Consider the following 72,089-nt stretch of genomic DNA (forward strand, 5'->3'; position numbering starts at 1 on the left):
TTTATTTCCATTGATAACTTCAAATATTATGTTATTTTTATTGATCATTTTTCCAAATATGTGTGGTTGTATCCTTTAAAATTAAAATCAGATGTGTCAACTATTTTTCCTATTTTTAAAAATCTTGTAGAAAACCAATTCAATTGTAAAATTAAAATTGTTTACTTTGATAATGGCGGTGAATTCATCAAACTCAAATCATATTTTCAAAATAATGGAATTCAACACTTAACCACTCCCCCCCCCATACCCCACAACATAATGGTCTTTGTGGAATTTTCAAACCAAAAAAATTAAACCTCATCACAAAATATCTGCTACCTAATCCAATTGAACCAACATGTGTATCCCAGGCAGTAAAGTCTGTCGAATGGCAACAGGCGATGACCGATGAATTTATGGCTCTTATGCGTAACGACACATGGACACTTGTTCCCCTATCTCCACATTACAATGTTATTGGTAATAAATGCGTCTTTAGATTGAAAAGAAACCCTGATGGCTCTATCTCTCGCTACAAAGCAAGACTTGTTGCCAAAGGATTTCATCAAAGATCGGGTATATTGACTTCAAAGACACCTTCATTCCTGTCATCAAACCTCAAACAATCAAGATTGTTCTTTGCATTGCTCTCTCAAAAGGATGGCCTCTCACACAAACGAATGTGAATAAAGCCCTCTTGCACGGAACAATTAGTGAAGATGTCTACATGACTCAACCATTCAGCTTTATTCACTCATCATTTCCAAATTATGTCTGCAAATTAAATAAAGCACTATATGGTCTCAAGCAAGCACCATGAGCTTGGTTTAATGCTCTATAAACATTCCTCCTACAATATGGTTTTACAAATGCCAAGAGTGACATGTCTCTATTCATTTACAACTCCGGTTCCACAACCGCCTATTTTTTAGTGTATGTTGATGATTTATTACTATGCGGGAACAATTCTATTTTTCTAGATCAATTCATACAGGCACTTGCAGAAGAAAAAAAATTCCCTAAAAGATTTGGGTCAACCAAGCCACTTTCTTGGAGTTGAAATAATACCAAAAAAGACTGGTCTATTCGTTACACAACATCATTATATCAGAGATATTCTCCTTCGAGAAAACATAGGTGATTGCAAACCAGTGTCTACTCCAATGGCTACTTGCTTTTGTTCACAACCTAAACCCGACTCCACGTTGTGTGACAGTAAGGAATTTCGCAGTATACTCGGTGCGTTACATTATCTCTCAATCACACGTCCCGACATAGCATTCCCAGGTGAATAAACTAGCACAACAGTTGCAAGCTCCTACAGCGACAGACATGCAAGCTTTGAAGCGAGTATTGCGCTATCTCAAATCCACCATCTCAAATGGTATCCATCTTACAAGATCATCAAATACAAGCCTCGCCAGCTTTTGTGATGCAGACTGGGCAGGAGATACAAAGGACGGAAAATCAACAGGTACTTATTTAATTTATTTTGGTCCCAATATCATTTCTTGGTCCTGCAATAAGCAACCCACGGTTACAAAATCATCAACCGAAGCCGAATATCGTACTATTCCAACCACTACTCAGGAGTTACTTTGGATTCAAAACTTATTACAAGAACTTCAAATCCCATCAACTACTCCAACAATATTCTCAGATAACATTGGAGCGACCTATCTATGTTCAAACCCAGTTTTTCACTCTAGAATGAAACATATTGCCATAGATTATCATTTTGTTCGCGACCTCGTTGCTGCCAAGAAGCTTCAAGTTTCATATGTCCCTGCAAGTCATCAACTAACTGATCTTTTTACAAAGTCGTTATCATCTACACAAGATCACTTTCTCAAAGATAAGATTAGATTTATTGAGGATATCTCCATCTTGAGGGGGAGTATAGGAGTATTAACTAACTAACCAAGTCAACTATCAATTATTATAATATCATTACACATCATTGTTATTATTATGTTATTATTTACAATTACTCACTTGCCAAAAGAAACATATGTACGTTGGCAACATCTGTATACTAATACTCCCTATTATTCTGAATGAATATATTGCTTCCAGTATCCATTCTCTATAGTTTGTGAGCTCCAGCCATGTCGACGTACATTATTATTGACGTACATTGTTATTATAGACGGATATGTTTGGCCTCTGATACCGGTTCACCTCAGAGTGTTCTCGAATTTAAAATGAACAGGATATTAATTTGTGTTACACTTATTTATTTATGATTTAAAATTAAATTAGGAAAATCATGTTAAAGATTGACTGAATCAGGTACCTCATTGTAGTCACCATCGTAGATTGGTATAGGAACTCAGGCTTGAAGTCTCATCCCATTACTCTTAATTTTTTTCAGATAAGCAGTGTTCATGTGGTAAGCAAGCAAGGGAGTAACCGAGTTAGAGGCTGAGGATTGCTACTTCTCGTTATTATTATGTTGTGTCTTATTATGTTGTGTATAAGACTAGGTTGTATTCGTATTTTACCTGTTTGTCTAATGGACATGAATTTGTAATTTAAACAATTATGTTGTAATTTTAATGTATATAGTACCGTAAAAAAATGTATGACCCAATTATATTCTAGACAATTTAATTTATTTTTTTAAGCAATGTAGACAATTTAATGTGAGGCATTATATCTCTCAATACCCACAACTATAAGAACAAAACCCTGCCATATATAATTATGCTACTTTGAGTTTCTGAAAAAGACACATACCTTGTTCCTTTAAGAAGTTCCACATTCCTTCCCAATAAAATTATCACATGTAAGAGAGTCAACATTAATGAAGAAAAATTGGAAATTAATGGAAATAATTTGTTTGGAATAGCTAAAAGGTCAAAATAATCATAGTCATGTGACAAGTGTAAGGTGAGTTAAGTCTTTTATTGCTTAGATAAGTGGAGGTTGAACACTTTATAAGTGAGAGGACCCATAAAACTAATGTTTTGAGGTTTTGGGTAAAAGTGTGCAGTGGTGTCCAACTGACTTGTATAATTGTTCTTAGTCCAATGTGGATGATCCCCTGGCTGCCCACACGTGTCCCAACAATGGTATCAGAGTCGATGGTTCGATGAAGGGTTTGACCGGTTCCTTGTATCAAAAGTCCTCCTGACAAAGGTGGTAAAGTGGTGTGTCACGTTAAGTGTAGTGGCAACGACGATGCCAGTGTATCGATAAAAAAGCTTCACTTGAGGGGGAGAATGTTGTGGCAAGTGTGTGGTGATTTAAATCTCACATTGCTTAGAAAAATGGAGGTTGAACACCTTATAAGTGAGAAGGCACATAAACCTCATGTCTTAAGGTTTTGGGTAAAAGTATGGTGTTCAACTCACATGTATAGTTGTTCTTAAGCCCGGTGTGGATGATCCCCTGGCTGCCCACTCATGATCCAACAATGGTATCAGAGCCAATTGTTCGATGAAGGGTTCGACAACGGCGTGTCCCATTGAGTGCAGCGACAATGGCGGTGCAAGTGTACACATGGAAAAAGCTTCCGTGTGAAGGGGACAAATAATTACTCACACTTGAGAGGAAGAATGTTATGGAGGTTGATCACTTTATAGGTGAGAGAACCCATAAACTTAACGCCTTAAGATTTTGGGTTAAGATGTGGTGTTCAACTCACTTGTATTGTTATGAGCCCAATAAAGATAATCCTCTGACTGCCCCCTCATGACCCAACAGACTTAACCTCTGGACCTTTACTCCTTAATTTTTTTCACCCTTATCTCAAACCCAGGCCCGGCCCAAAAGCACCTGCAACAATGGTTGTGACAGCGGGCCTCTCAAATTTAAAAGCCTCAAAAAAAATTATGAGTAGTAGTATTAGTAAAATTGGGGGTGTAATACTTAATACTCCTATGGGGTAGGAGAGTATTTCTGCAAAATATAAAGGCACAGTTACCAGGCCTAATCTATCAAAAAAAAAAAAGGAAAGAAACACCCTTTTTTTTACAATAAAAAACATTGCTAAAAAATAAAACAAGTGAATTAAAAAAATAATAGGAAACAAGTGAATTATAAAAAATAATAGGAATTAGGAAACAAATTGTTTGTATGCAGACACTACCACAGTACACAACCACCACCATCGGTCCACTCCACCAAGAAGAACGATGGCCAGCCACCCTGCCCATCACCACTGTCGCCCTACCCACTCCTCCTATTCAGCTATTCTCAGCAATAACTCAATCAACATTGAAGCTAAAATAAAGGTAAAAATTGATCTTTCACAATTTAGGGTTTCTAAAATTTGAAATTAAAAGCTGCTAGAATGTATTTTAATATTGTTATTGATAGAATATGAATTTTTCTACTTTAATTATAAGGATAATTATTTTTTATGTTATTTGCAATGTAAAATTGATGATAATTTTTTTTAAATTGTACTCCTTCCGGTCATATATATAAGAAACACATTGAGAAAAACACACAGTCAAGGTGGCTTATTTTTTTTATTAAAATTTATAATTTTTTTTATTAAAATTTATAATTTTTTTTATTTTTTGAAGGAAGATAATTATAAAATGTTAGTATGTGTTATTCCAAAACTAATCTTGGAAATGTGTCTGTGTAATTAATGTATAACATTGAAATATATTACATTTTATACAATTTAATAAGGGTATAAAGAGATTATCTATTTAATAAAGAATATTATTAGAGGTCAATTTTAAAATTTGCATGTGGCCATGCTATAATTAGTTGATCTACCACACCATCCCACGATGAGAATATTGTTGATTTTGGCGCCCACAAAAGTAAAATATTCTATCTGTTTCAAAATGTAAGTTACTTTGAGAAAAACATTTGTACTAAATTGTAAGTCATGTTACATTACCAATGAAAATTTAATGATATTTTTTCTATTATACCATTAACTATTTACTACTTTCTTCTTTCAATTATTCAATTTATCTTTCCTATACCATATTAATAAAGGACAATTTTGTAAACTCACTCATATTTTCTTTTTTCCATACAAAATTAATTACATTTCTTAATTTGTGTAATTTGATCAAAGTGACTTACATTTTGGAACAGAGAGAATACCTACTAAAATGCAAGTTTTTTTCTTTCTTTCCTGGACACCGGTAAAATGCAAGTTAATTATTACCATTGCAGTCTTGCAGGCACAGGCTTATGGGTTCTCGTGTTTTGGAACTTGCTAGTTGCTAACTACCTGACTAGTTGCAAATTATTACTTCTTTCGTACCGCGATATACGTCGTTTTGACACTTTTATAAATATTAAAAAAGGTAATTAATATTATATGAAAAAGAGAGATTATGAGTTGAATTATAAAATTGTCCTTCATTTATGATATGAAAAAAAAAAATTAAAGAATTAAAAGAAGAGAGTAATAAATAGTTAAGGGTATAATAAAAAATATAATATTAAATGTTTAATTGGTAATATAAAACGATTTATTGTGGTACAAATTTTTTTTTTCAAAGTGACGTATATTGTTGTACCGATAGAGTAGTATTCTAAAGGCTTAATTAGTAAAATAGTCCCTTAAAGACATTTTTGGTTTCACATTGGTCCCTTAAAAAAAAAGGTCTTAATAGATCCCTTAAAGAAAAAAAGGTTTGAATAGGTCCCTTAAAGACATTTCCGTTAATCAGTTTGGTCCTTTCCATCCATTTTTTCGAGGACCAAACTGATTAACGGAGATGTATTTAAGGAACCAAACTGATTAACGGAGATGTCTTTAAGGGACCTATTCGGACCTTTTTTTCTTTAAGGGACCTATTCGATCATTTTTTTCTTTAAGGACCAATGTGAAACCAAAAATATCTTTAAGGGACCATCTTACTAATTAAGCCTATTCTAAATATTCGCTCTCACTCAAGTTGCTCCCTTTTTAATCCTATAAATAGTTGCACACTCTTTCAATATATACCAAAAAAAAAAAACATTCTTCTAAAATATTCTTCTTTATCCAAAGAGATAACACATCATGAAAACCTCACTCTTAGCATTTTCCATCATATTTTTAGCCTTCATTTGCAAAACTATTGCAGCACCTGAACCAGTTCTTGACATCTCAGGCAAGAAACTAACAACAGGTATCAAATACTACATTTTACCAGTCATAAGAGGTAAAGGTGGTGGTTTAACACTTGCAAGTGAAAACAACAATACATGTCCACTTTATGTTGTTCAAGAAAAGCATGAAGTAAAGAATGGTGAACCAGTTACTTTCACACCTTATAATGCTAAAAAAGGTGTGATTCTAACCTCAACTGATCTCAACATAAAATCCTATATAACAAAAACTACATGTACTCAATCAAAAGTTTGGAAGCTTCTTAAAGAGTTAACAGGGGTGTGGTTTTTGGCTACAGGGGGTGTAGAAGGAAATCCAGGTTTTGACACTATTTTCAATTGGTTTAAGATTGAGAAAGCTGATAAAGATTATGTGCTTTCTTTCTGTCCTTCAGTTTCCACAACTAAGACTTTGTGTAGGGAACTAGGGTTATATGTTGATGATACTGGGAATAAGCACTTAGCTTTGAGTGATAAAGTTCCATCATTTAGGGTTGTGTTTAAAAGGGCTTAAGTGAAATAACATAGTATATGTTATGCACTTATGCATATCATATGGTTTTGTTGAAGGAATGATCTTTAATTACTTATCAGTGATCATTCCTTTTTATTATCATTTTATTTCTCTACTTTTTTTATGTTGTTTGTTTAATTTATGCTCAGTTGTAACTTTTAAGAGTTTGATTTCATGAACTCATAGGTAGAGTTCTAATCTTATTAGTGATGTTTGTAATATGAGTTTTAGTGCCAATTTAATATTGAATAATTTCTAGGTATCCAGTTTATTTTTATTTTTAAAGAAAAATAGAAGCAAAAACAAACTAAAAAAAAAGGCTTAAATTGTTGGGAATAACTTTTTTTTTTAAACTTTGTTTGGTAATTAGGTCAGATTTTGACCTTATAGCTTATAAGTTCATATGAATAAAAAACATGTTTGGTAAATCTTTTTCAAAAAGATCTTATAGTTTACTTTACTAGTTTCTACACGCTATTTCAAGTAGTTTATGAACTTTATACCTTATATTTTTTCTTTTAATTTTACCCTTTTTATCTTACTATATAAAAATTAAATATTAATCAAACATATTTTTTTATGTGATTTCATATTTGTAAGTTAGTTCAACGTATCGCTAATTTTACTAAATACTACAAATTCAACCAGCTAGCTTATTCGCTATAAGCTATAAGCTATAAATTCATCTGTTATAAGCTATAGCTTATCAACTACTCCCTCCGGTCCTTTTTATAAAGAACAATTAAAAAAATTACACAACCAAGGAAACACATTTTACATTAGTTATTTTCATTTAATACTCTTATAAATTTAAATGTATCTCATGTATACCCTTATTTAATTACTCTTACTTCAACTAACTTATTTATCTTTAATATTCTATCTCATAATAAATAAAGACATAAGAGAAATTAAATATTTAAAATATTTAAAAATTGGTCAAAGTTTCTGTTATACCAAATTTTTTATCTCAAAGTATTTTTTATAAAAAGAACCAAAGAGAATATCTATTATTTTTTACCAAACAAAAACCTTTTTCTCATACTTTAAAATGAAATTGAAAATTCAACATTCAACTAGAGCAAACTAGAACAATTGTATGCCTAATTCAAAGGTACTAGAGTAATTAAGGAGAGATGCTGCAAAAATAATTTTCAAGTGATATTTATAGAATAATATTCTGAGTAAAAAATTGTACTAGCCATGCGGCCTTTATACCTCTCGATAATTTAAGAATATTTATTCAAATTTTTTTAACTGTATACATAATGAACTTTGAGATAATTTGAAGTATATGTAACACATTGTTTCATAGGTGATTTTTATATTAATTTAATATTTTCTTTTTCTTTTAAAAAAATAGTTTAAAAGGTTAAGATTACATTTTGAAATTTTGACAAAAAAATTGACTTTAAAATCATTTGATTTGATTTAACGAGTTGAACCTAACTAGCCGAATCGAACTGTTCATGAACTTTAAACAAGCCGAACTCGAGTTGAAAATCGAGTTTGTGTCGAAATTAAGCCGAGTCAAGCTAAACCAATTCTTGTCGAGTCGAGGTCAGACAAGCTCGACTCAGTTCCAACCCTATTCAAAACATAGCTTGCAACGGAAATGGTGTAAAAATATATAGGATACTGGACAGGCAGTAGATATCATTTTTGCCTCATTTACATGGCTTTACACTACTACTAATGTTACATGACTTTATTTGTAAGGGGTTTTGAATGTGCGGGACGAACGACCGAACATGACATCAAAATTTTAAAGATCTCAAAATATTTTTTTTGGTGAGAGCACTAAATTAGAATGAGAGGTTCACCATCATTGCATGTAAGGGGAGTTCGCTCGATTCGCAAATAGGTCTGACTCGTAAATGACTTCTGACTCCGTGTCCGACTGTAGTGATGAACATGCCATCTTTCTTTTTTGGTTCGAAACAAAAAATGTCATCTAAATACTTCTGCATGTTAGAACTTACCCTAAATAATATATGCATCAAAGGAATTGGGAGCAACAATTAATCAATAAAGAAGCTGCAGTTCCCAAATATTCACAGCAGAGAATGAGCCAGACAGCCAGTACCATACACAATGAACACTCCCACGCTAATTAAACTATTAAAGCTGCAAGTCACATACTTTAAACATAAGCACTTCTTTTTTGTTATTAAAATATGCACTTCTTTTTTCTACTGTCTACAAGATAAGAATGCAGTCTGCGTTTCTGAAATAATTTTACCCAACATCTTTTTCAGTCAGTACATTCTATATATGTTTAAATGGATCGAATTTTGATTCTCCTATTTTAAACCTAAAACTAATTTAGATGTATGTGCATTCTTACGGATCTATTAACTTTTATTAGATATTTTAGTTTATCATTATATTACGGTAGAAAATATTTAAGTTTAAAAATGTCACATGAATTTAGCTCAGTTGATAGGAACATTGTATATTTGTATTATATATGTATGGGTCGGGTTCGAACCCCGACCATTCCACTTATCCACCTTAAGGGTATAATTTCTAATCACTAGACTACTTGACCAAAAAAAATATTTTAAAATATTGTTAAAATATAAGTAACATTGTTGTATTAATTCTTGTAAAACTTATTAACGGCCCGTTTGGTAGAAGGTAAAAAATATAGAATTTTATTAAACCACATAAGGACAAATTAGTAAACTTTGTACTAAAATTGTTTATATTTCTATGTTCCTATTTTTCTGGTATTAATCTTATTCTTTCTATATTAATTCTTTTCATAATCACTTTCTTGACTAAAATTTTCATAATCTCTAAGTCACTAGGTTTGGTCTAGTGGCGAGAGATTTGGGTAGTATGTTATAGGTCATGGGTTCGACTCTCAGCTCATTGTAAACAAAAAAAAAAAATTCTATAATCACTTTATTGGTTATGTTTTTTTTAATAATTTTTTTACTAAACTTTATATAATTTTGTTTTTTTTTTCTATTTTTAATGTATAGATTCTTATTTTTATTTTTGTTCATATTTTATTATAGAGTAAAATAACAATGAAGTATATAAAATTTGAAATATTTTTAAATTTGGTAGTAATCAATTTTATTATATTAGAATTAGAATTATATACATGCATAAGTCCTTTATGTTTTACGTTTGTATCAGACATTGCATGGATAAAAATAATACATATGGCATTATTTATTTTTTATTAATAAAAATATTTTTTATGTCGTTGCATTTCGCGGATAACATGGGTTATAATTTATATAAAAGAGTCTAGTTCAAGCGGGAGAGGGGGCTAGGGGGTAGCCGAAGCAAAAGTTGATTACGGTTGAGTTGTTGGAATCAGATCTTATATTAGGAAGTCTAGGGTAGTATTACTTACCAACCCCATTTTTTCTGCTTTTTCGTTGGACTGGTTCTTATGTGCATATCTTTATTATATGTTTTATCAAATTCGCATTTTGTAGTTGCATCACGATTCAGAGCTACTTATTTACGTGGGAGCTATTAACATTTTAATCATTTTTTAATGTAATGTTCATGAATAGTTTTGAATAGTAGTTTTGTTTCATCTGCTAGAGCTTGAAGACTTCCAAAAAAGGATCAAAGTATTCGGGTCCAATACGTTGTTGTATCCCTGCAGATATTTCACTTTCTAACCATACAATTGCTAGTACACTTACCGTGATTACTAACCTGTATTAGTTTTCTTCACATGACATCGGTTATATCATAAGTTACATTGCCACAATATTAGAACTGAATTTAAAGTTGAGTAGTGTATTAAAATAAATAAATAAATAAAGGTTACCAAAAAAAATTGGTTTTCAAATTAAGAGAATCAAAACTTCAAAAAATTAAAAATAAGTTTCATTTGAACAAAAAAAATTATGTCAACACAAAAGTAAAAATCAAAAGGCAAGTCACAATTATTACCATGGCTGTCATGCACATATAAGGCTTATGGGCTAACGTGTGTTGGCACTACTTGCAACTAAACTAGCCCACCACTGAATGTGAAAATATATCCACAAACACGCTACTTATTTTATCATGATAATCATGTGTTAAATAACTCTCATAGAGATAAAGTTGGCTAGTCGGTGGAAAAGATATACAATTGCACAATGATGACTATCTTGAATTTCGATTCTCAATTAAGTTATTAGAAATATTATTATTTGTGAACAATAGATAAATAGGTAATAAATTACACCATTAAACCTTTCCGTATAGTAAAATCTTTGAAAAACTAAATTCACAAATTTAGACGACACAATTTTATTATACATGACTTTTTAAACTATTTCCAAACTATTTACGGAGCCTCTGGTATTTTAAAGAAAATAAAAATACTCTCGTTCAATTTTAAGTCCTATAAATAGAAACATACTCTTTCAATATCAACACACATAAAAAAACATATTTATTTAAATCTTTTCTTCTAATTCCATAGAGAAACATGAAAACCTCACTCTTAGCATTTTCCATCATATTTTTAGCCTTAATTTGCAAATCTATTGCAGCACCTGAACCAGTTCTTGACATCTCAGGCAAGAAACTAACAACAGGTGTCAAATACTACATTTTACCAGTCATAAGAGGCAAAGGTGGTGGTTTAACAGTTACAAATGTAAACAACCTCAACAGCAACAATAACACATGTCCTCTTTATGTTCTTCAATAGAAGCTTGAAGTAAAGAATGGTCAAGCAGTTACTTTCACACCTTATAATGCTAAACAAGGTTTGATTTTAACCTCAACTGATCTCAACATCAAATCCTATGTAACAGACACTACATGTTCTCAAATCTCAATCACAAGTTTGGAAGCTTCTTAAAGTGTTGACAGGGGTGTGGTTTTTAGCTACAGGGGGTGTAGAAGGTAATCCAGGTTTTGACACTATTTTCAATTGGTTTAAGATTGAGAAAGCTGATAAAGATTATGTGCTTTCTTTCTGTCCTTCAGTTTCCACAACTAAGACTTTGTGTAGGGAACTAGGGTTATATATTGATGATACTGGGAATAAGCACTTAGCTCTTAGTGATAAAGTTCCATCATTTAGGGTTGTGTTTAAAAGGGCATAAGTGAAACAACACCAGAATATCAGAAATGTTATGCACTTAGCACTTAATTAGTGATCAAGTTCTTATATAATTATATGATACATAGTATTTTAAGTGTGTGGCTAAATGAAACGACTAAATGTTAGAGTCCACACAAGAATTACTCGTTAATAGATCAATAAAAGTGTTGTTCCGATTTGGTAAAAAAAGGTACTCTTTTGATAAAGAGTAATGATATGGTCATATCCACTAACACACTACCATCTATTGATCAACATCATCACTTTTTTAAAACTACTTTTTAGTAACCGGTTTAGCCGGTAGAGAAAAAAAACAACTTTCCTGTAATTAAAAAAAATATATATATAAACATTTCAGACAAATGTGCACGTTCTTCAAACAAAGACTGAATTCATTCATTCATTCATTTCTTGCCACTTATCTTCAAATTGCTTCTTTGACGTCCAAGACCTAAAATACATGAGTTGACATGTGTCTTGAATTCTTCATTTATTCGTAACACATGACTAAGCTTCTTAGGCACCTTTCTAAGTATATGCCATAGACAAAATCGATGCAGCGTATTTAGAAAACACTTCTCTTATAGCCACTTTCATCGCTTTGTCTTGATCAGTTATGTTGCATCTGGAGGATTTCCACCCATTGCTCTAAACCATGTTTTTATCAACCATATGAAAGTATTTGAGGTTTCATTTCATCTGTAGTAATGCACAACCAAGTAACTGTGACTGAAAGTGATTGTTCACACCAATAAAAGAAGTAAATGGCATTTTGTTCCTCTTCCCACACGAAAAGGTTTCGCCTCCATTTGAAATCCCACCTCCAAATTGGCCCATCCCATCTCCCACCTCCATATCCCGGACAAAACTTTCTTTTTGTTACGATACTTGGAATAGACGCAGTAATAAATCTTTAACTGTTGTGGTTTCCACCCAAGATTCACTCCAAATTAAAAAAGTATGCTACTTCCGTTGCCAAATTCGTGAGTACGATTAAGAAAATTATATTTGGTCGCGTAGCCAGAATAATTCCTCCTATAAATAACTCTTCTAGATTATATATATTGTTCACATGGAGATTGACTCTTTACTTACCACAGCCCATTGGTACTATTATTCTTTTGGTTTATTAAGTCAATAAAAAAAATTCTTCAAAATTCAATTTTAAAGAATATAAATTAATGCTTGTTGTACCTTAAGATTTACGAACCGTTATTATCATATTTCTGGGAAAAAATAAACAACCCTTACTATGATTACTCCCCTATAACACTGGCCTTCATTATGTGGGAAGGTTACACATAGATAAGAAAATTTAAGTACGGAGCATCCTCTATAAATTGATATCCTTCAATTGCTTTCAGCTCCATCCATCACAAACCAAAACATACAAATTACTTACTAAATTCAATCATATACAAAACAATGAAAATCACATTGCTTGCATTTGTCCTTTTTGCCTTCTTGAGCACAAAACCACTGCTTGGAGCAGCTGATGCTTCAAATGACCAAGTGGTTGACACATTAGGCAAAAAACTCCGAGCTGATACTAATTACTATATTCTTCCGGTTATACCCATTTCTAGATGCAGACCTTATGAAAAATGTAGAAGTAGTGGTGCAAGTCTTGGCCTTGCTAGTATTAGACAAAGTTTCCCCCTTGTTGTTGTTAATCGATATCAAGGATTGTCACTTACTTTTAAACCTGTTAACCCAAAAAAGGGTGTTATTCGTGTTTCTACTGATTTAAACATCAAATTTTCATCTTGTACTATTAGTCCACTGTATTCCGGAGTGTGGAAGCTTGATCGTTTTGATTTTTCTAAGAGACGGTGGTTTGTGACTACCGGCAGTGTTGTAGGAAAACCAGGTCGGGAAACTATCAATAATTGGTTCAAGATTAAGAAGTATGGTGATGCTTATAAGTTGGTGTATTGTCCTAGTGTGGTGCAATCTTTCAAGCATTTGTGTAAGGATGTTGGTGTGTTTGTGGATGAAAAGGGAAATAAGCGTTTGGCACTAAGTGATGTTCCCCTCAAAGTTAAATTTCAACAAGCTTGATCTATAAGCTTCTCTTAATAGTATGCATAAAAACATATAAATATATGTATTTCCTTTTCAATAATGTTTATTGGGATCCTCAAAGTTAGGTTTCATTGTTACAAATATAAAATAAATAAGATAAGATATATAAATATTTATCTTATTGTTTTTGTTTGGTGATGCAAACTCATTGTGAAGTGCTTGTTGTGTATCTGGTTCTTTGTAACTTTGTTTCCTTCTTGTGTATATTTTTTTTTGAAGAAGAATCTTCTTGTGTATATATTTTATCCAAGGAGTTTGTTCAATAATATATGCTGTTTAAAGAAAAAGAAAAATAGGGGTGTCTCTGACTTTTGGAGGTCTTGGAAGATTATTAAAAATAGGCTCTAATAAAAGAAAATGCAAACAAATAAAAAATAAAAAAATTATCATCGATTTAAATTACAAAATACCATTAATAACACTAAAAAATTATCATTTTTCACTGATATAAAAAAGTTTGATAAACAAGACAAACTTTATCATAGACATCTCCATTTGATAAACTTATAGAACAATTTGTTATAAAGTGTCTAAAAAAATTATTTACGATAAAATAATCTCTTTTAGGATATTTTGTAACTAATAAATCTTTTACTTTAAAATATAGGGAATCTCAAATATTTAGACTTCAAAATCCCTCATTTCGAAGTCCACGATCCCTCGTTTTATATCCCTCATATACTAAGGGCTCATTTGACCCAGCTTTTTTTAGAGCTTATGTAAACAACTTATGCAATTTTTATATATTATTATAAGTCTGTTGATGTAGTTTATGATAAAATAACTTATAAAATTACAATTTTCACTAGTGTGAACTTATAAAATAGCATAAAACCTAATTTATATTGCATAAGCGATTTACATAAGCTCTAAAAAAAGCTGGGTCAAACGAGCCCTAATATTACTACTTTTTTTGGGCTCCATTTTTATGAGGCCCATGCATGAAAGACACCCCTGTTATGACTTATGAAGTTATGAGCATATTGCACAAACAACGATGAAAAATAAAAAAAAAAATATAGAGATATTATAAAATATTATGAGATATTTTCTTATATTCGAACATGAATTTTATAATAAGCACTCTAAACTGATGCCTGAAAATAAAAACATCTTAGATAAAGTTGGAGAATGAACCAACCTCCAACATAGAACCGTCCACATACCATCAACTCCCTGTAACAAATTGCAACAAGCAACATGTGACTCCTTCGAGTCAATTAGTTCGAAATTAATCCCCTAGACTGATACAAATAATAACGGCGAACCTTCAATCTTGAGAGAAATCCTGATTGATAAGATGCAAGACTGTTTAACAACTATAGATGAGAAAAAGACGACCCTATCCCTTAAGGTACAATGATCGACTACTATTGTCAACATAGTGCATCCACGCACATAGCCCTCTTGGGCAACCTATGACGAATCGAAAGCAATTAAAAATCAATTAAAAGTCAGATTGAGGAATGGTTAATCAACGAGACTGAGCACCACAAACACATGAATTACTAAATCAGCAAATCCATTAATACGACAAACAACTACTACCATAATATCTAAGTAAAAACAATATCAGGACCATTAGGACAAATCATTATTATTGTTTTTCCTATAAAAAAATGTTGCTACAAATGGTTCATGTTTGTTTAACTGTTGATAGCTACTTCTTATGAAAAATGAAAACAAAAAATCTATTGATAGCAATAATTATGTCCCGTCCAAAGAAAAATTTTATGTCGACCCAAAAGTGAAAGGTATTATAAAAATAAAAAGTAAAACTATTATGTGTTGTCTAGTAGTGGGAGGGATCGGATAATATACATGAGATTTTAGTTATATCCTTATTGGCTCATTGTTAAAAAAAGTATTGTTCTTTTTTATTTTGTTCAAAATTCCTCTATTCCATCAAACGACATTATTTGATAGTGTATATTTTAAAAAATAAAAATAAAAAGTATATTTATATGTTTAAACAACACGAGAGGAGAAAAGTAACTACAAAGTAAAAACTAAATGGGAAGCAATTATCACACCCATAGTTTTAAATGGGTGTGGTTATGGTGCATAAGCCCAAACTTATGCACCATGCATAAACTTGTTTCCTACACCCATCATGTTTGCTTCCTACATCAAAAGTCAACCAAAAGTCAGCCCAAGCCCAAAATTAGGCAATCCATTACTCGCGCGCCCCCCATATACTACCTCATTACTTGCGCGCCCCCCATTTGCTTAGCGCACCCCCCCAGTTTTTTTTCCCTTTTTTTTCCCTAGATTTCTTGTGAGCCCCCCAATTTTTTTTCCTCCCCTAGATTTTTAGCGCGTCCCCAATTTTTTTCCCTCCTCCAAACTTCTAGCGCACCCCCCCCCAATTTCTAGCGCGCCCCCCGTTTCCAATTAAATAATAACTTTTGTTCCTTTGAAGTATATATTATAAAAATTCATTTTTAATTAATTTTCGTCATACACCCCCTCGAAGCCCAACATAATAACGAATGGTTCATGTATATATAAAGCATACTTGTCAAACATACAATTTAATTTTAAGTTTTATCATTCATAATCACAATATAAATAAAATCTCATACATTAATTATATATATATATATATATATATATATATATATCGATTTTTCTTTACAATAAAGAAATGATCGAATCTAATATCTCATGCATACTATTCAAATTTTTTTCAACTAAACTAACCCTAATTGCTTTATATAATTTTTTGCTTTATGTAGCATGGTTTTGTAAAATGGTTATGTGATGTTTTACTTAATAACAATGGTTTTAGTGGATAATATATTGGCACTAATGCTCATATGAAACCATTTAACTAAAATAATGATTTCAGTGTATAACGCTATGAAACCATTTAACTAGACTAATGGTTTCAGTGTATAACATCTTGAAACCAAATAACAAGACTAATGGTTTCAGTGTATAACAGTATGAAACCATTTAACTAGACAAATGATTTTAGTGTATAACATCTTGAAACCAATTAACAAGACTAATGGTTTCAGTAATAATCAATATTTAAACCATTAAACCATACTTATGGTTTCAGTAATAATCAATATTTAAAATCATTAAACCATTTAGTGTAAAACTATTTTACAATACAAATGGTTTCAGTGTATAACTATATGAAACAATTTAACCAGCATAATGGTTTCCAGGATTTTTAAAACCATAAAAACACAATATTGATTTCAATAAACACATAAAACCATTTTATAATACAAATGGTTTCACTTTTTAACTCTCTGAAACCATTTAACCAGCATAATGGTTTCCAGGATTTTTAAAACCATAAAAACACAATATTGATTTCAATAAACACATAAAACCATTTTATAATACAAATGGTTTCACTTTTTAACTCTCTGAAACCATTTAACCAGCATAATGGTTTCCAGAATAATTGTAACGAAAATTCATACTTATGGTTTCACTGTTGTAACGAAAATTTATATTCTCGAGGAAAACATACAACCAGAGAGAGTGACTGGCCTCAAAGGGTCTCAAAATATTCAAATAATTTTGTATAAAATTCTGCGAATTTTTCAAGAAATATTAATATTTTTAATAACATTTCTTCCGCATTTAAATAATTAAAAATAGTTACAGGTGTCCAAAAATTCCCAAAGAGATACCCAAATTTCAAAAAAATTATGTATTATTTTTATATAAAACAACATTAAAAGAAAGGATTTCATAGGACCCACACGCGCCTCAGCTGCGACTGGGCGTAGATGACGCGCACTGTTCATCTCCACCTTCACCCATTTCTGCAATTCGCGGGTCACGCGACCCGGTTTACCGACCCACACGCGAAATCATTAGTCTTGTTAAATGGTTCCAATATGTTAATTAATTAATATTGACTATGAAGGTAAAATAGATTTTTTTAATCCTTAAATTTCAGCAACAAGAGATGCTTCTTGCCACGTTTCCCTAGACTAAGCACTTGTTCAAGTAAGCACTTATTTGATTAAGCTAAAAATAAAAACATAAAAATTAAGCAAATAGAGGGGGTGCAGAACGTAAGTCAGGCGGGTGCAGAAAACAAATACAGAAGTCCAGGCCCAAGCCCAGTCCATTTTCAAAAAAAAAAGTAGAAAGGAAGAAACGATTCCGTGCGGCGCCAGTCCATGGCGCGTGATACAGATCTCAGATGTCGGCCTTCTGATCCATCCGATGGCTAGGATTTAATAAATCAAAATAGACCTGAGCCTTTAAATCGTTTTATAATAATCTAACGGTCATGACTTAAAATTGGAGGGAGCCAATGACACGTCGCCACGTCATCGTCTTCAACCTCCACCTTCTTCTTCCTCATGAAGAACATGAAGGGAAGCCATGAAAGCTTCAAAATACCTTCATGATCATAACAACAACACTAAATCTCAACCGAAAATTATGAGTGGGTATACCATTTTACTCGAAATTTAACGCTGATCATGAATCCATGCTTAGATTTCACAGTGGAGGTATAGATTTTAAAAAACGATTCAATCTTTAAAACCTAAAAAAATTGAAAACACTTATTTGAGCGAAATAAGCAAAATAAACGGTTGGAAAAGCTTGAGGACATGATTTGGAACATGAATCAATTCGAAACTTACTTAGTTTGACTTTTAATTCGAAACTTACTTACTTAGTTTGGGATTTTGAGATGATAACATGTTTCATCAAAATGTCTATGATCGGACGGTTGTGATTAACTTATGCACCATACATAAGATTGACCTTATGCATATTAACTTGTGCCGTTTTAAATTGTGCTTGTGTTCGTTGCGATTATGGTCATTACATTTGTTGCAATGCGTATTGCTTGTTGCTGCGTAAAATCACTTATAATTTTCGCAAACTATATCATATGATATATTGAATATATCATTAAATTATTTACCCATAGCATGCATATGGTCTTAGTTTATTATGACCTGTTTGTTATAGATTTTTTTAAAATAAATTCTCATAGTGTAATATAATTTTGTGTAAAAAAATTTATAAAGAATTTTTTTAAAAAGCTTCAAATCAAAATTTGGTTTGAATATATAGTTATTCTTAAAATATTATTTTAGGTATTTGATTATTTTATTGAAAAAAATTTTGGATATTAAAATTTCGAAAAATCATTTAATTTTGAAGCTATTTCAAATAGATTTTCATAAAAATCATTTTTGAAATACAACTTTTTGAAAAAATTGTGATTTTAACTATGTTTTAATCTTCAATAATGTGTGTTTATATTATATGATATCAAAATTAATGTTTCAATTTAGAAAAAACGAATATAAAAAAACTTTTAATAACGGTTTTAAAAAATCTATTTTCAAAAATACAAAGAAAAAATCATTTTTTTTAAAGCTGAAATAAATTGATGATTAAGAGATTGTCAAAGGTAAAAAAGATCATTGGGCTCATCAAGAATTGGGATTTGAATTTCATAGATTTTGATTTTTGTAAGAATATTTGAACGAACATGGTTAAAATCGTCTAATGCGGTTTTTAATGCATGCAGTGTGGCCGTACACATAATTAAAAATTACACCATAGTTATAGTGCGATGTAGTTACAGAGACTACTAGGTAAACTTTATCCCAATTGTAATTGTTGATGCGGACCACAATTTTATTTTATTTTTTGCTTGATAGACGAAATGGCAAAACCATCGAAAACTCACACACACAAAGTGGAGTGACCGAGGTTCGACACTAGCAATTTCGACACTAACAATTTCGACATTTCTATCAGTTGAGCTAGGATTTGTGGACGATGCGACCAAAATTTAAATGCATGATAACAACTGTCATGCGCATATAAGACTTATGGGCTAACATGTGTTGTCACTACTGCTTGCAACTAGCCATCACCGAATGTACAGAATATATCCGCACATACTTTTTTCTGAAAAGACAAACACTACTATTTTATCATGAAAATCATGTGTTAAATAACTCTCATAGAGCAATTGCACATTCCTATGAGATTAATGGTCAGTCGGTGGAAAGGATATACTATTGCACAATGATGACTTTCTTGAATATTGCAACTTAATCCAAAACACACAAAACTCTTGTTCACATTAAGTCCTATAAATTGAAGCATACTCTTTCTATATCCATATCCAAAGAAAAGACTAATCTGATTCAACAGAGAAACATGAAAACCTCAATCTTAGCATTTTCACTCATTTCTTTAGCCTTCATTTGCAAAACTATTGCAGCACCTGAACCAGTTCTTGACATCTCAGGCAAGAAAGTAACAACAGGTGTCAAGTACTACATTTTACCAGTCATAAGAGGCAACGGTGGTGGTTTAACAGTTACAAATGTAAACAACCTCAACAGCAACAATAGCACATGTCCCCTTTATGTTCTTCAAGAGAAGCTTGAAGTAAAGAATGGTCAAGCAGTTACTTTCACACCTTATAATGCTAAACAAGGTGTGATTCTAACCTCAACTGATCTCAACATCAAATCCTTTGTAAAAAAATATACATGTTCTCAAACACAAGTTTGGAAGCTTAATAAAGTGTTGTCAGGGGTGTGGTTTTTGGCTACAGGGGGTGTAGAAGGTAATCCAGGTTTTGATACTATTGTCAATTGGTTTAAGATTGAGAAAGCTGATAAAGATTATGTGCTTTCTTTCTGTCCTTCAGTTTCCACAACTAAGACTTTGTGTAGGGAACTAGGGTTATATGTTGATGATACTGGGAATAAGCACTTAGCTCTTAGTGATCAAGTTCCATCATTTAGAGTTGTGTTTAAAAGGGCTTAAGTTCTAAGTGAAATAATACTAGAAATGAATAAAACTAGTCCAAATTGTACCCTTTCTTTTGTGAAAGATATGAATAACATAAATTGTAAAATGGTCATTAGTGACACTTCTATCATTTCTCTTTTTCCCAATTTTAAAAATATTGCACATCATATGATTTTGTTGAAGTGCTTGTATGCATATTATTTTTGTGCACATTTTGTGAAGGAATGATCTCACTGATCAGAAATCATCCCTTTTTTGTCATCTTATTTCTTTATCTCTTGTTCTATGCTCTAATTTCTTTATGTTGTTTGTGCTGTAAAGAAAAAACAGTGGCAGAGAACCAAAGACAAAAAGCTTAAATTTGTAGCAAAACAAACAACATATTTCTTAGTCTCATGGTTTAGAATCAAATTGAAAAAATGCACATTTAACAAGAGAAGCAATGGATCCAACTTGAGCAATTGTCATGCCTTTTACTTGCTTTTAGCATTCATTCCCTATATGCCCCAAAAAGTTCATAACATAATCATATTTTTTGTCACATTTTGTTAAGATTCCTATATTGAATGAAATATAATGAAACTTAACATGGTATCTTGGTCCAAAAGTCAAGTCTTGGACTTGAGAGGGTGTGTTAAACTTGAGCATAGTGGTTTAAGGGCCCCAACAATATTAGAAATCCCAACTGGTATACACAAAACAATAGGAATGAAGTATATGCAACAACCATAGTTATCAGTTCCTGATCACACAAAAATAAGGGATGAAGTATATGCAACACCCATTAAGATAAAATACTCAGATTGCTAAACTAGTCACCATACAAAACTTCACCTATAATCTTAGTTTGCTAAGAAATCTAAAACATAGAGACTTAACACTGGTGTTCAATTTTCCCTTTAGAATTTATTAGCCATGGAAAAAGCTATATTAAGATTCCTAATAGCTTTCTCATACCTTAAAAATCCCATGAACCAAAATTCAGAGCCATCCTTGGTCACTACTTGTATATACTTCTGTTCTAACTTGTTCACGTTCATGCTTTCATTCACCTCTTTTATCTTCTCTACTGGTATCAAAACCTGCATGACAGGAACCTTGATATCAGAACAATGTAATATATTCATAAGATATATATGAAATAAGACTTTGTTTGGATAAATAACTTAATTAAGCACTCATAACATAAACTCTTATCATATAAGTGCTTATATATAAACTATTTCTATAAAAAAAAAAAAAAAAATTAAAGTTTAACTGTTTTTGTATAAGCTATAAGTTGTTTTATAAGCTATTTTGGAGAGCTTATGAAAATAAGCTGAAAATGAACATGTGATAAGTTGTTTCCATAACCTCTCACAAATGCTTATGTCAGTAGAGAAGCTCAAATAAGTCTGTCCAAACAGGCCCGTAACTTTGTTTGATAAACCGTTAAAATAAAGTTAAACTATTTTCGCATAAGCTATAAATTGTTTCATAATCTATCCTGCAGAGCTTATGGAAATAAGTTAAAAGCAGCTTATGAACATGTCATAAGATGTTCTCATAAAATCTTTCAAACAATCTCGCAAATGCTTATGATAGTAAATTAATATAAACATAGATTAAAACATATTGAGCTTAAACTTGGTTTCAATTTAAAGATTACTTTGTAAGGAGCTTTTACTAAGTCCCCATATGCAGAAGAGAAGCTTGTTGGCCTTTCACTGCAAAAGCAAACTTTGACAGTTGATATAAAGAGAGTTCCAGCAATAGGACCAGCTGTGGTGTGTAAATAGCACTGAGAAGCTTTCAAAAGTTTCTCTTCCTCTTGCATCCCAAATTTATGCTTGAAAATGTTCCCTCTTCCTCCTTCTTGAATAATTTTGGCACCTAAACTCAATTTACTCTTCAGAGTCTCAGATAATTTAGGACCCAATTTCACTGCAACAATTACACAAACACATTGTGAGCAAGGTTTTCGAGATTCCTGCGACAGCATCCTAAGCTCGAATGAAACACGGACACATACACGAATACCAAACACAACCAATAGCAATTTGAGAATATGAAATAATTAAATACAATCACTTGTGTCACTATCCTATCAGTGTCGGACACCAAACACATCTTTCGAGTAAAGTTACATATTCACAAATCACAATTGCACATCAACAACATAATCGCGACTGCAATTTAAAACCTCGACTGCGAAATCGAAAATTTAAAACCTCGATTGCGAAACCAAAAATTTAAAACCTAGATTGTGAAATCGAAAATTTAAAACCTCGATGCGAAATCGAAAATAATGTGATATCTCAATTTTGAATTACCATGTTCATGAATCCTATTTGCAAAACTGCTTCTTTCCCTTCTTGAGTCTCTCTTTGAATTTTCTTTATCTGCAATCACAAAAGAAACCCTTTCAATTTCTTATTGTTACATTATTTGATGTAATGAAAGAAACTAAAGAGAGAAAAAAAAAGTGATTATTTTCTTACATGTTGTTATGGAGGTAGAATCAGAAGTTGGAGTTTTTTTAAGGAAATTGTCATCATCAGGATCAAGAACAAAGAAGCATCTACTTGGAGAGGCTCCAAAAGACTTCATTGGTGAATTCAATTTCAGAAAGATTTGATAAGCTAATTTGATTGAATACTTCTAAATACACTAAGAAATATTAATATTCATTGTGAGGACTGAGCATTGAAGAAAAGGATACTGTTACCTATTTAAAAACCTTGCATATTAAAACTTATATTTACAAGTGTCAAATCAAATTATGTTCGCAGCCAGTATTATTTTATTTTATTTTTGCCTAAATCGGGTATCTTCCATGCTAATGTAAAGATAATTCAGTTTGAATTTTGTGGGACTTAAATTGATGACAAACTTTCCCTCGAATTAGGTAAGTGTTTTAACCTTGTTACATGTTAAGTCATAAATCGAACCTAGGACTTTAGTTAAGTTAGAAGAGATTTGTGTTATCTCATTTATATTCTCTCGCATTATTTTATTTTTTTGGTTTTCATCATAAGTTTTGGTCCATTGAACCGTCTAATCTGGTTCGGATGTCAGTTTTGTCATCAAGTTGTTTCAGCCTCCTCCCGATAGCAATTGCAGGGATCAAACTGTGGTTCTTCCTACCAAATTCAGCGTCAATCACCATTAGACCACGTATCGATTGGTAAACACAAGTGACAAAAAAATTAATTTTTAAAAAATTGAAGGAAACACTTAAATCAATTGAATTGTATGAATAATGAATAATTAGTTAAAATAGTAAGAGTTTTAGATTTTTTAAGTAGATCGTGATTTTTCAATAATATATATAAAACAAATTTGGTTGAAAAAATACTAACGAAAATAAAAAAATTATATATATATATATATATATATCATGATAAGAAAAATAAACCAATTGAATTGTGAATTAATATTGTTTATGGTTCGGTTATTTAATTTAAGTTTGTTTGACTGACCTGCTGCTTCAATTTAAGTGGTTTAGAAGAGTTGAACAATGACTTGAATATTTCTCGGGTAAATTTTTAAAAACATTGGTCAAACTTCATTCTTGAAGAAATGTCCATCTTTTTTATATATACTAGCGGGCCAGGCGCGCCGCGCCTGCCTGTGTCTAACTTATGTACCCAAAAAAAAAGATACGCCTTATGTTATGGTGAGTTTGTTAATAAAAGATTTTTGTTGCTACTAAAAAAAGCAAGGGTAATGTTGGTATTATGAAAATTCTACCCCAAAACTCATGTATTCTTTTTATATATCTACTATATAAGAAAAGAAGGTACATATGAAATCCCTAATTTGCCCCCTTTTCATTTTTTGACACATAATTAATTCAGGGTTATTTTGTGTCTTTATTAAAAAAAGTTAGTAGAAAAATGCTAAAAAATTTCTTAGTAGGAATTGAACCCTTAACCTTTTAGTTACATTTCTTATTAGATTTACCACTAAGTCATATGAATTAATTTGTTATATTTTTGGAACCAACATATAATCAACATGAGTTAAGTTAAAAGAAGAAAGGTGAAGTGTTTATTTATTTTTTCTTTTTTATAATAAGAGAGTAAAATTCATGTACAAATAAAATGAGAGATTCAATGAAATTCTTTATTTCAGTCATAAGTGCATTATACCAAATAAGACAACAAATGTATGGTTTTTTTTTTTACAATCTAGAGGTACATGGTGTTGTTTCCATTTATTTATGATATTTTATTTGAGTCCAACTCTTTCTTTAGTGTAATTTTATCATTTATTGTTTATGTTTCGTTATTTTAGATTCACTCAACTTGATTTATGGACTTCAATCCAATATTTAATTAAGTTAATTTTCAATTTGTAGTTCAACTCAATAAATTTAATTAATTTAATACAAGAATATGGTGGGAGAAAAACTGAAAAACTCCCGTAAAAAAATGGTGAGACAAAAACAATAAAAATTGTCAGTTACCTCAAAAGGATTATTCTCTACAGTTGCGCGTGAATGATACATTTAGTTTAAAAAAACAGTAAAAATTAAATACAAAGTTGAAAATAGTTGAAAAATAAATGACATTTTTTAGAAGTTTTTTTTTTAAAAGATTTTTTGTTTTTGATATAAGGACTAATATTTTTTTTAACAAACCAAAATGAGATATAGTAACATAGAAAACCTCCCCAACACAAGACGTACCGAGGTAGACTACAAAAGTTTACAAAGAGTCAGAGAAACAAAACCATAAACAAATCACACAAGAAAGATATAATAAGAAAGATATGACTTTCGTTCTTATGAGATTTTTCTATGCGGAAGAAAATTATTGGAGAAAAAAAATGACTAAAATATTATGTTGCCTATTTTTTTTAAATAATTTTACGGGTTATATTCAAATTAATACGGGAACCTAATTTTTATGGATATATCTACGGGTCTTATATTTTTACTCATATATTAGTAAAGTTGTTTATTTTTTTTTTATAATTTTACGAGTTATAGTCATATATTAATATGGGGACATAATCTTTCGTATGAATTATACGGGACCTATGTTTTTCATTTTTTTTAGACTAACAACAAACAATATTCATTTATTCAAGTAAGTAGAGTACGTGTGAATCTGCACTGAATCTGAATCGGAGCAAATCTGAACAAAACAAACATTGTACTACAACGGAATTAAACTGGACACCGTACCAAGACGCGAACTCAAGACAAAAAAACTCTGCACTAAGACGGGATTAAAACAACATCAGACAAGAACAACAAAAGAAAACTCAAATGAAACATAAGAATGTGTGAAAAATCACTTATTTAAATAAGGCTTAAATGGAGTTTTGGTCCCCCTATTTTCAATTTTTTGAAGTTTTGATCCCCCTATTTTAAAAACCAACTTTTTTGTCCCCCTATTTTAATTTTTCTTGAGTTTTGGTCCCCCACTCCATTTTATGGTCAATTTTGATGACATGTCAAGATTATTAATGACATGACATACTTGGCCAAAACAATATTCATGTCATTAAACTTTTTCTTCCATTTCAATAAATATATTTTAAATATTAAGAAAATTAAAAAAATCTATAAAAAAAAGTTAAATATATTAATTAGTGATTGATATTTTTTATCCCTCTCTTTAATCATATCTTCAACGCCATCGCCATCGCCATCCTTCGTCATATGTTTCTATCAACACCATCATTCACTCCATTACTATTAACCCTTCCTTCAAAATAAGTTTCATCCACAACAACAAACCCTAAAACCCAAAGAGTGGAAGATCATATTTTTAATATTGAGTTGCAGAAAATAAATGAAGAACAAACATTAATCCATAAAACAAGATAAATACCAAATTGATGACATGGATAATGTTTTTGCCAAGTGTGCAATGTCATGTCATTAATGACCTTGACATGTCATCAAAATTGACCCTAAAATGGAGTGGGGATCAAAACTCAAGAAAAATTAAAATAGGGGGACCAAAAAGTTGGTTTTTAAAATAGGGGGATCAAAACTTCAAGAAATTGAAAATAGGGGGACCAAAACTGCATTAAAGCCTTTAAATAAAAAAATATATAAAACAATAAAAAATGGGTGATTTTAGATCAAAATTGATCCAAAATCACCCCTCTTTGAAAGATGAACAAGAATAAAAAGCAAAAAGTAGGGTTTACTATGTTGTTGTTGTGGGGCGGCTATGAAAAAGCAAAAAGTGGCATATGTTTTTCCTCTTATTAATAAGATTTCATGTTCTTTAATAATTTATGTAGGATTATATATATTTATACTCATCAATTAATAAGATAACCTTTTTTTTTTAATTTGTACGAGACTTATAATTTTAATCATATATTAATAAAGTTGTTTATTTTTTTATAATTTTACGGGTTATACTAGATCAAATATTAATACAAGGACCTAACTATTTTGTTCATTTTTACGAGCCATATATTTTTTTTATTAATATATTAATAAGGTTGCTCATTCTTGACATATATTTATACTCATGCATTAACAGAAGGATATAATCTTTTGTGTGATTTCTGCGGTGCCTGTTTTTTTTTTAACAAACTAAAATGAATTTTATTATTAATAATGAGTCCTGATTGGCACAAGGTGTGCCAAACAAAACAACAACAGATTATATCATACACGTACGCAGGGTTACTCTTATTAATAAAATTTACAGTTTTTAACTATTTTTTGTGAACTTATATTTATACTCATATATTAATATACGATAACCTGATCTTCTGTGTGGTTTATGCGGGACCTATGTTTTTTACTCATATTAATACGATTAGTACGTTTGTCCGTTCTTTTATAACATATACGGAACCTATAAAATACTCATATATTAATATGGAAACTGTTTTTTGTGATTTCTACGGAGCTTATACTTTTATTTATATATTAATTAAGTTGCCTATTTTGTTTTACAATTTTACGGGTTATACTCATATTTAATACAGTGACCTAATTATTTTGATGATTTTTGTGAGACCTATATTTTCACTAACATATTAACAAGGTTACCTATTTTTTAATAATTTTAAAAGGATATATTTAAACTCATATATTTAATACAGGGACCTAATTTTTTGGTGGTTTTTACAAGGCCTATGTTTTTACTAATATATTAATAAGGTAACCTATTTTTCCATAATTTCTACATTATCATTTATATTCAAATATTAATACGGAGACATAAGGTTTTTTTGTGATAGTTTTACCATTGTTCTTTTTCTATTTTTTTTACCAAATATTATATCTTTCTATTTTTTTAATCTTTTAATCTACTTCCCAATAAATTACTATTTTATGTTATTAAGTGAAGTTTTCAATTTTTTACTATTTTTTTAGACCTATATTTATAATTATATATTAATACGAGATCCTAATCTTTTGTGTGATTTCTGGGGACCTATGTGTTTTTTTTTTTGGTACATGGGAACCTATGTGTTTTACTCATATTAATATGTTTGCCCATTCTTTTATAACATCTGCGGGACCTATATTTAAACTCATATATCAATATGGAAACTTTTTTGTTTGTGTGGTTTCTACGGGACTTATACTTTTAATTATATATTAATTAAGTAGTTTGAAACAAAAATAAAATAAAAATTAAGTTGTCTATTTTTTTTTACAATTTTTCTGGTTATACTCATATTTAATACGATGACCTAATTATTTTGATGACTGTTGCGAGACCTATCCTATATTTTCACTAACATTTTAATATGATTGCCTATTTTTTAATAATTTTTACGGGACTATATTTATACTCATATATTAATACATGGACATAAGTTTTTTTTTGTGATTTTTCAACACCTATGTTTTTACTAATATATTAATAAGGTAGCCTATTTTTTTTTCTTCATAATTTCTACATTATCTATATTTATATTCCTAAATTAATACGGAGACCTAAAGTTTTTTTGTCATGGTTTTACCATTGTTCATTTTCTATTTTTTTTACCAAATATTATTGAAGTAGCAAAGTTTTTTCACAAGAAAGGGGGGTTTGAATTGTAAACCTTTAAAAATTGTCCTTTTAAAAAATTAGATATCAAAACATACGTTAGAATGATCTCAGAATAAATAATATAAGTTAGGAGAATGATCTTAGAACGATCTCTGAGCTGCAAACAAAAACAATAAGTGATTTGTGTGTGTTAGTGTTTGCACAAAATTAATATGAGTTTAAGGGAGAGAAGAGACACAATAATTTTATCCTGGTTCACCCCTTAATAGTATGGGCTACTCCAGTCCCCACGCTCCTGTGAGATTGTCCACTAAGAGATTCTACCGATCTCAAGATACACTTCTTCTTTGATCTAATCCAAGATCACAATCTTCCAAGCTTCACTTGCTTGATCTACCTAAGTCTTCCTAGACTTTATGAGGTGTCACTCAATCAATAGTTACGTATTGAATTGAGCCAATCTTTACAATTTTGATAATGGTTTGGATCTAAAGCTTTCTCACTCAAACTAAGTTGAAAAGCTAGTTACAATAAAATCTCTCTTTGTTCACTCAAAATGGATACTGATCCTAGTATGATAATTACAAAATATGGAGTGAAAGAGATCTTTAAAGAAGAGCTTAAAACTTGTGTCACAAAGACAAGTAGATTGATTGTTGTAAATTGAACTCTTGCTCTTCAATGTTGCCAAAGCCTTCCTTTTATAGTTGATCCTTGAGTCTTCAGTTCCTTGGTCCCAAAGGAAGTTCTCCAACGGCTAGTTGATTCAAAATAGACAGCTCATGCTGAATTGTTAAGTGGATAAGTTCAAACTGATCTTTCTCAGAACGTTCTCCCTGCTGTTCTTCATATTTTCACTTAAAAGGGCCAAAATGACAGCTTGCAATGGGCTGTAGATAGTTGTTCATTGCTTCCTCACCAAGTATATCCGTTATAGACTAATTTAGGCACGTTTTGGCCAGCTGTAGATGAGCTTGCAACTTCAAAAGCAAAGGACAGTCATTCTCAGCATCATTCTGAGATCGTTCTCCAATCTGGGCGATTTTTGCACTTGATCTTCAAATGGAGAATGATGCAGACCTGTGGCCAGCTGTAGTGTGAAGGGAATGCAGCTGTGATGTCCTTGCATAACTATTCACTTGTCCTTTCCATGTACTTCCTTTTCTTGATTAAGAATTAATCTCTTGGAGAATGTTCATTAAATAATGACATTGAAGGTACATGACAACTATGAGTTGAATGTGTGTTGTCTCATCCTTATTGGTCTATGTAATTCTTGTCCAAATATTCTTGATACACCTTAATTGTTCATGAACTGTTGTGATCTTGTGAGTTAAAACCAAGATAAAAGTGCTTCTTTGTCTTGTATATGGTTGACTTAATGAAATAAGTGCTTTTGCATTTATTCTTGTTTATGAGGAGAATGTTGCAATTAAACCAGAGATCATTCTCAGACTGATCCTGAAGCTTCTCTTTTTGCCAAAACATAATGAATATCATTGAGATTAGAAGCTTAATTGTTCCTGACTAATTAAAACACTCAAGAGCACTTGTTAGATAACAATGAGATCAGAATTACATTTAAAATATAATTAAGATGTTTGTTATCTTTAAAACATCAAATTGGGATTTTGCATTTTGCCTCAACAATCTCCCCCTTTTTGATGATGACAAACTTCTTGAATTATGTTTTAAAAATGGGATTCTGATATAATCAATTTAATAAATTGTTTAGTGTTTTAATTTTCAAGCTCCCCCTCAATTCAAGCATCCAATTTTCATAATTGCATAAGCATAAAGAATTGAGCAAAAACACATAATATGAATCAAAATAGATTTCATTAATCATCAAGCTCACAAAGTGAGAATCCAACATGATTTCTGGTTCATGATTAACACATAATGATTCAAGCAAAAGATAAAACACAAATCCTAGTTTAGAAAATAACAACATAGTAGGAGAAGTTCTTATAGCAGCAAAAGGAACTTCCCAAAATATCTAATCCTCTAAACAGGTAAATTAAAACATGATTTAGCATTCTAAAAGACAAGTTCAATCTCCCCCTCATTTTCTCAAATCATTCTCCCCCTTTGTCATCATTGAAAAGGGTAGAAAAAAGAGGGTTGCAGCAGAAGTTATTCAGGAATGGTGGGGCTGGAATCATCAGAGGATGTGGAGTTTTCAGGTTGTGGGAATGGCTCAACAGGTGGTGGTGGATTGGGAGGTGGTGGAACAATCTGAAGAGGAGTACAAACACACTTATTCAACCAGTTTCTCATGATCTGAAACTCAAGCATAATATACATTAACATGTCATTTTGCATTGACATGCCTCTCATCAGCTGAGTTAAATCCTTTCTCATCTGAGACATTCTCTTTTCAAGCTTGGTACGTTTGGGAGGCCTGGGATCAGTGGAAGTACCAGCCTCATGTTGAAAATTTCCTTCAAAACCAGCAGGCATAGACCAAGTAGCAGCAGCAGCAGCATTTGCAGAAGAACAGAAAGAGTCTAAAGTTGCAAAAGAACTTGGTAGAGATGGTAGTGTTCCAGCAGTGAAAATGGGAACTGGTATCTGAGATGGATCAGGACTATTTGATGTCATCAAGTTCCTTACAAAATCAGTGCTAAACATGGATTGCAAGCTTCTATGAGATGATGACATAAGTGGTGAAAACACAGAGGTGTTAAATGGAGCAGTTATAGAATGAAATCCTTGGAGAATCTTCCCAGCTTGTTGAGATGAGGTTTCTACTTCTTGAGAGAAAGTTGGTCCTAAATTCAATGAGGTATTCAAATGGATTGGCTGAGTATCAGAGATGGTGTTGTGAATGTCCACATTTTCATCAGTGGGGAGAACATTCTCAAATTGTTCTCCTGATGCTTTAGCAAGCATATCCAAGTTGTTATCAGGATCAATTCTCTTCCTTTTGTTTCCCATCTCAGTAGAGGTATTGCCAGGAGTGATTTCCTTTTTCATGTGACTCAGATTTTTTGTTCCAAAAGTAAACCATTGATTATCAAAGAGTTGTTTAGACTCATCCACATGGTTATCTCTAAAAATCCTAGTGAGTAACATTCCATAAGGTAGAGCTATCTTTTTGATTCCAGAATTTGCAATTGTAATCATGTGTTGAAGAATCAAATAAGGTAAATCTAGTAGAATACCTTTAGATAGATGATACATGACAAGTAGGTCATTATCAGTTACCTTATCTTTACTTCCTGTCCTAGGAAAGATGGAATGTTGACACATGTTGTGGAAGATTTTGAATTCTTTCTTCAGCATAGATGATGGTGGTTGCTCCTTGTAAGCTCCTTCAGCAGTGAACATCTCAACAATTAGATCATCTTTGCTTATGTTCTGAGCAGCATACCAGTCTTTTCCATACAAGGTTTCTCCATTTCTCTTTACTTCAAGTAGCCTGCTTATTGAGTCTGCTGTAACATGGATTTCGACTCCCTTGATGTTGGAGATGATCAAATCTTTGTCAGGATGTATCTTGGCATTGAAATAGAATGCTTGTACCAACAGAGGCATTGTGGTATCTTTCATCTGGAAAAATTTTGTCCATCCTTGTGGTTCCACAAACTTTAGCAAGTCTACTCCTCCCTTAGCAATTTCTTCAAAATCATAAACTCTTCCAGAAGCAACAGGTTTGGTTTTCCAATATTGATCAAACTTAGCTTCTTCTTCTTGATGAATGAGTGGAACTTCAAGCAGCTCTCCTTGAGGTCTTTTCCTTTTAGGTAAGCTCTTTTTCTTAGGAGCTTTGACAGCAGTAGCAGAAACTTTCTTGACAGAAACAGGTGAGTGTTTTGCTGGAACAGATTTTGATGAGGTGAGAGGTTCAAGTATAATTTTTTCAAGTTCTGAATCTGAGATGGTTTTGTCAGAATCTGAATCATGAATGGTGTGAACAGTGTTGTCAACAACAGGTTTCTTTCCTGTACCAATTCCAGACATAATACGAGATGATCTTCTGATTTTTGAAGAATCATAGGATTTGGCTTTCTTAGATTTGAAAATGATTGGAGGAGTTTCAGCTTGACTTGGTACAACAATGGTAGGTTTAGGAGTGGTGGTACCATCAATTTTAGGGTTAGGTTTCTGGGTAAGTTGAATGGTTTCTTCTTCTGAGGGATCGTTCTCAGAAGGTACATCAGTTGGTTCTGCAGGAGGTTCATTAATTGATTGTGTAGGAGGTTCAATTAATTTCGGTGGGAAAATTTGAGAAAGAGGTTGAAGATCTAAGGGTTCATTTGGATCATAAAAATTTGATTGATCAAAGGTTTGAGGGTTTGAGGAATCAGAGGTATCTGATGAGGATGAAGAGTTTGATGAAGATGAGGGTAATGGTGGAAATGGAGCTCTTCTTCCTGGGTTCTTTGTTCGTGCCATTTTTTGAAGAAACAAAGAAGAAATAATTGGATGAAGATGATGTGATGAAATGATGAGTTTAGGTGAGTTTAAAAAGAGGTGGAAGCTTGGGAAGGAGGAAGAGTGTTTAGTAGACTAGGTGTACTTGATTGAAGAGATGAATAGTTGGTTGTACTTGATTTTAGAAAAGAAAAAGGAGAGAGAGAGAGAGAGATCAATCGTGTTAAGCCAATGAGGAGAAGGTAAACATATCTTCTTTAATGCTTATCATTAATTAAAGAAGGCTAAAACCAAGGAAGAGACCGTTTGAAAAAGAATTCAAATATTTCCTTATGCCCAGATTTGAGAACGTTCTCAGATCGTTTGAAAATATTAATTTTTCACACTTTGTTTGGATTTTTGATGATTTTCAATTTTTCTTTGATAAAATTGAAACGTTCCTCAACTAATGGCTTAGTAAAAATATCAGCTAATTGATTTTCAGTATCAATAAAAACTAATTCAACATCATTTTTGTTGACATGATCACGAATAAAGTGATGTTTGATTTCAATATGTTTTGATCTAGAATGCTGAATGGGGTTTTTTGATAAATTAATAGCACTAGTGTTATCACATAAGATTTTGATTTTTGTGTACCTTAATGAGAAGTCTTCAAGTTGATTCTTGATCCATATTACCTGAGAACAACAAGTTGCTGCAGATACATACTCTGCTTCAGTTGTTGAAAGTGCTATGGTGTTTTGTTTTCTGCAACACCAACTTACAAGAGCTTCTCCAAGAAATTGACATGCTCCACTGGTGCTTTTTCTCTCAACTTTGTCACCAGCATAATCAGCATCACAAAATGCTTTTAACTCAAAATGTGATTTATTTTGGTACCAAAGACCAACATCTGGTGTACCAACTAGATATCTGAAGATCCTTTTTACTGCAGTTAGATGAGATTCCTTTGGTGATGTTTGAAATCTAGCACATAGACCTACTGAGAAGACAATGTCTGGTCTACTTGCAGTTAAATATAGGAGTGATCCAATCATTCCCCTATATTCCTTTTCAGATACATCTTTTCCTTTTTCATCTTTGTCCAAGCTTGTTGATGGATGCATTGGTGTTGACATTATCTTGGCCTCATTCATCTTGTATTTCTTGAGAAGATCCTTTATATATTTTTCTTGACTGATGAAAATTCCATTTTCATGTTGCTTGACTTGCAAGCCAAGAAAGAAACTAAGTTCTCCCATCATGCTCATTTCAAATTCACTTTGCATAAGTTCAGAAAATTCTTCACATAACTTTTCATTAGTAGCACCAAATATAATATCATCAACATATACTTGTACAATAAGTAAATCATGTTTATCAATTTTTCTAAAAAGTGTAGTGTCAATTTTTCCTCTAGAAAAACCATTTTCAAGTAAAAATGAGCTTAATCTTTCATACCAAGCTCTTGGGGCTTGTTTTAGTCCATAAAGAGCTTTGGTTAATTTAAAAACATGATTAGGTTTATGTTGATCAATAAACCCAGGAGGTTGATGTACATAAACTTCTTCATTTAAAAATCCATTTAGAAAAGCACTTTTCACATCCATTTGAAAAAGTTTAAAACATTTATGTGAAGCATATGCAAGTAGAATTCTAATGGCTTCTAATCTAGCCACTGGAGCAAAAGTCTCATCATAATCAATACCTTCTTGTTGATTATATCCTTGAGCTACAAGTCTTGCTTTATTTCTTATTACCTTACCATTTTCATCAAGTTTGTTTCTGAAGACCCACCTTGTTCCAATGATTGAGTGATTTTGTGGAAGTGGTACTAGATTCCAAACCTCATTCTTTTCAAATTGCAGGAGTTCTTCTTTCATGGCTTCAGTCCAAGATTCATCAGTGATAGCTTCATTTATTGATCTTGGTTCTATCTGAGAGATCATTGCCAGATTATTCTCCTTGTTCAGTAAAGCCCTTCTAGTTCTTACACCATCTTCAGTATTCCCTATAATTTGTTCTGGTGGATGATAACCAACAGTTCTCCAAGTCTTTGGAGGTCCTTGATGTTGGAGTAAGCCCTAAGAGCCAATCTATTTTCATAGTATTTGCTTTAGGAGTTTGAATATAAATATGGCATTTCTTTATTATATTTGTAAGGTTGCAAAATAATGAAGTCCCTAGAATAGAAAGTCCGTTTAATAATTAAGTGTGACTTAATCATGAGATAATATTAAACATAAGGACACTATTCTTAAAGTATCCGTAGTCGAGCTTTAAGGTAAAGGGGATAACCTTAAAGCATAAAGACTATTATGAAGATAGACTGATGATCACATCTCATGGATCATGGGATAAGGAGTTATCAAGTCTTGACGTAGGTATAAATATTAGGAGTAATATTTATACTGGATTGACCCGCTATGAGAGTACTACATGCAAAGTTATGCAAAGTGTCATAAGTTACTCTCATGGTGATAATGGTGTAAACCGCCCTTAGACCTGAAACCACTTTGTACCCTAGATGTGGAGTCAAGTACTTTGTTGCTGATCTAACGTTGTCCGTAACAGGATAACCATAAAGGCAGTTGATGGGTACTTCACAAAGCATGCTGAGGGACAGTAGTGACCTAGATGGAATTTGCCAATCCTGCATAACAGGATAAATGTCATGGGCCCAATATTGAACTGGACAAAGATGACACCAAGTATGTTTTGTGTTCAATATAGACATAAAGGGCAAAGGGGTAATTATACACACTGATATTATCACAAGAGGTTATGTTTAGATCACATGTTAATTTCTCGTAACTTGAGTAGCAGTGATGTGTTGCTAGATACCGCTCACTGTTTATTGTAATAAATAGTGATTTATTATAATTGTCAATGTTACGGAAACCTACAGGGTCACACACATAAGAACAATCTAGTGAGATTGGAACACCGTAAGGTACGGTGCACCTTGGAGAAATAAGGAAATATGATAAGGGTATTATGGTAATTAAAATGAGCATTACATCATATGGTATGATGTAGCAAGAAGGGGGTGCAAATATGTACTAGACATATTTACATGAGAATGGCGCCCACTATAGCCCATTTAGTTAAAAGGGCTTTAGTGTAATTTTGCCATGGCAAGTGGTTCTATAAATAGAACCCTTGTGGTAAGGAGAAATAGTGACACACTTTTGTTACTCATTCTCATGAGCCTTTGTTCTCTCCTCTCTTGAGAAACCCTAATCACCTTTCTAGAGTTTTTGTGAAAAACCCTAATCCTTATTTTGTGCCTCCTTTCTCCTAACCCTTCAAACCATTGGAGCTAGCACTCCATTGAAGGTTGTTGTTCGTGTGGACTGGCTAGAGGCGTTATACCTTTAACGTTTGTGATCAAATTCGTTGGTGACTTGGTGGTGACCTTGTTCGTGATGGTTCGAGGTTCTTGTTCGTGACCTTGTTCGTGATTCGAAGTGTTCGATAGCCGTTCATGATTTAAAGGGAGTTTTCGAACCAAAAGGTAAAACTCTAAACACAATTCATGACCATTCGTAAGGATCACAAAAGGAAAATTTTAAAATTCCGCTGCTTTTATCGTATCAATTTTCCTTCAGTGGTATCAGAGCCACTTACGAAACCATGAATTGATGTTTGTTTAAATTCATGAATTCAGTTTTAATATGATTAAAACAGTTAATAAAAGATTAAAATCGAGTAATTAAAATTTGACGGTTGTTTGTGTATAAATTGGATGATTAACATTGAAACGGCTCCGGAATCCGACACTTGTATGGTGGAGCATGCGATATGTTGATTGTCCTAAGGTTACACGAACAAGAACGGTCAATACTTACATGTGATGTAAGTTTTGTGTATGAATTGGGTAATTAACATTGAAACGGCTTCGGAATCCGACACTTGTATGGTGAAGCATGCGATATGTTAATTGTCCTAAGGTTACACAATCAAGAACGGCCATAAACTTATATATGATATAAGTAACCGTAATGCAAAATGGTGTATGTGATATACCGTTAGTAATTTCGTTAAAATTATTATGAAAGTTATTCAATTAAAGCGAGCCGTGTTCATTTGTTTCGGAATCCGACATTTGTATGGTGAAACAATGACATATTGATCAATTGGATTGAATTTGGTCATAAGGAATTTTGACGGCATGAAAGGGTTGCACAAATGTTGTGTCATTAAAATTAGGATTTGCAAAACGTATCAAGTGTTGATGCGAAAAGTAGATGATAAATATATTTAATTTTGAAATCGTTTCAAAATTCTAGAAATATCTTTTAAAATTGTTTTAAAAGATAATATCATCAATTTTGGAAATATTTTATTCAAAAGGGTTTTGATTAAATAATTTTCCATATTTGACAAATATATTTAATTATGAAATCGTTTCAAATCTCTAGAAATATCTTTTAAAATTGTTTTAAAAGATAATATTACCAATTTTGGAAATATTTTAGTCAAAAAGGTTTTGATTAAATAATTTTCCATATTTGGAGAATTGTCAAAAGATTTAATTCTACTTTAAAATAATGTTATTTATTTTAGCAAATTTTGATTCGAAATATTTAATTGTGAATTAAATATTTGAATCAAACTTACCTGATTTGATCAATCGCCGGATTTAATTAATTATGAGACTTTAATAATAATAAAGTTTGTTTGTTATTATTATATTTGATGATCGGTTATGGCCTTAGTTTATTTATTTTATTGCATTTGATTTTTTAAATACGGCCTGCGTGTCGTGCCTTATCTCTATTCTCTATATTCTCTTCTCATCCACTCCCTCGTATGTAAAACGAGTATTCTTTTATATTATTATGTAATATTATGAAGAAGAAGAACAATGGAGGTCAACCTTGGAGATCATGCTTGGAGAAGTATAGATCGTTTTAGGTTAGATTAGGTTCTCTCATTGGCTTGGGAGAACAAATGCGCTATGGGCCATAACTGTTTCATCTTATTATATTATGTATGTTGATGCATGTTATGAATGGAGTGACGTCATTGTATGTAAGCCGTGGTAAGGTGAGATCAAATTAATTATAAAAGCCCTCAAAGGAATTAATATTAAGTTTTATTGCTTTCCAACGAATAGCGCCCTTCAAGATCAATATCGATCAATGTAGGTTTTGCCAACGCGAAGTGCATTGTCAATATTGATAAGTTGCGGTGAGGTAATTTATTTATCCGATCGCTATTTAATGGGTCTAACTTAACTAAAGAAAATATAATAAGATTATATGACTTTAGAAGCAAGTATTGGGTCATTCCATGTGATGGATTAGAATAAGTGTTATTCACCCAATAGAAAGGATATGAGAGTTGTATGAGATACAATTGGAAAGGAGTTTCCTACCTAAATAACTAAGTTTTGTGTAATCAGCCCAACGCTGACTTAAAACGAAGTGAAATATGGATCTCATTCTCACTAGAAAATCTTCCAACGGGATTTTCCGAATCAAATGTCGAGGGTCATTTGTTTTGAGTAAAATAGTGAGAGAGCGTATTTAATTAAAGACCAAATTAAATATGATTTAGTCATAATATCTTACATATCTTTGTAATTAGAATTTCGAAATACAATACATATTAAGTTGTCCTTATGAAGGACAAGATTTTCAGAAAGGAGTTTCTGTATTGGTACAAATTGAGAATTGTTCTCAAATGCGAGAAAACTATAAGTCTTGAACTATAAACTGTGAACAACCTACCATAACTAGATTGAAAAGGGATACTTGTTAGAAGCATCAAGTTGACGTCTAGATATAGAATATATAATAAATGATGTGATCATTTAATCTCAAGTAAGATCCTTTTGAAAGAACTTTAGAGTATGATAAATTTCTCAATGGATCAAAAGTTGGCCATAGGATCAATCTAACAAATTATAATGGAATAGATATAGACAAAATTGTTTTGAATATCTACCGGAATTTGTTGAGTTGAATGAGAATTAATTTGCACTATCAAAGATTTGAGATATAATATAAATAAGATTTATATTCCTCTTATTTGAATAGTACAAAATGGTTGTCAAAGTAGAACGGCTATGGTTAGACCATTAAATAAAAATGACGTAAATAGTTCTTGGAAGAGTCAAACCAAAAGTATGAAGTGAGACTTCAATAATGCACATATTGTTATAGAAAGTCAAAATTTCTATTTCTACATCAAAAGTATATGATACAAGATGTTGAATCTCAATTTTTCGAAAATAGAGATGCTTAAAGAATTAGAACATTGGCTATAATTTTAAGTCAACCCATATCTAGAATGAAAATTGTTTCATTGATAATGAGAGCTTATGCAATGACTTAAAATCGAGTTTGAAATGGAACACAATAATTGTTATTGAATTCCATCTAGTAATAGAAGTAGCAATTGTATATCTTGTATTGACAATATATGAATTGTAGCCTTAAATGATAAGACAAGTAATGGTCCTATCATTTAAGCAAAGCTTTCTATACTATTACTCCAAGTCAAGTAATGGACTAGGGTTCCATGGTCTTGATAGGGTTATCTATAACAATCGTGATAAGAGCCAAATATGATTTGGACCTTAAATATATCAAGAGCATTGTTGTTTAGTACAAATATTCGATGTGTCAATAAAATAACGCATGACCTATTTGAACAATATACATGAGATGTATGTCGACCACTAAACATATTTTGTATATTGAGTTTATTTTACTTCATTAACATTGATGATTAAAATCATTAGATGTTGGTAGGTGTATGACACCAATTAGAAATCTTTGAATTTGTCAAAGAAATTCAACAATGAAGAAAATAGAACTCGACAAAAGTATTTAAGTTATATGAATGAGTCATATCAGTAAATACTTAATTAAAAGACTATAATAACTATTTTATCACATCATGTTTGACATGATTTAAGGATAGTTTAATTATATATTGACTCTTTCTATAAATCTCTTTACTTATAATTAATCTTCACCCACAATTAATTCCCTTTTAAAATGATCATAAAGACACCATATGCGATATGGAGGTAAGAGTACCAAGTTTGTCTTTATGAGAATTTTGGATTAAAATTTATTAGATAAATCTAATTCCAAATGAATGAATGAATAAGTGGAAATATCCTAAAGAAAGGGATATTGGTCCTATATCACTCTTAAGGACAAAAGGTTGTTTTGTTGCTAGGTTTGAAACATTCCTCTAGTGGGAGTGTGTCTCTAAAAGAGACAGTGGGAGTGATATACAACTTGAATAAATTCAAGTACCACAAAACATATTTATTTAAAAGGGAATGCAAACCGGTTCCTCAAGGTTGTTGAAGAACCATTGTTTTAAAGTTGCACAAATCCAAGATAAGTCTAACATATCACATATGGCTACAAGGTATGGTTTTATCATGACTCAGCAATGTGATATGATTCTCATGGAAGATGAGTCTTTGACTTTCTAAAAGGTCGTAAGACGATCTAGATTATGAGAAGTGGCTAAATGCCATGAAATCTCATACAGAATCCATATACACTAACCTTATGTAGATAATGGTTATGTCTTCAAGATGAGTAAGACTCATACGATGAAAGTGAGTATTCTTTTTGAACACTGATATGGATGGTATTAAGAATACCTTATAATATTTGATTGCTTCTGCTAAATGTTGTACTACATGTTTTGGTAGATGGATAACAAAGTTGCATTCCTTAATTGGAATGACCTCATATATATGCGTTGGACATATACGTAAGGGTTTTGTTGATCCAAATGATGCTAGAAAGGTATATAACTTGTAGCTATCTAATTTTGATTAGATAGAGTTCTCAGAAAATTAAATTATTGTTTGTTCCTTTTATGAAGTTTTATGAAAACAAATTAACAAGGACAAACCTATCTAACTTTGATTAGATCGAATAAATTTGAATATTTGTTCCTTTTGAAAGTTTGTGGAAAACAAATGAAGGACAAATATAAATCTTGTGCATACAAAGTTTTAGTGGGAGTGATAATATCTGATATCATATTAATCATCAAGACATTTTTCTTATACATGTGAGACATGACTAGGAAAATAACTCTTGATGAAACACTTAGGCAAGAATTCCTAAAGAGTTAGGAATAACCTATGTACCAAAATTGAAATTAGTGTTTGACACTAACTTACCTTCAAGAATATCCCTAAGGACCTTAAAGGAACTAAGGCCTATTTCTTGAAATAGATAGGTATGGGAAGGATCATTATAAGGAAGTTATAATGAAGGAAGTTTCCATACCAATGTATTGTATATCATGGCTGAATACAAGCATTGAAAGCTATAAGATAAGCTTCGTAATATGTTTGTTTCAGTTAAATAAGTTGAGTATTTAAGATTGGATCGTTTGGCTCATGATTGAGCTAAAGATATGTTTCCGGTGTTACAAGTCACATTAATCACATTAGTGATGGTAATAGTTTAATCTTGCAAGAACACTTGAAAATAGATCTCACGGACGATTCATGAATATACTTAGACACTTATATATTTCGATAGAGATCGAAATAGAACGTTGGAAGATACGTAAGATACCAACATAGGAAATAGTTCCTTATCCACTAACAAAGCCTCTTGCGCAGTTGAAGCGTGATGGGCATACTAAGTCTATAGGTATTAAGAGAAACCTAGATTGGCTTTAGTGCTAGTGGGAGATTGTTGGAGTAAGCCCTAAGAGCCAATCTATTTTCATAGTATTTGCTTTAGGAGTTTGAATATAAATATGGCATTTCTTTATTATATTTGTAAGGTTGCAAAATAATGAAGTCCCTAGAATAGAAAGTCCGTTTAATAATTAAGTGTGACTTAATCATGAGATAATATTAAACATAAGGACACTATTCTTAAAGTATCCGTAGTCGAGCTTTAAGGTAAAGGGGATAACCTTAAAGCATAAAGACTATTATGAAGATAGACTGATGATCACATCTCATGGATCATGGGATAAGGAGTTATCAAGTCTTGACGTAGGTATAAATATTAGGAGTAATATTTATACTGGATTGACCCGCTATGAGAGTACTACATGCAAAGTTATGCAAAGTGTCATAAGTTACTCTCATGGTGATAATGGTGTAAACCGCCCTTAGACCTGAAACCACTTTGTACCCTAGATGTGGAGTCAAGTACTTTGTTGCTGATCTAACGTTGTCCGTAACAGGATAACCATAAAGGCAGTTGATGGGTACTTCACAAAGCATGCTGAGGGACAGTAGTGACCTAGATGGAATTTGCCAATCCTGCATAACAGGATAAATGTCATGGGCCCAATATTGAACTGGACAAAGATGACACCAAGTATGTTTTGTGTTCAATATAGACATAAAGGGCAAAGGGGTAATTATACACACTGATATTATCACAAGAGGTTATGTTTAGATCACATGTTAATTTCTCGTAACTTGAGTAGCAGTGATGTGTTGCTAGATACCGCTCACTGTTTATTGTAATAAATAGTGATTTATTATAATTGTCAATGTTACGGAAACCTACAGGGTCACACACATAAGAACAATCTAGTGAGATTGGAACACCGTAAGGTACGGTGCACCTTGGAGAAATAAGGAAATATGATAAGGGTATTATGGTAATTAAAATGAGCATTACATCATATGGTATGATGTAGCAAGAAGGGGGTGCAAATATGTACTAGACATATTTACATGAGAATGGCGCCCACTATAGCCCATTTAGTTAAAAGGGCTTTAGTGTAATTTTGCCATGGCAAGTGGTTCTATAAATAGAACCCTTGTGGTAAGGAGAAATAGTGACACACTTTTGTTACTCATTCTCATGAGCCTTTGTTCTCTCCTCTCTTGAGAAACCCTAATCACCTTTCTAGAGTTTTTGTGAAAAACCCTAATCCTTATTTTGTGCCTCCTTTCTCCTAACCCTTCAAACCATTGGAGCTAGCACTCCATTGAAGGTTGTTGTTCGTGTGGACTGGCTAGAGGCGTTATACCTTTAACGTTTGTGATCAAATTCGTTGGTGACTTGGTGGTGACCTTGTTCGTGATGGTTCGAGGTTCTTGTTCGTGACCTTGTTCGTGATTCGAAGTGTTCGATAGCCGTTCATGATTTAAAGGGAGTTTTCGAACCAAAAGGTAAAACTCTAAACACAATTCATGACCATTCGTAAGGATCACAAAAGGAAAATTTTAAAATTCCGCTGCTTTTATCGTATCAATTTTCCTTCACTTGAGCTGTAGGTTCTTGATTCTCATCATTACTTTGTTCATTCCTTACTTCTTCTTCATCATTAAAGGTGTTGGTATATGATATATCTTCATATTCATCAAACTTGACATGCATGCTTTCTTCTAGAGCTTGTGTTTTCAAATTGTATATTCTATAAGCTTTTGAGGTTAGAGAGTAACCTAAGAATATTCCCTTATCTGATTTGGAATCAAACTTACCTAAGTTGTCTCTGATATTCAAAATGTAACAATAACATCCAAAAATATGAAAGTAGGAAATATTTGGTTTAATTCCTTTCCAAAGTTCATAGGGTGTCTTATTCAAAATATTTCTTATGGTAACCCTGTTCAAGATGTAGCAAGAAGTATTGATGGCTTCAGCCCAAAAATATTTTTCAACATTTGATTCATTTATCATAGTTCTTGCCATCTCTTGTAAAGTTCTATTTTTCCTTTCAACAACTCCATTTTGTTGAGGAGTTCTTGGACAAGAAAAATTATGAGATATACCATTATTGTTTAGGAATGATTCAAAGTGAGAGTTTTCAAATTCTCCTCCATGATCACTTCTTATAGAGACAATATTGGTACCTTTCTCATTTTGAACTTGTAAACAGAATGTTTTAAAAGCTTCAAAAGATTCATCTTTATGTTTTAAAAATAACACCCAAGTGAACCTTGAAAAGTCATCAACTATGACAAAACCATAATTTTTGCCACCAAGACTAGTAGTTTTGACAGGTCCAAATAAATCTATGTGAAGTAGTTCAAGAGGTCTTTTTGTTGAAACAAAATCTTTTGGTTTAAAACTACTTTTAACTTGTTTACCTTTTGCACAAGATTCACACACTTTATCTAGGTCAAAACTAATATCAGGTAGGCCTCTAACTAGATCAAGTTTAGAGAGTTTTGACATAGTCTTCATACTTATATGTCCAGCCCTTTTATGCCAAATCCATTTGTCTTTTTCAAGAGAAACAAAGCAGGATTCAGTAGGCAGTTCATCTAAGTATATGACATATACATTCTTTATTCTTGATCCATAGAAAAGAGTTTTGTCAGATTGTTTTATTTCACAAGTATGAGATCTAAAAATAACTTCAAGACCATTGTCACATAATTGACTAATGCTAATTAAGTTATGTTTAAGTCCTTCTACATAGTGAACATTTTCAATTTTTGCAGAATTATTCTTACCAATAGTACCTTTACCTTTTATACTTGCTTTTTCATTGTTTCCAAAGGTAACTGTTCCTCCTTCCTTCTTGTCAAATGAAAGAAAGCTTTGTCTATCTCCTGTCATATGTCTTGAGCAACCACTGTCCAAGTACCAAGGCTTTTTCTTCATTGCTAGATGACATTCCTGTATTTGAATTTAATAAATTCTTAGGTACCCATAATTTTTTGGGTCCTTGAAGGTTAGTACTCTTATAAGGCATCTTCTTATATTGATAAGATGATCTCTTATAAGGAGGTTTTGAATAAAAATTTCTTTTTAGATTGTTCTGAGAATGTTCTGATCTATAAAGAGATTTCTTTTTAAAACAAAATGGTTCAAGATGTCCATCCTTGTGACAGAATGAGCATTTATATTTTTGAAATCTTTTTTCTTTATGAGGAACAAAAACATTTTCAATTAGTTTCTTATTTTGAAAAGGTTTGTATCCTAATCCAGTTCTATTATATGAATTACCTTGTGATCCCAATATATTTTCAAAGGTTTCTGTGGTGCTGACAAACTTTGTTAAATCTTTTTCAAGTTTAGACACTTTTTGTTTTAAAGTGATATTCTCTTTTTGAATCATAGAACATTCTTTCATTTTATTATTGTCTCTAAGTTCTTTAATTTGCTTAGAAAGTCCATCATGTGCAAGTTGCATATTTTTGATTATCTGTTTCATTATATCATTATCAGATTTATATTCATCTCTTTCTTTAGTTAACTTAGTGACTTCATCTCTAAGTTGACCATTTTTAGAATTTAGAATTTGAGAGTCATATAAAAGATTATCAAAGAGATGTTCAGTTTTTTGACAAGATGAACAAGGATCTAGAGTTACCTCTTCAATGTTTGCATTTGTCATGAGACATACATTAGCTTCTTGTTCTTCTTCTGCTTCTTGTACTTCATCTAACTCATCCCAGGTTGCCATCATGGATTTGTAAGGAGAGTTCTTTTGTTTAGGACATTCATTCTTGTAGTGTCCAAATTGGTTGCATCCATAGCATTGTATTTTGTTGATATCTACTTCTGGTTTAGATCCATTTCTTCTTGGTGGAAAGTTCTTCTTAATCTGATTTCTTCTCATCATTAGCTTTTGTATTCTTCTGGATAAAAATGCTAACTCTTCTTCATCATCTTCTTGAAGAAACTTGTTGTCTTCCTCCACTGCTTCTTTGTTCTTAGAACGTTCTTTAGTCTGTGAATCTAATGCAATCATCTTGTTTTTCATAGGTTTGTCTTCCTGGAGAATGGACTCATGAGCTTTTAAAGATCCAATGAGATCTTCTAATTTAACCTCAGTGAGATCTTTTGACTCTGTGATTGCTGTTACTATGTGTCTCCAACTCTTTGGTAAACATCTAAGCACTTTTCTCACTCTTTCATGTATAGAGAATTTCTTCCCTAATGAGTTAAGTTCATTTATGATAATTGTGAATCTTCCATACATCTGATCAATTGATTCATCTTCCTTCATTTCAAATAGCTCAAATTTTCTAACACCAATGTCAATTCTTGTTTCCTTGACACGACTTGTTCCTTCATGGTGAGTTTGGAGTGTTGTCCACATTTCTTTGGCCGTTTTGCATTCCATGATCCTGTCATATTCTTCCCTACACAAAGCACTTTTAATAAATAATTGAGCTTTAGTGTTTAGAAGTACCCTATCTGCTTCTTGAGTTGTCATTTCATCTTTTGTCTTTGGAGTAGTAGAGTCTTTTACTAATGGAGTATAGTCACCAACTTCAATCACTGTCCACATGTGCGTATCTTGTGATCTAAGAAATAGTTCCATCTTGTCTTTCCAATAGTAGTAGTCATCTCCTTCAAATAGTGGTGGCCTATGTGAAGATCCTCCTTCTGATATAAACTTTGCGCTTTTATTCATTACTTCCTTCCTGAATCTTTTCCTCTAGCACTTGTTAGATGCTCAACCTTAGAGGCAGAGCTCTGATGCCAATTGAAGTAGCAAAGTTTTTTCACAAGAAAGGGGGGTTTGAATTGTGAACCTTTAAAAATTGTCCTTTTAAAAAATTAGATATCAAAACATACGTTAGAATGATCTCAGAATAAATAATATAAGTTAGGAGAATGATCTTAGAACGATCTCTGAGCTGCAAACAAAAACAATAAGTGATTTGTGTGTGTTAGTGTTTGCACAAAATTAATATGAGTTTAAGGGAGAGAAGAGACACAATAATTTTATCCTGGTTCACCCCTTAATAGTATGGGCTACTCCAGTCCCCACGCTCCTGTGAGATTGTCCACTAAGAGATTCTACCGATCTCAAGATACACTTCTTCTTTGATCTAATCCAAGATCACAATCTTCCAAGCTTCACTTGCTTGATCTACCTAAGTCTTCCTAGACTTTATGAGGTGTCACTCAATCAATAGTTACGTATTGAATTGAGCCAATCTTTACAATTTTGATAATGGTTTGGATCTAAAGCTTTCTCACTCAAACTAAGTTGAAAAGCTAGTTACAATAAAATCTCTCTTTGTTCACTCAAAATGGATACTGATCCTAGTATGATAATTACAAAATATGGAGTGAAAGAGATCTTTAAAGAAGAGCTTAAAACTTGTGTCACAAAGACAAGTAGATTGATTGTTGTAAATTGAACTCTTGCTCTTCAATGTTGCCAAAGCCTTCCTTTTATAGTTGATCCTTGAGTCTTCAGTTCCTTGGTCCCAAAGGAAGTTCTCCAACGGCTAGTTGATTCAAAATAGACAGCTCATGCTGAATTGTTAAGTGGATAAGTTCAAACTGATCTTTCTCAGAACGTTCTCCCTGCTGTTCTTCATATTTTCACTTAAAAGGGCCAAAATGACAGCTTGCAATGGGCTGTAGATAGTTGTTCATTGCTTCCTCACCAAGTATATCCGTTATAGACTAATTTAGGCACGTTTTGGCCAGCTGTAGATGAGCTTGCAACTTCAAAAGCAAAGGACAGTCATTCTCAGCATCATTCTGAGATCGTTCTCCAATCTGGGCGATTTTTGCACTTGATCTTCAAATGGAGAATGATGCAGACCTGTGGCCAGCTGTAGTGTGAAGGGAATGCAGCTGTGATGTCCTTGCATAACTATTCACTTGTCCTTTCCATGTACTTCCTTTTCTTGATTAAGAATTAATCTCTTGGAGAATGTTCATTAAATAATGACATTGAAGGTACATGACAACTATGAGTTGAATGTGTGTTGTCTCATCCTTATTGGTCTATGTAATTCTTGTCCAAATATTCTTGATACACCTTAATTGTTCATGAACTGTTGTGATCTTGTGAGTTAAAACCAAGATAAAAGTGCTTCTTTGTCTTGTATATGGTTGACTTAATGAAATAAGTGCTTTTGCATTTATTCTTGTTTATGAGGAGAATGTTGCAATTAAACCAGAGATCATTCTCAGACTGATCCTGAAGCTTCTCTTTTTGCCAAAACATAATGAATATCATTGAGATTAGAAGCTTAATTGTTCCTGACTAATTAAAACACTCAAGAGCACTTGTTAGATAACAATGAGATCAGAATTACATTTAAAATATAATTAAGATGTTTGTTATCTTTAAAACATCAAATTGGGATTTTGCATTTTGCCTCAACAATTATATCCTTTCATCTTACCAAGTGAGGAGCGGCAACGCCGCGACTCCCGTGCTGACGCACGGGTGTCCTGCTAGTTATAGTATAGAATAGATATAGATGAAAAAACCATAAAAAAAAGAGAGGAAGTTAAGGGCAATTATGGAATAATTAAAAAACCATAAAGGAAGTTAAGGGCAAAATGGACCAAAAAAATCCAGCCCAAACTCCCTTATCCCCTTTATATATTGTTATAGATTATATATTGTTATAGATATATATACAAAAGGAATTAAGTCTAACAAGATACTACTTCTTCCTCTTTTGTAAGCAAAAATTCTTTTTTTCACACTTATTAAGGAGTACCTTTTTTATATTAATTTTATGTTATATTTCTATTGAAATTCCTAAAATGACCTTACAATATATTAAATATGCATCGAGACTCTACAATCATGTTAAAAAATAGAACAATTAATAAGGTACTTTTTGAAGAATAGCATTAAATGAAGTTGATTTTGGTAACTTTTGCTTATATTTGAAACCAAAATATTTTGTTGACTTTTGGAGTACAACACTATTAAGTGAGAGAGACACCCCTGAAATCAATATTGGTGATGAAACCTACTTGAGTTCTAGTGGTGTTGGCTTGGGTCCTTGGAGTATGCTCCTCTCAAAGTCTCAGGTTTTATTCCCCCTGGTGTCAATTTCGGTGGGCTAAGTCCATACAAAGGAAAAAAAAACTCTGACTTTAAATGCGGCCCCCGCAAGTTGGCGGTGGGATTGGTCCCCTTAAATTAGTCGGTCCTAGGACCGGATACCAAGTTTTAAAAAAAAAAATATTGGTGATGAAAGTTTTATATATGCAAATAATAAATATTTTGTCTCATAAAAAATACTACATTCATTTTATTTATTTTTTTGTTTTACAATACTACATTCATTTTTAAAAACTAGAACTTCGACCCGTACGGTGTACGGGTCCGTCTATTTAGTCTAATATGTAACAAAAAAATATATAATAATAATAACATTAAAAATTAGTTTAACAATAAATTTAGAAAAATGTTCATACAACAAAAATTACAGTATATTACGAAATACTTCTTTATAGGCTACATTGGAAGTGTTATTCGTATCTTCATCGTCTTCGTCGATAATCAATATTTTTAATCCTTCTCTAAAAGTAACTATTGAAATCGCAACAAACAACTGACCATCTGAAAACACTGGTGCCGGAATATATATCCCAACATGCTTAAGAGATTGTCCTTGACTCTTACTAATAGTCATCGCAAAAGAAACGAAGAAAATTGACTCTGTTGAAATTTAAAATGAATTCTTACGTTACATGATATCAAAGACAATCTAGATATGAAAACTTGATCACCAATATTGCTTCCTGAAATGATTTCTTCTTCAAGAACACGTTTTCTCATTCTTGTAATAGTAAGTCTTGTTCAATTCCAAAATCCTAATTTTTTATTCAAATTCCTTAGTAGCATAACTGTAACTCCAACTTTAAGTCTCAACTTGTTATGTAAAAGCCCCGACGTAGAAACCGTGTTCAAAAATTGGGGAGTGTGAACATTATCCACTACCTGGTCATCTACGTTGTGTGCGAATGAAGTATAATAACTCAAATATGTTTTTTCTTCACCATAAATTAACTCCAACATATAATCATTTATTGTTTCGACTACGGAATTTTTAGGAGCTAGTATAGCTCTATTTTGGAAATATGTTATATCTTTCATGTTTTGTAAAAGTTGGGGCTATGTGCTTTCAAAGACAGAAACAAAGGGGATCACATGAATTTGGAATCAATAAATCTGATGGAATGTCAAGTTCTAAATCATCATCGTTGTCATCTTCAATTTCTCCATCTTCAAGTTCTAAAACAATCTTCTTTGATCCGAAAAGGTTAGGATACATTGTTAGCAAAAGAAACAAATGTGAATCAGTGATTTTTTTCATAATTAATAATATAGTCACGTTGATATATATCTGGAGTCAACTACTATTTGCATAAATATCACCTTAATATATATTTGCAGTAATACGATCAATCATACTCCTCAACATGAACAAACTTTTAAGTTCATAAAGACATAAAAAAAAATATTTTTCTTAGCATGTTTAGTTAAAAAAAATAACTTTTAAATCCAATGATTTTTTTCATTCCGTAAAAAAAAAAACACTAAGAAAATGGTTAACATGTTTAGTTAATTAGTAAAAAATATTGAATTAGGATAAAAAAATGTAAATTTTTTCGAAAAATAAAACACTAAGAAAATGTATGATTTGATGATTTGCTAGATTTCTAACTATCGGTTTTTAATTGTTTAAATTATGCAATGTAATTTGATGGTGTTTAATTGTTGTATGAAATTTTTCCTATGAAAATCGATGGTGTTTAATTGCACATAATTTTAATCACAATTGCTATACTTGCCATTGTGGTTGAAAATATTGTCTTGCACTGAAGGGTCGCGGGTTTGAATTCTTGTCAAGATAAAATTGTATTATTTTTTAATAAAAATTACAAGATAAAAGTGGAGGGAAAACAAAATAGGTTTAGAATTTGCTTGTGTATACAAACTTATAATATAAGAGATAAGAGATGTGCCCCTCTTATGATTGTAACACTTTCTTAACTATTTCATTTGTCCTTCAAAAAATATATATTTAATTTATTCCTCTTTTGATTATTTTTAGTTTTTGAATATTGTATGGTAGTAGTGCCTCTCATTCTACCAAATTTTATCATTTTTTAACTTGCTTCTCCTTTAGTTTAATTTAATTGATCTCAGTTCACATAATGTTATGTTACTTCCTTTGTTTTTTTGTTTACATTATGTTACTTCCTTTAATCCGTGTCTATAGCTACATTACATTGTTTATTCATCAAATAAATATCATTTTTGTTGGGTGAATTAAGTTTTACATTGCTTAAGAAAATGGAGGTTGAAAACTTTATAAGTGAGATGATCCATACATCTAAAGTCTTAAGATTTTGGATAAAAGTGTGGTGTCAAACTCTCTTGTATAGTTGTTCTGAACCCAATGTGGGTGATTCCCTTGACTGCCCCCTCGTGACCCAACAATGTTATCAAAGTCGATGGTTTGACGAAGGGTTCGACTGACTCCTTGTATTAAAATAAATTGTATTATTTTTTAATAAAAATTGCAAGATAAAAGTGAAGAAAAAATAAATTAGATTTATAGTTTGTTTGTATATACAAGCTTATAATATAAAGAGAGAAAACTCTTGAGATTTTTTTTCTCCTTTTCATAAGATTCTTTTTAAATTTTTAATAAGGGCATGTACATCTTCTTTTACCAACATGTTTCTAATTATATTACATCTTTTTATACAATCTATAATAACATACTAAAAAAACATTAACTTGTTTTCTCTATTAAAGATAAAATAATATTAATTATCAACAAATTTAATATTTTTACAATCAATTTTTTTAATTTTCGTCGTTTTTTTCAAAATGGTCTTATATTTAAAGACGGGTGTAGTATTTTATTTGTCTTGTTTTTTTTTTTTTTACACAATTTGTCTTCTTTTTTTTATATCTTGAAATAATTGTTACTTTAGAATTAGAATACAAATGCAACATTTATAATTTTTTCTATTAAGGTATCATTATTTATTGAATTTCGCTCCCCTGTCTAAAATTAATAAAGATATTATACGAACATTATATTATATATGTAGGGCTTGAAATTCGGACCTCAAACATTTCGCTTATTCATTTTAATGATGAAATTCTAAGGACAACATATTATATATGTAGGGCTCGAAATTCAAACTTCAAATATTTCGCTGATGAAATTCTAAATCTAAACTGCTTAAAAAAATGTTTTAGTGAATGACTCTAACATTTAACATTTTTTGTGTATGAGGTTGAAATGTAGTATCACAAGTCATTCAAATATCCACCGTATTCTCAGTAGTAACTCTTAATTGTTGATTTAAAATTAGATGAACAAGCACATGTAACTTATCAATGTAGTTACTTTTGTAAATATTCTAAGAGCTTGCTTTAAGGTCTTCCGTGTTTTGGACTATAGCATCATCTTTTCATCTAAATTTAAAAAAGAAAAAAATACTAATCCAATCCTTAGTGGAAAAAACAAAAACATGGAATCCAATCCTTGTGCTAAGCCTAATGAGACAAATTTGAAGCCAGCCTTTTTTGAAGTCAATAAAAGCTCGCAAAATTTATGGTTTTAACTTAAATTTTCAATTTGATAGTTAGTTGACCTAAGGCGTACATATCCACCTTGACTTCTGTACAACGAATATCTAGAAGGAAAGAATATTCAAATTCATGCCATGCACACTTCCTTAAAACAAATCAAGTAGTATAATGTCCTTACTATAAAAAAAAAAATAAAATGTTCCATATTATAAAGGTTGGTGCTGAATGCTGATTATCTTTTAGTAAAAAAGAAAAAAAAATACTTGTGGAATGCACAAAGAGAAAATTGTTCAAAGAATATATGACGGTTATGATTTATAAATTCTTGTGTTTGGTCTTCGGGCTTTTCTCTCTAACCTTTTCTTTAGTCACTTCTATCTAGCCACATCACTGTCGTCAACCACCAACGCTCCTCCCTTTTCTGTCATTATCCAAATTTCCGGCCACAAAATGTGGATATCAAAATCGGTGGTGCACTAACCTCTCATGGCTGCACCACCCTTTAAAGTTTAACCCCTAAATAGAATGTGGATTGGTGATCAGTTTATATGGATTTGTTTCCTAGCTCTTTTTTAGATATGTTTGAGATTTGCATGTCTCGGTGCATTCGGGTTTGCATCTACCGCGCCAGAGGATTTGGGGATGGTTTTAAATCTATTTAATCATTTGTGATTGAATTCAGACTGTCTGGCTCGAAAAGTCCTCTTCATGCATGTTGTGGTGTTTTTCGTAGGGGGTTGTTGGCATGTGAATCGATTCTTGTTGACGGTTGGTTCATTCACCGTTTTAAGATGTGAAGGCTTACACAACACCTTTTTTTCAATCTGATTTCGCGCACGTACGCGGGTTCGCTGGGTAGTGTCTATGGGGTGTGCGTGTGTGAGCGCGCGCGTTTACTTCAGTTTTATTTAGACCACTTTTGTTGTAATTGCACAATTTATATACTTATTTAGGTTGATTATGTGGTTTGACTGAGTTTAGTTTATGTTCCCTCGATATTTTGTATTTCCTTTTATTTTTATAGGGTGTTACGGTGGTTTATCATTTACACACATTTTGCCTTTAAAATAAAAATCTTGAGTTTAGTTATTGTTCTGGGCCGAGCATAGATGCTCGAGCACCAAAGGATGACGAACAAATATATCCCGAGCTAGGCTATCTCGAGGACCTCGCGAGCCTTGCTCGATTCACCAACGGTCTGGTACTTCCATGTATCGTAACGGCCGTAAGTCGGAATGATGAGCATTTACTGCACATCAAGGCCTTCAAGTCGTTTTCCGGCAGCCACTTGATGGCTATTAATGCCATCAAGGGTCTTGGCCCAGCGCTGGGGGCTATATATACGCAACTCCTTATCATTTGTAAGGTACGCATTATTTTAGCACAGAAAACCTTCACTTCACCTCACTAACTTAAGCGTCGGAGTGCCTGCAGGTACACAACCCCCCTCCGTTTCAACAGAGGCTTCATCAACACCAACGCCGACGCGGTCGCATTTCTGATCCGGTAAGATCATTTATGTTAACAACAACAACTTTTAAAATTAAGACTATTATTATTATTTAATACTGTATTAAAAAAAATTGTTAAAGATATATGTAATTTCATAGATATGATTTTTCTTTTTTCTCCCATTTTCTTTCGATTTTATATTCTTCTTCTTATATACCTTTTTTTCTTCTATCATTTTTTTTCATAAATCAACTAGGGGTGATCGCGGTGCGGTTTGGTTCGGTTTTGAGCATAAAAGTCATCCTAACCGCGAGATAAAAATGCATGCGGTTCGGTTTGGTTCGGTTGATTTTTAAAAAGTCATCCAAACCAAACCAAACCAATGCGGTTTGGATCGGTTCGGTTGGTGCGGTTTAAAACATAACGATTGTACCGAACAATTTTAAGCATAAAAAAAAAATAAAAAATTGAAGTTCCAAAATAACATTGTAGTACCAACAAAAATTATTTATCCAAAATAACATTATAGTAACTTACAATTTTAAATATATAAAAAAATTGAATTTTCAAAATAACATCACGGTACCGATAAAATTTGTTTATTTAAAATAACATTACAACACCAAAATAAAATTTCAGTACAAAAAATAAAAACAACTTGAAGTTCGATTAATTTGGTCGACTGACTTGGTAATTGGGCATGTATATTGGAATATAAATATATTTTCTTTTACGATATTGGAATATAAATATATAATAGTAACTTAATGCGGTTTTTGCGATTATCCGCGGTTTTTGCGGTTTTTGCGGTTTGCGGTTTTGCGGTTTGCGGTTCAGTAAGAAAGCCATCCAAATACATCCAAACCAAATGCGGTTTTTGCGGTTTTCGGTTTGGTTTGGTTCGATTTGCGGTTTTACTTTTGGATTGGTTCGAATACGATCACCCCTAAAATCAACTATAATTGCAAAACTTTGTTGTTTTAGTAAACCAATGTGTCCTCCACGCTATACAGAGTAATCTCTCTCGATATAACTGAAATTTATTCAAGAATTTGATCTCTTCCGATTAATGTTTTTTCATACACGATGATCAAAATCAAATTTAGACCAATAGTTAAATGACACAAATATCTATCGTTTCTACTATTTGTATCACATGTTGTTAGTGCTAATTGCATGACACGAGTAGTGACAAAATTGTAAATAAGTGACAAATGTGATATACAAAGAAGTGTTCTCGTTTATGGTTATGCATAAAAGGGTTGAAATTTGCATAGAAGTGTTCTCTTTCTTAAAGTATTAAGATTTAGGCAAAATTACATCGTAGGTCCTTTATCTTATTTTTTTATAACACTTTGGTCTTTTATCTTTTTTTGTAACACTTTGGTCCTTTATCTTTTTTTATAACACTATGGTCCTTTATTATTTTTTATTTGTAACATTTAGGTTCTTTATTTTTTATAAATAAATAAGATAAGGACCAAAGTGTTACAAAAAAAAGGACTAAAGTGTTACAAATAAAAAAAGATAAAGACCAAAGTGTTACAAATAAAATATAAAGGATCAAAGTGTTACAAAAAAAATAAGATAAATAACTTGCAGTGTAATTTTGCCTAAGATTTATAAGATAAGATAAGATTTTGAAAACGAACGAGGAGGTTGCGTACTAGTATAAACAATAAACAGAGTGCAAATAGTACTTCCTTTCTTATGGGCCTCAAATAATACATTTAAAGGCCATATAAATTATATAAAGGTTGTTTTTAATCTTTGTCAAAAAAAAAAATATTGTTTTTAATCACGCCCTTTAAAATACTAGTTACACCTTGAAAAAACAAGAATAACCTTGTTTTAAATTAAATCCGTAAACTCTCATTTCTATTCAAGCACTTTTTTTTGTTGTAATTTTCAAGTATAACTAGTCCAGCACTCGTGCGATGCACGAGTGTTATGCGGTATTTTATATTATAATGTTGAAAAATTATTCGTATAAATTGAAACAATAAGTATTATAAAAATTATAATAATAACATCAACAACAACAAAATAATAATAATAATAATAATAACAATAATAATAATAATAATAATAATAAAAGTGATGTAAATATAAGATAGATATTTAAGATGTATTTATACATTTCGAAAAGATTACAATGGATCCTATTGCATCTACCAAAATAAGTTGGTAATCCATAAATTGTCATGTCACTATGAAAACGGTTTGTGGTCATACTCATACACTGTGCATTTAATTCTTAATTGGACACTATAATTCAATATATAGTATAAAAGATTAATTAGTGCGTATAATTTAGTAAAAACTATTATTATTAGTTGAGTGAGTGTATAATGAAAAGTCATAGGTATATATAAATGTAGGCATATGAAAAAGTGTATAGAGATGACAATGATGTAAGTAGAAGTGATGTGGCATTATTGAGTGATTTAATTGGATATAAGTGGCTGACGTGGATTAGGGTTAGATTAGTGGTTGCACAACTATCTAGGAATTATATATATAGATATAGATAGATATAGATAGATGTTTATACATTTAAAAAACTTATTTATACATCACATTTGAAGTTACTTTGGTATTTTCTTCATTAACATTGATTAGCAATATCTTTAACTCATTCTTCAAAATAACTATGGAAATGACAACATATAATTGACCATGAAAAACAATCGATGTTGAAACATAAGTTTTTATTTATATTATAAATCTCATTGGAGGATTCTGAGTTGGATAAACTACTTCATTATCTCTTACCAAAAAACTACTGTATTATCGAATTTGATATTTATATTAATTTGAAACTGATTGCAGCAAAGATAAACTAACTTAACTCATATTCAAATATCGAATATGATAAAAATCATACAGGGCATAACAACCATTAGTAAATTTTATTTTATCTATTTTTTTTTTACTAACATTAGAAAGTAGTCCTGACAATCGACCAACTCCTTATATTTACAAAGATTGGACAAAAGATTATTAGCAAAAACATTAACTTTTTTGAAAAAAAATAAAATAAAATACACAAAATAATAAAATGAACAAAAAAAATTAAAATGAATAATAACCCAAAACAATAATAATAATAATAATAATAATAATAATAATAATTAGATTTAGTACCCCACATTAAATGGATGTAAGTGGATGATGTGGCTAAATGAAAAGTTTTCATTGGTTTGTAGATTAGGGTTTAGATAGGCAATTTCACAACTATCTAGGATTTATATATATAGATTAGGCTATGTTTGGTAAGCACAATAAGTTAGTTTATAACTTACGTCTTATAATTATAAGTTAAAGATTTGTTTGATAACCGTTTTTTCATCATGAACTTATAGCTTATTTTTGAGATCCAATTTCAATTAGTTTATTTTTCATACGCTATTTAAACAAATAATATATCAATGTCTGCACACGTGATCTTCACCATCATTTTTGTGCTCGACCTCCTCCTTTCCTGCTCTATTTTTACCGTCACGTTGTTTCACTTATTATTATATTTAAATTAATTATCTTAAATATTAATTTGATATAAATTTTATTATAAATTAAGAATGTCCTTTTATAATGTTTTACGTTTGCAATTTCGCGCATTACTAGAGCATGAAGTCAATTTACAAGGTATAACAAACTGACTATTGTACGAGTACATTTTGAATTGAAAAATATATTATATTAAAAAAATTAAAAAGGTTTAAAATAAAAATCCAACATATAAAAATTAATTTAATAATAATAATATATAAATGATATATTACATTAATAAATTTAAACTACTATCTTAAATATAAATTTTATTGTTAGGAATGTCATTTTGCATTTATCAGTTAATTGAACCACTAATTTTACCAAACACTTCAATTAGCTCATCAACTATAAACTATCAGCCATCAATCATCCGTTGTTTTTACCAAACAGAATTTTAGAAGATTTGAAAATTTGACTTTGTTATGTTAATTATGTGTGATTATGTCGATTCTGTGTTTGATGATTGAGTTAAAATATTAATAATTTTTATTTTTTGGATTTTTCTGAGTTATTGATATGTAAGTTAACTTCACGTAGATTTATATAAATTCAGTTTATTGACAAGTCGAAAATATGAAAGAGTATTGATCTAAATTTTACCTATAGACAATTTGACTTCTAGTCATCTAATGACGAATTTGTTTGTCACAAGAAGTCAAATTTATTCAGATTGCGAGCATACGCTCACCAGATAGATTTAAATATTTAGATTGCGAGCATTCGCTCATCAAACATATTTGGATATTCAAATTGTGAGTATTCACTTATCATACAGATTCAGATTACGAGTATTATCTTGACTCACCAGACATATTCAAACCAACTGAAACCAAACAAAACCGAAAAAACCAATTCAAACTAAACTACAACGAGCTAAACTAAACGGAGCATAATCAAATGAAACATAACCAAAACTGAATCAAATGGAACTGAACCAAACTAAATCAATCAAAACAAAATCAAATCATAAACAAGAGAGAAAGAGAGCAAACAACTTCACAAACAAAGTACGTAATTCAAACTGACAAAAAGAGAAGACAAAACTACTCAAAAAAATTATGTAATTAACTAACCGTGTGACAAAAACGACATACTCAAATTTCAGCCGAAACAGTAAACATGTGCAGAACACACTTTTGGCACGGTAGCAATTTCTTTCTCTATGTCGAGCTCTCTGATTCCTTTCAAAACCAAGTGTGCCTCTGTTTGCACATTGGCCTTTCACGTAGCACTGTTCACACAATTGCACAATGCAATTCTTTTCACTCACAATACTCTGATATTGTTGCGAGTTTGCTAATTCTTTCCCTGTGCGTCACACTGTTTTCACGCACAACAATTCCAACCTTGCAATTCATCGGTATAAACTTTCGTAACATTTTTGCCAAACGAATCCTTTTGCAATACATTGATTCATTGACCATCAAGGCATGTTGTGAGGATATTTTGTGTTCTGAAACTAAGTCACAAGCTTCAAGTGATGGTTGGTGGTATGAAGATCTATATTTGTTAAGTTTACCTTTATATACAAGATTTGTTGTATCGATTGAATCAAAAGGTATTAAACCCAAGAATGTTGCTGCATCATTAATACATTATCTTAGAAGATGCATTCTTATGATGAATAGACAATCAAGTTTCAAAAACCATACAATGTAATCATAAAAGAGAATGCTATATTCATTGGTAAATAAATATTACAATAGAATGCTCTGTGAAAAGGATCAAATTAGATTCAATAATGATCATATCCAGAATACAATTAGAAGGTAAGCTACATTGTCTGATAAATCAAAACTGAAAACTAAATAGCTATCAACTTGAAAGCTTCAAAACTTAGAATGGCACTACAAAATGTTGCTGGGAGACATATAGGGGTAAATAAGAACCATCGTTCAAAGGGTAGCTGAGAGTTGTTTCTACTCCTATCTAAGGATAAACACAAGCATAGAGGACATGATCCCGAGTAGGCTCGTTAACAGCGAAACGTATTCTGTCACCCTGTGACAGTTGATGTTTTTTACAGAACTCCATCCAGTAACCAAATACCTTGCAAGCTAGTTCACCCTCGTCATCAACGCTGAATTGTATGCTACATGGATATCGACATCCAGTATGATCAACCAATACCAACTTGCTGAAAGTAAATGCAAATGCGAATTCACCAAAACCGTACCACGGCAAAACCTGCAATGGTATCAATTGATCTGCAAGTTAGTGTTATAATTGTATAAACATTTAGAGGATAGGTAAAAAAAAATCACAATGGACAAACCAGAATTCCAGATTCAACATCATATGATGTCAATCTTTTAAAGTAAGAACGGCGGAATGACATCGGAAACACAAAAGGATTAGAGGAAATTCGCGGGACAGTTGCTGAACAAATTTTAGGGTCAACACCTCCAATAGCCAATAACTGCTTAAAGGGATGATCATGGAAAGGATACACAACTTCAGTACCCCATCTTGTCATGAGATTTATGACCAGAAGCTTGGGACTAACATATTTAAAACTGAGCCAACCTCCAAACCACATATGATAAAAATCCCTAACAGTGGTCCATCCTTGTTCAAAATACATTTCACTACATTTTTTCAAAACCCGGACCTCAATCTCATTGTGATTTGGATCCTGCAAAATTACATGTTCATCGATCAGGTCACCGAACTCCCGAACAAAACACTGAGGTAGTCTACCTGATCTCTGCATCCAAAACATGCAATTAATCAATTAAGATATGTAACCATAAAGAATAGCAAAAAGGAGTTTCAACAAATGAGTGAAACCATCGAAAACAGCACATCCATCAAACATCTAAAGTACATCTTGCAAATCTGGAACTTCAAATATACATGCACATGATATTATCAACACACACTTTCTTCATAACACCAGAACAATCAATATGGCAAAACACTGAGGTAGACTACATAATACTTGCATCCAAAACATAATATACCATATCTTATCACACAAGTAACTGCCAACATGTTTGGACGCAGTAACATAAACACCAACCAGTAGAAATTTTTGCACACTAATGAGCATGCAACTAATCAATAAACATAATCAACAATCCAAAACTACAGATCCATCAAATACTCAAAGCACATCTTGCAAATGGATAACTTGAAATAAGCATACATATAATAAAAATCAACATACAATTCCTCAACAACACCAAAACAATCAAGATGACAACATGCAGTGTATAAAAACAAACTCCTTCTTGTTCAAGAAAACAATGGATAAATACAAATGTTTATGTAGCAACACATAACAAAACCAGTCTAGATAGAATAATTTAGGAAACAGAACCAAAACATAATCTTACAATGTAAGGATCATACTCCATCTGGTATGTGTTGATACTGTTAACCACGCCACGCACACAAGAACCCTGAACCTGATCAATCTCCTGCGCAGATTCAACATCCAGAAATGCTGCACAATTAATGAATGAACAATTAGTCTGAGGCATGTTTGGCAAGAGGGATGATGGGCGAACAAAAGTAAAAGAATGAAGGCAAACAATGAATGAGGGGAGGATGATGATGAAAATATTGGTTCCTAAACCGTGGATGTAGAAGAATAAGAAGCTACAGCCAATGAGAGAATGAAGAAAATAATGATTACATGATGCGATAGTTAAGTTTGTGAAGCAAGTTACAAGATTGGTTAGCCAATAAGCATCTTAGAAGAACAATGATGACACAATGTGGAAGTTGACTTTGGAAATATAATGAAGTAAGTAGTAGCAAGTTCCAAGAAGGCCAAATGAGTGAATGTGAATCGTTTGGATGGTGATGGATGGATCATCAAACAACATGGATGGATGATAGACACATGGATTAGATGAGAATACAATCTTATGATAACAAATCACTACATACCATACCACAATTAGAGAATGATGTACATGTTTATGTGATGATACATAATTCTTCATGATCATATAAGCAATACATGAAACATATGGTGAAAGCATGCACGTGGAACTGGATCATTGGGCGCATATATGAACACAATGGCAAGACACAATTGGTTATGAGACAAATGTGTGAATCACTAATTGGTTAGCTAATTAGGGTTTGCAATTAGGGTTGCAATGTTTACCATCTTTTATATATATATATATATATAGATTAAATTGTTGGATTACTGCGCACGTGGTTTCTCCCCAATTCCTACGTGATTAAATAGAATATTACAATTTCCCTTTTTTTTTACTATTCAATTTAAAGTAATTGAGTAATTGGATTCACAATTGGAACTTTGTCTTTCACTTATTTAGGGAATAGGGATTCCAATCTTTGATTTTTTTTTCTCTATACCCCCAAAAAAATTTGTTTTACTGCAATATACCTCTTTTAAAAAAATATTCCGTAATATTTTTCTTTTGGACAAAACCTGACGTATTAGAGGTTCCCACTGATGGCGGAATAGAGAATTCCACCATTGACCTGACATGACGGAATTGAGAATTTCACCATTGACCAGAAAGTTTTTTTTTTTTTGCTTTTTCTGTCCCTTGTCTCTACATGCATGATAGACAGCTTTGTTTATTAATTTTTTGAAGGTTGTTGGCGCCAGAAATGGCTATTTTTTCGTTTCAAAAATAGAAATGGCCTTTTTTAGTTTTTTTTTTTAAAAAAATAAAAATTAATAGGATTAATAACAAAAAAAAATAGACGTTGCTATTTGCATAGAAAAATAAGATAGCAAGAGAGTGAGCAAAGATGTAGATGCAAAAAATATTGATTGCCACCACACAAAGGCTAGTGTTTTAGAGAGGAAATAGGTTTTTCTCTTAGTATAACTCTAGGGTGGAATTATTAACAACAAAATTAACACAGCCGCCCAATTTTTCTCTCACAGCCGCCCCATTTTTCATCAACCCTAGTTTCTCTTATTCTTCATCCACCAAAAGAGGGGTGGTTTTTGACCCAAAATCACCCCCTCTAAATTGTTTTTTCTTTTCTTTTTATTCAAATAAGTGATTTTCACATCTATTTGTTTTTTTCTTCGTGATTTTCTGTTTTCGTCGTCTTGTGCGGCGTTGTGTTTGTAGTCGTCTTGTGCGGCGCTGAGTTTGTCGTCGTCTTGTGCGGCGTTTGTTGGTTTTTTGTTTTGGTACTGTGTTTCTTTGATACAAATCGACATATCCACCTCAACTCATTACATATCTGATGAAGACTTGGACATCAACGTTGCAGATTCGGGAGTATGAATATTCCGATTACATTTATTTTGTCATATTTATAGACACTTTCATGATGTCGTTGTATGCTACTCCCTCCCTTCCTTTTAAAGTGTCCAAAAACATGAGATTTAGCATTCCTATTTAACTGTTCATTTGGTGTTTTAAAGGTACGATTTGTCAATTGTACCATTTGTCAATTACTTTTATTTTTTTTCAATAAAACTAATAAATCTATATATTTGAAAAGTGTATGAAAAAAATAGGAATTTATTGGTGGATTAAAATTAGGGTATAATAGGAAGATATTGTGCAAAAATACACTTTCTTAATTTGGTGTTACTATTATAAATGGAAACTTAAAAATGAACGGAGGGAATAATAATCTAGGTGCTGCAAGATTATTTGTAGATTTACCTTTTTCGATTTTTAGCAATCTTGAATTTGTAATGATCTATGTATTTTTTTTTATAAGCTGTAATGATCCATGTATGTTTCAAGTTGAATGAATGAATATTTACTTTTAGTAAAAAAAAAACATAAAAAAAAACTCTAGGTGGACGACTAAGTCAAATTGAGTCTCTTGGCCACGAGAAGAGTTTCGAGATTTGGATAGAATTAAGATTAATTTTTGTAACCCAATTGAGAATTTCTTATAAAATGATTATTTGATTATAGTAGAACGGAGGGGCTGCAAGATCCCCTAAAATAGGTCATTGTTGGACCGAATTGAATAAAGAAATATTATATTCTTTCTTCTTCTTTATGATTTTTTATCATTCTTTTTATTGATGTGATTTTAGACGAATTCGATAAGCCTCTCAAATAGAATTACCTCCCCAAATATACTTATAAAATAATTTAACAAAAGTAAGAATCAAATATTATTTGTAGAGTCAAATAAAAATAAAAGATTATTTTGTGTATGTGTCACTATGATGTGAATTGTAGTCAAAATCATTTTCCTAATATTCAAAAGTTTTCCTTTTTCTTTCCTTTCCCTTGTTTGTCCATTTTCACTTCATTGGAGAGTGTCTCTATCCTCTGAACAATTACCTCAGTGTTGTTGTTTTTAACAAACACAAAACAAATTCACTTTCTTTGATTCTTTCATCCAAATAAACAAATATAATCAAAATCAAAGAAAACAAAGAAGAAGAAAAAAATTAGTTTTCAATCTCAGAAGACAAAATTGGTGATTTCATCAGAAAGAAGAAAGCCATCGAGGCTTGGAAGAAGAGATTGATTCAGTTCAAACCCTTTGAGAATTGTCTCATGGTTTGTTTCTTAACACCTTGTTAATTAATTTTGATCTTATTATTTTTTTTGAAATTTTTGTTATAGTTGTGTTTTTTATTATTTTGATCAAGACCCATTTGAGTTTTTTGTGTTTTTTATGTATTCTGATAATCGATTGTTTGAAAAGTTTTGTTTTTGAATAATGGGTTACGGTTCTTTTTGTTCATTGTTCATTCTTTTTATTTTTTATAATTAATAAATGCATTTTTTTTTTATTTTTCATGTGTGTGAGTTGATAAATGATCTTGTTTATGAGGTGGATTAAATCTATGATTAGGAAAATCTCTTTTGTTAATTTAGCTGTAATCTGAAACATGAGCCTAAATCTTAGGAGATTTCTATGGCTAAGGATACGGTGCTCTTTGTTTTAGATATTTTAGGCTTAGGATTTGTGGTTTAGTAAAATTTTGCTTCTAGATTTTGTACTAAGTTTGATTTTTCTTTTTTATGTTATTTTTATGTTAATTAAAAAAAATGGTTTTGTTTATATTTATCTAATGCCTAGTGAGATTTTTGGTTAAATTAGAGGGAATTCCTATCATTTTGGGATAATTTTAATCTTTTCCCTCATTTTGATTTGGAGAAACCCAAGTTGAGGTTTCTCCTTTCTTGCACTTCTCTATTGTGTATGGAGTTGCATTCTTAATTCTTAATTGTATAGTTTTCTGTATAAATTTTAGGTTTATTTGTTAATGGAAGCCAAGAAATGTATATGGCTTATAGAATACGAACTGAAAGCTATTTGCAGCTTGGTGGAATAATGGCTTCCTCGTGTCTTTAATGTTCGATTAAATGTGGTAGCATTTTTTGGCTGAGGTTTAAGCAACAAAAGATTGAAAATTGTTGGTTTTATAGTTGCTGTTTATTATGGTAGAATTAAAAAGGTTCCTTCGAAGTTTTCGAATTCAAGGTATTGTGCTGATCAGGAAATTTTCAATAAAATTAGCTTAAGAATGTTTGTTCTTATCTGTGTAGGCTTGTTTGTATTGTTTAGATATATCATTTCGATTATGGTGTTGAATTGTTCTAAGCTTGTTGTTGGAGAAAAAAGATGGATTATAAAATAAGGAAGTAAAGAAGCTTCCCAGTTTTTATGTGCTTCTTTCTGCAATGTTTAGATGTTTTCCTCTTCGGATGTTAACTTGCAAGTTTTATAAGTTAGCATGATTAGGTGTTGTCAATCGGCGATCACGGAAAATAGCTGTTTGTTAAAATTCCGCCATGTTGCCGTTATTTGACAATACTTTGCACTAAATCGTGTATCTTGGAACAATAGAGCTTTGTAAAATCCTGCTATGCTATAATGCCACTATTTGACAACACTGACATGATCTTGCTATATATTATTGATCTCTAAGTGACTTTAGATCATTAAGAATCTGTGCAAGTTGATTGTGAAAACATTAAAAACATTTGAATGTCAATTCAAATATCTTGCTTATCCCCATCTTTTTTGTTTTTTGGCCAATGCTGTTGACAGGGAAGGAAGATGCGTTGTCGCCCTCAAACAAAAGGTAATGATAGTCCAAAAGTTTCAGAAGCGGGAAAGAATTCCAAATCAACAACATATCAGCAACAAAACAAAGTTACATCTTTGGACGTTGCAAAAGTAAGTTACTATCCTATTTTTTCCCTGAATTGTTCGATTGAGTTTGGTTAAGAAGTTATTTAATGTAATTATTTTATTCAGCATTCTCAAGGATCTTCTGTTTCAAGTATCAACTCTGATAGTAGGTAAAATATTTTGCGACTTTATCATTTCTTTCATGTTCTTTTTGTTCTTATAGTTATATCTCTTATATTGTTCTATAATTAACTTATGTTTTTTTTTTTTTATTTATTGAAATTGTTGTTTCATAACGACATAACATGCACTCTTAGCCTTCTTATTTCATTTCTTTTGAAAATCTGTTACTCATATTGATGCTGTATTCTCCCCATTTGAAGTGGTTGTTCATGTCATTCTATGATCCTGTTTGGAAGCGTAAGTTCTTATCATATAAATGCTTATGTATAAGCTTTTTCTATACAAAATAAAGTCAAATTGTTTTCATATAAGCTATAAGCTGCTTTCGTAAGATATTCTGGATATGGAGAGCTTATGGAAATAGGCTGAAAACAACTTCTGTTTTCATAATCACTCTCGAACAGTCTCATAAGTGCTTATCTCAGTAGATAAGTTCCAATAAGTCAATCCAAACAGACACTATATCTACTTAAACTCCTATTCCTATTCTTCTTGCTGTCCTCCTTTGTCATTTTTCAAATATCAACAAATTTGACTTTTTTTAATTGAGGATATTGCGCCGAAGATACTTGTTTCATATGTTTTATCCAAAGTTAATCTTTCTTTGCAATGCAGGACCATATTTAGAATTAAAAAATAAGACGGTTGAATAAGCTTCTTAATGGTTATTTTTTCGAAAATATTTTCTTTGTTTATTTTTTCTTATGTTCGGAAGAAACTTGAAACTTTATCGTGACTATGACTAAGTTCTGTAAATTATTAATCAGGTGTGCCATTCTTACGTTCATTAGTTGTGAGCCTGATGGAACCTGGAAAATTTACGCCGTTCCCGTGCAGTTTCTCAATCACGTTAACCTAGCTTCTGACAGCACCAATATGGATGGTTTGCAACTTCTTCTCCCTCCACCTCTTAACAGGCAAAAGATTGATCAATGTAAGGCGCCTAGGGGACATGTGCCTCCGAGTGCCTATTCGGCCAAATCATATGAAAGAAGTTTTACTGGTTCAAATGTTCGTCGTAGATGTCAAAACAAGGTAGCTAACAAAGCTTGTAAACTGAACGAACTTCCTGCAAATTCGTGTGCACAAAGTTCTGTAGTTAATAGTAGCCCTAGCTTGTCCCCTCATAGTTCTGCCACCACTGTTTTGTCTGAAGAGTGCATGAATAACACCAAGAAAGATAAGTCTCCGAAGAAAACCTCGAGAAGAAGGGAAAGAAAGAAGGTTAACAAGATTAAGAACCAGTCAATTGACAGAGGATCTAATGATAGAGAAGTTCGTACCGAGGAATATGGCTGTGTAAGTTTGACTTCTGAAACCTCCAGCAGCAATGATGCGGATACGACTTCACCAGAATTTTCATCTTCCGATGACAGGTTAATGAAAATTGATTGTGAAAGGAACAAGCTGAATGACAAAATCAATGTTATAGATGAGGCGGAGATGTCAAAAGTGACTTCACCTATTGTTCAGAATCCTTGCAGAGAATGTGCTACTTTTGAATCAAGGAATCGGCTGCATGATAGGAGTCCTGGTTGTAAAGTCAACGATACAGAAACCCTATGTTGTTTTAATGATATACAAGACTCATTGGTGTTGGATTCAGTTTCAATTGCTTCAAAAAGCGACGAAAGTACCAATGATGGTCATACAGGAAAACCATCCTACAAGGCAAGTTGCGGAATCGCTTCAAATTCAGGAGATGAGCATTTTATCGGTCAAGGCTTAACAAATGGCTTTCGCAATAACTATCAACATAATGAGGAAATGAGGAACGATTGTCAAAATGGTGTTGTCAGTGATAAGAGAGTTCAGCAAAATAGAACAATGTCCAAGAGTTCTAGTTTCAACAAGTTTGCAGGTGTTGGTCGAACAGGGAAGGAAAACAGTCATTCTGTTTGGCAAAAGGTTCAGAAGAACAGTTCGAGTGAATGTGGCAGTGGCGATTTGAAGAAAATAAACACAGCTTCGTCACAATTCGTTTCTGTTACTGAAAAGGTTACTTCAGCTATCAAAAACTGCAACTCTGTTGGCGTGAATGTTGTTTCAGGACCAGAGGATAAAAAACATGTGAAAAATAAAGTCGGTCGAAAATCAAAAGGTAAATCGGACTTGATTCCAAAGAAAGGACCCTGCAGTTATTCTAGGAAGGGTTCAAATCTTAATAGGACTGTGTTAAATGATAACATGAAGGCTAGTATTCAACAGAATGATTCTTCAAATATCTCATCTCAGGAAATCAATCACCAAGGATCGGTAATGGAGTTTCAGACCAATGGAGTTGAACAAGAAACATCTGAAATAGTTCATAGTGAACAACTTCATCCGGAGGAGTCCGAAATCCAGAAAAGTTCACAGGAAACGAAGAATGAAAATATAGACATTCAATCTCAAATTTCTTGTTCTGATGAGCATTCTCAAGTTTCTTGTAATCTTTTAGATAATCAAGTTGGTCAAACAATGAAAGAAGTTTCTTCTACCGATTACAATGCACAAAACCACAGTTCTGGATCTACAACCCTATGGAAATGGATACCGGTTGGGAAAAAAGATACTGGAACGGCAGAATATTCTGTTGAACCAACTAGTAATTTCGACTTGGAAAATGGTCTTGAACTTAATATGGACTCCTTTTCTCAAAATCAGGATTCTTCAACAGATGCAAGAACTAAGGGCATGGATCAGATCGAGGGTGAGGATCATAAACTAGGTAAGGAGATTGCAGGTACCTTTACAGAGAACAGGGACAAGCATGAAGTAGCTAATCCCATGGTTTATGAATGTGAGAATAAATATACGTTTGAAAATGATTCATATAGAATTGCTCAAGCCGTGACTGACGCCTGCAGAATTCAATTCGCCTGTGAAGTAGTACACAAGGCGACCGGTGGCCCGGTTGCGGAGTTTGAAAGACTACTTCATTGTTGTAGTCCTGCTATTTGTCGATCATCCGATTCACTCAGTTGTTTGACCTGTACACAAAACCATTCCGTTGATGTCTCACTTTGCAGGCACGAGATACCTGAAGTATCTTTGGGATGTCTGTGGGAGTGGTATGAGAAACATGGGAGCTATGGATTAGAGATAAGGGCTTTGGATTATGAAAATCCGAAGACATTTGGTGTTCCATTTCGTGCCTATTTTGTCCCTTCTTTATCAGCAGTTCAGCTGTTCAAGAAACGTGAAAGTCGATGTGTTAACAACAATGAGAGCTTTTCAAATTGTAAGGCTTCAAATAGCGAAATGTTTGACAATTCAGAAGACTCGTTAGCGGCTCGTATCAATATTGCGTCTAATCCATCTACTGATTCAACTGGCTCCAGTGATTTAGAACTTCTTTTTGAATATTTTGAATGCGAACAACCACAACAAAGACGACCTCTGTATGAAAGGTAAGATTGTTCATCCCTTTTATATCAGATCTTGTGGTTTTTTAATATGCCGGTCTTCAGAATTTTAGATAATTATTTCAATTTCATTTGTTCATAACTGATTATATTGATTCAACTTTTGTTAGATAACTTATTGTAGTTTCAACTTTTGTCATTCAATTTCTTGTGTAACATGTTATAACATATTCATTCCTTGTTCCATTTATATTTGTTCTTTCTAACAGGATACAGGAGCTGGTTAGAGGCGAGGTACCAATCCAGTCAAAAACTTACGGTGACTCAACTAAACTGAATTCGATAAACCTGCGAGATCTTCATCCTATGTCTTGGTAAATAATCATGCGAATTATATTTCACTTAAGAAAAAAAGTAGATTTTATATCTGGCTTAAGGTCATATGATCAGAATTAATCTTTATCATCATCTTAATTTGAGTGAAAGTTGAAAGGCTAGCAGTTTTAAGGCCACCTGATTTGCAGGTACTCGGTTGCATGGTATCCTATTTACCGTATACCAGATGGAAACTTTCGTGCATCTTTTCTGACTTACCATTCACTTGGACATTTGGTTCGTAGAAGTTCAAATTCTGATTCGCCAATTTTAGATTCTTCCATAGTTTCTCCAGTTGTAGGTCTTCAAAGTTACAATGCACAGGTATGAGTTTTGTTGCTTCAACTTCTAAGTTAAATTGGTCATTTTATTTGATAGAAAAACCTTTCTAGATGGACAAATTGCAAATGAAATGTTGATACATTGAGTCAGTATGTTTGTTTGGCTGATTTCTAGATCAATGTTTATTAGAGGGAATACATGCTATTCTGTTAGAAATTTTGATACTGTCGGTGTCAACCGGTTTTACATATGAATCTTATTAGAATAAACTATTCTGACATGTCGGTTCACTCTTGTAACTGATTCTTAAAATTAATGCTATGATGTGGCAAAATAGTGAGTTTCCATTGTATATTAGGGTAAAACTGTTTTAGGGTCTGTTTAGATTGACGTATTCGAGCATATATCTTACTAACACAAACTTTGTGAGACTATTTGGAAAAGCTTAAGCATATGGAAACCGTTTATGACATGTCCGTAAAATGTTTCCAACTTATTTCCCTATATTCTCCAGGATACCTCATGAAAACAACTTATTGCTTACTATATTAAAATAATTTGATGTTATACATAAGCACTTCTATGATAAATGTTTATACTATAAGTGCTTAATTAAGTTGCTTATCCAAATCGGGTCTTACACCAACAGTGTATGCTCCTTGATTTCTTCTATTAAATCTTCAAATATGTGTGATTGTACACGTGCTTTATCCACTATTTTGACATGTCAGTCCACTCTTAACTGAATCTTAAAATTAATAATATAAAGTGTGGCAAAATATTGAGTTTTCATTGGATGTCAGTGTAAAACTGATTTACACGGAAATGTATGCCCCTTAATCTCTTATGTTGAATCTTCAAATATATATTCGTAATAATTGTATTGACTTGACTTGCAATGACACTTGTGTTATATCCTATGAACAGGGTGAATGCTGGTTCCAGCTGAGTCATTCTGCGCTGACAGCAGAAATGCTAGGCATAGACACTTCAATATTTCTTAAAGAGCGTTTGAGGACACTTGAAGAAACAGCATCTCTTATGGCTAGAGCTGTTGTCAACAAGGGGAATCAAATCTCCACAAACAGACATCCAGATTATGAGTTTTTCTTGTCGAGGCGACGGTATTGAGATTTTCATACAAGTTTCATAATAAATAATTATGAGTAGGCCAAACTAGTTACAAATAATTTTTGGCTACATTCAGATAGGACATCACATCTCAATATTAAGACCAAAGTTTGATTGGTCTTATATTTGCATGTGTACTTAGGTCCTAGTTATTGGAGTTGGGCATAAACATCTTTTGTACATAGCTTTGTGCATTACCTTTTTTTTTCTTCCCTTTTTTAAAACTCTCATACAGTTTTAGCTCAGTTTTGTTCCTTGGTAGAAAGGAATATGGAATTTGTAGTGCTGATTTTGAGAGATTAGTAGTAATTTCTGAATATTTTGATTCTTTTCTTTTTTATCTTTTTTTCATAGCTTCAAGTTAGTTAATGCTGCCAATGCCAAGTTTTTTTTTTTTTTTTTGACTTAAATGCCAAGTTAGTGAATACTTAATTGTCTAATTTTCTTTTCTCTCATTAAGCATGTTAAACATAGAGGTTAATTCTTTATTATATCTTTATGACCCTACTTTTATTTGGATAGACAAATGTTAGTTAGTGGTGTTAGTTTCTAAAGTTTGAATCGCGAGTCTCCTTAAAACTCATCCATTGTCCCTTAACTCACCAACCGAGCTACCATAAGTGTTCTAGAGAATTGAATATAATAGAAACTACCAAGCTAACAATTTGGCAAAAATTTGAAGATGAGGTCCTTTTTTCTTTGGGATCTTTGATCCTTTATAGTGCACAGTGCACTATAAATTGAACCAATTATGATAATTGAAATACATTAGTAATGAGACTCCCGTCTCTAAAAAATCCTTTCATCTGAGGTCTCCCTGAACACACAGCAACTGTTGTTTTCATTCTCTTTAAATCCAAACTTTCTTGCTTTGATGTAGGCTTGGTGGGTGGTGGTGCGATGAGGCTCATCCTCCGCACCATCTTTTCACCCTTTGGGGTTGTTTTTACCCTTTTTCCGTTGACAGCCTTCCGTCTCTTCCACTGCTTCGTCGCCGCCTTCGGTGCACCCCCGTTGATGTGTGATGTTGCTTGTGTTGGTTTTGGTTCTTGGGTTCTAGGTGGTGGGTGGTGAATCTTTAAGGTGATGATTTTTTGGATGTTGATTCTGCAATCTCTCCCTTTTCTCTGATCTCTGATTGCTTCTAGATTTGTTGAGATATGCAATTTTCGTGGTTTTTGATTCGCCGCCACCGCGCCGGTGATCTTGGGGTTGGCGGGTAAGGTGATGCCTTTGCCTGACTGTTGTTTGTTGTGGATGGTTCTGTCTCGTGGGTTTGTTTTTGACTTGCTTTCTTCTAGTTCAGTTTCAGACTCGAGGCCGTCATCATCCTTAAATTTGGTTCAGTCCTTCATGATTGATTTCAGACAGCTTGGCCAGAAATGGCTGTAATTTGACTGTTGTCATTTGCAGTAAAACTATTGGTGCGCGGTTTCCTTACTGTGTTGGCGGTTTCCTTACTGTGTTGGGGGTAGGATCCATTCGCTGCTCTTAAACATTTGGGTGGTCAACCCGCATACCTCTGTTTTTTGCAGTTTGGTTTCACATCCGCACGCAGGTTTGCCGGATTGTGCCCTTGGTGTGTAGTGATTTACTACATGTTG

The 72,089-nt window shown here is 32.1% G+C and overlaps 5 protein-coding genes and 1 pseudogene across 7 annotated transcripts; 4 read left to right on the forward strand and 2 right to left on the reverse strand.

Moving 5' to 3' along the window:
* Positions 1-5,923: 5,923 nt before the first annotated feature.
* On the forward strand, positions 5,924-13,740 carry LOC123905105. Its single transcript, XM_045954746.1, has 4 exons — positions 5,924-6,565; positions 11,019-11,195; positions 11,356-11,633; positions 13,013-13,740. The coding sequence occupies exons 1-4, from the start codon at positions 5,969-5,971 to the stop codon at positions 13,707-13,709; spliced, it is 1,749 nt and encodes a 582-aa protein (XP_045810702.1). The 5' UTR covers positions 5,924-5,968; the 3' UTR covers positions 13,710-13,740.
* LOC123911302 lies at positions 10,979-11,837 on the forward strand (annotated as a pseudogene).
* A 6,039-nt stretch (positions 13,741-19,779) lies between the features above and the next one.
* LOC123909897 (kunitz trypsin inhibitor 5-like) lies at positions 19,780-20,628 on the forward strand. Its single transcript, XM_045960827.1, has one exon. The coding sequence runs from the start codon at positions 19,905-19,907 to the stop codon at positions 20,520-20,522; it is 618 nt and encodes a 205-aa protein (XP_045816783.1). The 5' UTR covers positions 19,780-19,904; the 3' UTR covers positions 20,523-20,628.
* Positions 20,629-20,933: 305 nt separating this feature from the next.
* Positions 20,934-23,225, reverse strand: LOC123909896 (putative GEM-like protein 8). Its single transcript, XM_045960826.1, has 4 exons — positions 22,988-23,225; positions 22,820-22,888; positions 22,156-22,430; positions 20,934-21,589 (listed from the first exon to the last, which is right to left on the reverse strand). Exons 1-4 carry the CDS (start codon positions 23,094-23,096, stop codon positions 21,407-21,409), a joined length of 636 nt encoding a protein of 211 aa, XP_045816782.1. The 5' UTR covers positions 23,097-23,225; the 3' UTR covers positions 20,934-21,406.
* Positions 23,226-59,029: 35,804 nt separating this feature from the next.
* Positions 59,030-60,585, reverse strand: LOC123905106. Its single transcript, XM_045954748.1, has 3 exons — positions 60,439-60,585; positions 59,376-59,807; positions 59,030-59,287 (listed from the first exon to the last, which is right to left on the reverse strand). Exons 1-3 carry the CDS (start codon positions 60,583-60,585, stop codon positions 59,030-59,032), a joined length of 837 nt encoding a protein of 278 aa, XP_045810704.1.
* Positions 60,586-63,233: 2,648 nt separating this feature from the next.
* LOC123910214 lies at positions 63,234-70,804 on the forward strand. 3 transcript variants are annotated; one of them, XM_045961300.1, is made up of 7 exons: positions 63,234-63,582; positions 65,084-65,212; positions 65,294-65,337; positions 66,118-68,742; positions 68,967-69,071; positions 69,222-69,396; positions 70,282-70,804. In XM_045961300.1, exons 1-7 carry the CDS (start codon positions 63,580-63,582, stop codon positions 70,483-70,485), a joined length of 3,285 nt encoding a protein of 1,094 aa, XP_045817256.1. In that variant the 5' UTR covers positions 63,234-63,579; the 3' UTR covers positions 70,486-70,804. The 3 variants fall into 3 exon arrangements, with proteins under 3 accessions (XP_045817256.1, XP_045817257.1, XP_045817258.1); XM_045961301.1 differs by lacking the exon at positions 65,294-65,337 and having other exon boundaries at positions 63,277-63,582; XM_045961302.1 differs by lacking the exons at positions 63,234-63,582; positions 65,084-65,212; positions 65,294-65,337 and adding an exon at positions 65,381-65,587.
* The last annotated feature ends 1,285 nt before the right edge of the window (positions 70,805-72,089 follow it).

Source organism: Trifolium pratense, linkage group LG2, assembly GCF_020283565.1.
Source record: "Trifolium pratense cultivar HEN17-A07 linkage group LG2, ARS_RC_1.1, whole genome shotgun sequence".
Classification (NCBI taxonomy): Eukaryota; Viridiplantae; Streptophyta; class Magnoliopsida; order Fabales; family Fabaceae; genus Trifolium; species Trifolium pratense.

Bases quoted from the DNA above. Each gene is read 5' to 3' on its own strand.
- LOC123905105 (XM_045954746.1), top strand. From the start codon at position 5,969: ATGAAAACCTCACTCTTAGCATTTTCCATCATATTTTTAGCCTTCATT. The intron at 6,566-11,018 runs GCTTAAGTGAAA...CTAATTCCATAG, and splicing joins TTAGGGTTGTGTTTAAAAGG to AGAAACATGAAAACCTCACT. The intron at 11,196-11,355 runs GTAAACAACCTC...CCTATGTAACAG, and splicing joins GTGGTTTAACAGTTACAAAT to ACACTACATGTTCTCAAATC.
- LOC123909897 (XM_045960827.1), top strand. From the start codon at position 19,905: ATGAAAACCTCAATCTTAGCATTTTCACTCATTTCTTTAGCCTTCATT.
- LOC123909896 (XM_045960826.1), bottom strand. From the start codon at position 23,096: ATGAAGTCTTTTGGAGCCTCTCCAAGTAGATGCTTCTTTGTTCTTGAT. The intron at 22,889-22,987 runs GTAAGAAAATAA...TTGTGATTGCAG, and splicing joins TTCTACCTCCATAACAACAT to ATAAAGAAAATTCAAAGAGA. The intron at 21,590-22,155 runs GTAATCTTTAAA...CCTGTCATGCAG, and splicing joins TAGTAAAAGCTCCTTACAAA to GTTTTGATACCAGTAGAGAA.
- LOC123905106 (XM_045954748.1), bottom strand. From the start codon at position 60,585: ATGCCTCAGACTAATTGTTCATTCATTAATTGTGCAGCATTTCTGGAT. The intron at 59,808-60,438 runs GTAAGATTATGT...TTTTGGATGCAG, and splicing joins TGGAGTATGATCCTTACATT to AGATCAGGTAGACTACCTCA. The intron at 59,288-59,375 runs GTTTGTCCATTG...ATACCATTGCAG, and splicing joins ATGTTGAATCTGGAATTCTG to GTTTTGCCGTGGTACGGTTT.
- LOC123910214 (XM_045961300.1), top strand. The intron at 68,743-68,966 runs GTAAGATTGTTC...TCTTTCTAACAG, and splicing joins AGACGACCTCTGTATGAAAG to GATACAGGAGCTGGTTAGAG. The intron at 69,072-69,221 runs GTAAATAATCAT...CCTGATTTGCAG, and splicing joins GATCTTCATCCTATGTCTTG to GTACTCGGTTGCATGGTATC.